The 72,089-nt window shown below is 39.7% G+C and overlaps 2 protein-coding genes across 3 annotated transcripts; both read right to left on the bottom strand.

Annotated features, from left to right (window-relative positions):
• Positions 1 to 24,849: 24,849 nt before the first annotated feature.
• plod2 (procollagen-lysine,2-oxoglutarate 5-dioxygenase 2) lies at positions 24,850 to 55,305 on the bottom strand. 2 transcript variants are annotated; one of them, XM_022767222.1, is made up of 20 exons: positions 54,847 to 55,305; positions 44,345 to 44,436; positions 43,300 to 43,436; positions 40,341 to 40,504; positions 37,990 to 38,102; positions 37,820 to 37,883; positions 37,412 to 37,509; positions 36,192 to 36,293; positions 34,089 to 34,214; positions 33,873 to 33,994; positions 32,987 to 33,091; positions 31,940 to 32,065; positions 30,941 to 31,082; positions 30,031 to 30,093; positions 28,635 to 28,748; positions 28,244 to 28,309; positions 27,939 to 28,043; positions 26,461 to 26,607; positions 26,115 to 26,240; positions 24,850 to 25,908 (listed from the first exon to the last, which is right to left on the bottom strand). In XM_022767222.1, the coding sequence occupies exons 1-20, from the start codon at positions 54,947 to 54,949 to the stop codon at positions 25,753 to 25,755; spliced, it is 2,271 nt and encodes a 756-aa protein (XP_022622943.1). In that variant the 5' UTR covers positions 54,950 to 55,305; the 3' UTR covers positions 24,850 to 25,752. The 2 variants fall into 2 exon arrangements, with proteins under 2 accessions (XP_022622943.1, XP_022622944.1); XM_022767223.1 differs by lacking the exon at positions 30,031 to 30,093.
• A 7,700-nt stretch (positions 55,306 to 63,005) lies between these two features.
• Positions 63,006 to 68,342, bottom strand: LOC111237862 (phospholipid scramblase 1-like). Its single transcript, XM_022767152.1, has 7 exons — positions 68,299 to 68,342; positions 67,552 to 67,641; positions 66,765 to 66,807; positions 66,433 to 66,653; positions 66,083 to 66,244; positions 65,420 to 65,581; positions 63,006 to 64,962 (listed from the first exon to the last, which is right to left on the bottom strand). Exons 2-7 carry the CDS (start codon positions 67,618 to 67,620, stop codon positions 64,933 to 64,935), a joined length of 687 nt encoding a protein of 228 aa, XP_022622873.1. The 5' UTR covers positions 67,621 to 67,641; positions 68,299 to 68,342; the 3' UTR covers positions 63,006 to 64,932.
• Between the last annotated feature and the right edge of the window lie 3,747 nt (positions 68,343 to 72,089).

Here is a 72,089-nt window from a genome sequence, read left to right as displayed (position 1 = left end):
GTGCAACAATTTTCCAGACAGTAATTTGGCCAGCATACGTGCTGAGTTCAGTGCTTATACAGGTTAGAACCAGGAAATTGGCCACACTTACTGTACTCTTGACATGTTGTTGGGCATAATGCATTGGCTGTCTATTACTTTATTCTAGGGTACAGAAAAATATCAGGCCTACGAGGTCACATACTTTAGTAAATAGCATGTAATGATGCAACAAAGAGAAGTGACCTTTTGATGGTAATAAAAATCATCACACTTTTAAACTGGTTTGTAAAAATACTGAAAATGTGTCTATGAAACAGACTATGAGCTTATTTCATGTTTAGGATTTTATAATTCCTCTCACCTATGTAGAAACATGGACACATAGTAGAGCACTCCCAATGTTTTTCTTTGGATGATGCAGTTTGCAGCTTTGTCTTTTTATTCTGCAAAATGATGTATCTTGATGGCCACTGAAGTCAGTCCACTGTAATAATGATTCTTCCTCTGCGCTGTCACCACACAAACACTAGGCCTGTATCCTGCAGTGTGTGATGCTAGCAATCAACCAACCAGTGGTTCAGATAGACACCAATCAGCCATGGTCTCCATCTCACACAGCATGACTGCCCGTATCAGAGATGGCCGGTACCACCCACAGGGTGCCATCTGCTCTACATTTCATCTGAAAGTGCCTTTACCATCTATCTGCGTGCTTGGTACACACTTTGGAGACTTTCTGAGGAGTCGGGGCTGCAGTTTAGATTGTGAAGTTCTATTGCTTCAGTGTGTTTTGAATATTTCTGTAGCGTTTATGGTTACCTAAAGATGTTCACCCCATTTATTCAAGGAGTGATCGTGTCTCATCATCTCGTTGTTGTACAATGTCATTGTTTTGCTCTTACGTAAGGCATAAAGCTGGTATTATTCTGTAGTTTTGTTATTGTCTACAAATGGCGTAAAACGCTAAAACCAACAATGTGTTAGTGTGTTGTCTCTTACTTACCAACTTCCCTAGTGACACACACAATCCCAATTTCTCCTACTAAAGATGTAAATCCTTCAAAACAGGCCATAAATATATAGTTTCATTTTTAAATCAGTCTCAGTAATTTCCTATAATAACTGCACATATAGTGACTATTTATTACTCATGGTAATGGTGAAATTTTCCTGTGTTGTTAATAGTTATTTTTTAAAACAAGAGTGGAGGTCTGTGGCATAGAGGAATCAGGCTTTGCAGATGCAGGCAGTTGTTACTTTTAGCATCAATTAACTGCTGGTTTTGGTCTTTTAATTGGATTTGTTGACAATAAGAAAAATAAAGACTATCACTAGACCTTTGTGCTCACCGAATAAGAATTCACATTAAACTGAGCAGTGCCTTTTTGTGTCACCTGTTTGGTTGAAGAGGTTTGGATGCAGATTAATAAAACAAGGCCTAAGAGGATAGTCTTTGTACTAAGGACCACTCTTTTTAGAAGTGAACTTCCAAATATTGGCTTTAGATTTTTTTTTTTTTTTTTTTTTTTAGCTTCCAGCCTGATTGATTCTTTTGTGGCTTGGCATTAACATCATCCAGGATTCTCTCTTTTGAATGTCCCGTCACTAAAGAGCTCAGACAAGAGTCAGTTATCAAGCTTGAGCAAACCTCAAAGAAGAGTCCAACAACTGTGCTGACCTCAGGAAAGCTGGGGGGGGGGGGTTGAATCCAGAGTCGAAGTTAATGGTTTACTTCTGTCCATATAGAGTACGCTCCAGGGCTCCAGCTGATTAAAATTTAGCTTATGAAAAAACATTTCAAACGGTACTTAAAGAATATTTCAAAGGGATGTATGAGGCTCCCTATGCTCATGGAGGATTGTTGATATCTTTTTTTTTTCTTTTCATTGCACAGTATACATCACAGTGACATTCATTATCATCTTTCTGACTGAAGATGATGTTGTGTTAACCAGATCCAATCAGCATGCGGAAACAATCGTAACACTGTTTGCCGCACTCCATTGTGCTGAAAATTATTCCTCGCCAAACCTACAGCAGCAGACGAATACCTCAGAGTCTGCTGGCGGCCTTGACACAGGAGCCCTTAGATCCATCATGCCATATCTTTGTCTTAGGGTGCTTTGTTACATTTTAGGGGCCTGCTCTCGGGTGAAGATAAATGCTGTAAACACTCCTTTATGAATGAATAAATTCCCCTCGCGCCGACACTGCTCCATGGCCCACTGTTAATAAACTGATTCATGGCGTAATCCACTCTCTCAAGCGTTCAGAGCCCCTTTTTATACCCCCTATTTATGTTTGCTGTTATTTCAGAGAGTCAGCTGAAAGGAACCACAAGAGGAAGAAGATAAATCACATTTCCCTGCTTTAATTTATGGAGGTGAGCGGGTGTTATATGAGCAAATTCTATCCCAGCAAACACCCACTGGTGAGGAGCAGCGGAGGGAAACCTGAAAGCAAAGTCCAAGTCAGGCACAGCATCTTTCTCAATAACCTGCAAGCAGGAAAAGTGAGCAAGTTCATTACAAAACTCATTGTCCGTAACATGACAGGAAAGAAAAGTTAGTCCAAAAGTGAAGGATGTATTGCTCTTCAAACCTTAGAAAGAGCACGTCTTTCATCATTGTTATCCAAAGTTATGAAAAATTGAAGGCCATTTTTTTCACAGAAATGAAATCATTTTGCAGAAATGCTGACAGAAGCATAATAATTTTTAGTGCTTGTTCCTGGGAAATATTTATGGCTTTAACAAATTTGTCAGAACAGATGATCGTTCTTTGGACCTCTTACATTTGGCAAATCTATTATGTCAGTTACCTTTCTCATTTCAGAGTGGATTGAAAAACACAGTATGTAACAATATCAATCCTGTGGAACAAGAGGAGTGCAGCATATCATGACATGACTTTGAGCCAAGCTCAAAGAGCACACAAACATTTAGTGACGAACGAGGTGACCTGCTCGCTGTGTGGTGATGCCACTGGAAACCAATGTCAGCATGCAGACCTAACATAGAAGGCTGGGGTTTGATCAATATCCTTACTGGCACATACGGTAACTGTTTCATCTACTGAATCACAGTCCCACATGTGGGAATTTTTTTTTTTTTTTCCCAATTAATATTTGTGGAAAAAAAGCAAATAATATTTATACATACACCCAAACTCTACACCAACTTGTTTTCGAGGATGAGTGAAACAGGTGAGAACAAGCTGAGCGACTCCTGCTCAGAGAGTGATTTGATATGCAAATAATGTTGACCTGTGGTCCAGGTCTGACGGAGTGGCCCAGGTCTGACAGAGTGGCCATCTGTTAGCAAGCCACAGAGTGGCTGGTGGACGAGACCTCCAACAGTAATCCCTCTGCCCTCAGCCCTCTAAAAATAACCTACCTTCCATGTTTGTTGTTCTATTTATGCAGCAATAATAATGCAAATGTGTTGCACACATCTTTAGTTGTTTCTGTTTATGCTGACAGTTTGTGACATGCATATCAACACATATCTTGAAGGCACATTCAGTGATAAATGTGTATTTATTAGGGTATAGATTCTTCACAGCAATGACACAGAATGTGGCCCTCTGCAGAATCCGAATTAAACCAGATGCTGAAAGAAATGTTTGATTGATGAAAGTTAAATTCAGGGCATGGATCCACATTATTGTATGTGCACTGTTTACATTATTATTGTATTATATGTCACTGACGAAGAGGAAATAAAAACATGTTATGTACTTGACCCTTCTAGACTCTGGCAGAGAACAATATCTGCAGCCAACAACAATTAATAATTTATTATTATCATTACCGCCACCACCACTGGTGGAGAAAGTCTTATGATGAAAAGTGCATGCTGAATATTTTCACAAATAGCAGGATGATGTGTTTTTCATGAAAAAACTGGGAACTGGCCTTGAAGTCTATCCATAATGAACCACAGTGCTTTAGTATTTAAATATAAAATGCACTTAGATGTGCAGAATACACCTGATATGAGATCTGGCAGTTTGAAGAGAAGAATCTGAAGACTCTGAATAGGAACAGATGGTATTAAAGCCTTGACCTTAGCCTAGAGTTGCAGTGTGATCAGCAATTCTGCTTGCAAAATAATTTAGCTGGGAAAGAAGCAGAGGCATGAATAGTTCAGGAAGCTACATTTTCGCTAGAAGTCATAGTACAGATATAAAATGTATGCTACAGAATTCAAGAAAATGTAAACACACATTGAACACCAGCCATGGAGAGTTAATTGGGTAATGGTTTGAGTAAATATATATGTGAAGAGTTACAGTGCAGCAGTTAGATGCAATCATAAAAAGCTGGAACACGAAGAACAATAATTAAGCCAAAGACCAAAGTCAGGTCAGCTGCACGGATATTGATTACAGACTAGGAGCTGCACAGCTGAACACAATCAGGCTAATTAGCTATTTCATTACAGCCACTGATTGTCCACGTCTTCAGGGCTCGAGCACAGTGCCGGCGTGGTTGAAATGAGAACTTAACCATGTCTGACCATCTAGCTGTCTACCCAGAAACCCATCTCAGAAGAGAGGATTAAAGTATAGGGTAAGCTGTGTTTAAATGACCAGGCCAAAATATTTAAAAAGACATCATTTTTGAATAGGACCCAGTATTACATTTGAAGTAATCATGTAACAATTGGTATCTGCACTGTAGTTTGTGTGTTAGGCTGTAAAGTGTCAACTTGGGAGCTGAGATTCAAAGCACATGATATGTCTTAGTGGTATAACCAAGGAGAAATGGATATTTTCATGCAACAACTGAATGGACTTTTAGGTTTAGTCCATTAATTAGGATTTATTTCTCTTTTCTTTAAGTTTATGAAACTGTTGCAGAGACACAAATCACTGTTTATTATTTAGAGATCAATAAGTTTGTGCCTGAGGTTATTGGCCTTATGAGAGTTATGGTTTATAGTGGGTGTCTGCCTCTGAAATTCACTGCACAAGTGAAAGCACAGTGAATACTCCCTCCAACAGATCTATCCAAAGCATACAGTAACTTGATATGAGAGCTGAGCTCCAAGTTGGGAAAAAAAAATTAAATTAAATGTTTTCCATCTATTCTGCTACCAAAGAAAAACCCTATGCCCCTCATTTTCTGCATTGTGAAAGGCAGAAATAATGATTTCCTATTTGGTATGCATTTTTTCTGCCTCTCACTGGTGGAATGTTGATTCATGGGGAGCAGAAAGGCAGTGTGGCGCCTGTGCCTTATTAAAAGTCAGCTCTGTGTTCGGTATCTTATCAAAAACAGAGACAAAAATTACGAAAACGAGCCACTAGGTTAGATTGTCTGGCTGAATGGTAAATATCAGGTGAATAATTAGCTTTCCCTGTCGCTGCTTCCCTCTTTTGTAGTGTAAAGTGCTTCAGCACCTCTGAGAAAAGGGTACTGCGTTCCTTCTGTAAACATCTTTTCCTGTATTACTCACATCCCTGGGACATCCAGTTTCTCAGTGGCAAAAAAAACAAACTGCATCTTCAATAAACCCAATTATGGGAAAAGTTCGATCAGCTGATCCTGTCCTTCTTGAATAACCTATCAATCCCTCCCATAGAAGGAAATGCTGTAGACTACTGCAGCAAGTGTGAAGCAGATTAGGCTGTGGGCTCTACCTTGTGGCCTGTGGATAATTACAGTGTAATTAACAATATAGGACCTGACAAAGCTTGAATGACACAATGATCAAATAAAAGCATATGCAGGCGGAGAACATTATAAACATTTGTAAATGAACTGTACATTAGTGGAAGTGATAGTTAAGCCTGAACATTGATTCATAATTCATTAAGAAAGAAACTTGATTTTTCATACTGATTCATAATTGAAGAACTCAACTAATACATGTGTACATCAATATGTAATGTTATATATGCAGTTAGTGTTTGCATGTATCATTAAACAATGCATAAATTCTTCAAGACATATTGTACATATTGTATGTGTGTGACACAGTACACTTATTAATGCGTTCACACCGCTCCTAATTCTGAATTGAATCTTTTTGCCAGGCCGAAATATTGACAATGAACTATTGAATAATAACCTCATTTTTGTTAACATTAGTTTCTCTTCAATATAATTAAGATTTAACTATTTATTATTGGATGAATCTGCTCATTCAAACAGTGTTAACTTGTAAATGCAAGTGCACAGCATCAATCTTTGAATGAGCTTTCAGTGCTTTTCTAAAATGTAGACATCACCTCTGTGTACCATGAGTTGGCCATGTCAGAGGTGAAATATTGTTATCAGATTTGCAAGATTTTCAAAAGGACACAAAAAGAAAGCTTAAACATTTCAGCAGTTTGTGCTGCATTCACATCCATATTCTCTGCCAACATAATTACTCAACTAATTTCTATTTCATGATTTTAATTTATGTATTTATTCATTTGATCGATCCTGTGCTTTTGATCATGACATTCTACTGGATAAACTGTATTTTCTAAATCTATCTACAAACCGTTTCATCACTGCCCAAGTGTAGATATATTTTAAGGTTTGTCCTTCTAAAGAAAAACAATATTTCCTGCGTCACTCTCCTCACCATCCGCAGTTGCCTCCCATCTACTCACTTTGTTTGTGATTGGTGTTTTTGTGGTTTTGTGGTTTCATTAGCCCGTCTGAATTTCTTTTCTTACCTTGTTTTTTTCTCTGTAACTAAATAACATAGACACCTTCCAATTTATATACTACTACTTTATCTTGTCGATATTATTTTACCTGTTATTTATGCTGTTTCATTCTTTTGATGCATTTAATGCTTATAAACATACACCACCTCCACTGTTTACAGCTAGACTGCACCAATGTGATATAGGCCTGTACAATGTAGCTGCTTATAATGGTGAGAGGTTTTGCCCTCAGCCCTGAGATTTTGCCTTGTTTTTGAACAGTATTGATTTTTTTAATGATTGAGATATCTATGGAAGAACAGAGGTGAGATGAATACTGAACACTCCAGCTCATTTTTCCCTCATGTTGACAGGACGATCGCTACAGACTGCTGTTTAGATAGTTCATAAATGTTAGTGATTACTTTGTGCTACTGTCGATAGACCAATCCATAGGAGAACCAATGACTGTTAGTGTAGTCATTTAAATGGCTGAGTGTGGTGGTTAGGCTTGGGAGATGTCCAAAATGCAATGCCAAACATTACGATATATAATATATATAATTATGATTGATTGATTGATTGATTTGTCACATGCCAAGGTACAATGTACAGTAGGCAGTGCAATCAGGGTCGTACTCAGCAGCAGGGCAGACTGTGCAAAATTGTAAAAAAAAAAAAAAAAAATCTCAATATTATGAATATTTAATATTATCGCATATCGGCCCAAGCCTAGTCGTGGTTACTTTTAGCGTGATTCTTTCCAAATGCAAAGTTCTGTACATTTACAATATTGTATGAAATCATACTGTTTATGCCTCCAGGTAAGATTAACTGTTTGTTAGATCATAAAATCTTGACTGCTCACATTTTCATTTATTGCATATTTGAAAAATACAGGGGTTGTTTCATAGATTGAATTTTTCTTTTCTGACTACATTATCATTATGGCTCCAATTTGTCTTCCTGTGTGCTGCACCTATACTCACAGGCTCTCAAGTCTGAGTTTATACTGCTTGCACATAACAAACTCGAGACCTACAGTGTTTGATGTCCTGTGAAATTCATCAGTCAGTGTCAAAGTCATCAACGACACTGTCAGATTTTAAAGAAACCATACCCAGCTGTCACAGGAATATGAGAAGTGACGTTGCACTAAGGATTTTCAGTCCATGATTTGTATTTACTTTGAAACATCAGTGACAGGACTCATGCCATCTGTTACAGAACTACCTTATATATCTAATACTGTGCTGAGTGTTGTGATGGATTCCACTGCAGATCCTAAAATCTCACCTAGTCCTGTGAGATTGAATGACAGGGACCATCTTGGTTTTTCGAGTAACACGGGCACAATCAATCTAGATGCAGGTTACCCTGAAAGTTCCATTGCATCCGGTCGTTGTAATGTCGTTGCATTTTTCATCTCTATTATTTGTACTAGAGAAGTAAGACAAGCACACAATCAGCGATTTAAGGTGTATGTTACATGACACCACATACAATACTCCAGTGGGACAAGCATTACATTGAGTCGGCACCATCCACCTGTGGGGCAGGGTGCACACTGGGGAGATGAGGAGTTTTGTTTTTGTGTTTTGTTTTGATTTAAATATATTTGTAGTGACTAATGGATGAATAAATAAATACATTCTCTCTTCCTTATTTATAAAATGAATTTAATAATAATACAAAGCAAATTGTGAGCTTCTCAAAGATAGAAAGAGGGGTAATGATATTGTTGTGTAATAATAGCTATAATAGTAATTAGGCCAGCCTTACATAGCAAGTGTGGTCGACAGCACTGGGAGAAGAAAGAAGAAACTGTGCTTGTGTATTGTGTGTGTGTGTTTGTGAATATGTCTGTATGCATGGTTGCTGTTCTTTCAATTGAAATGTGTTCTGTAAGTAGGTTAATCCAGTGAGTGATATGACACGATTTTCTAGATTTCCAGTTTTGAAAGATTATTTTCTTCGTGATATAGTTAGAGAAATGAGTAATGGGTTTCTGTGTTTAGTTGGAATTGCAGCCTGTGTAATATCTCCCAGCAGGCAGAGTGTTGGTGAGAATGGGACTCTGCAGCTCAAGATAGTGGAGAGTTTCTCAGTTACTACCCAGAGTCCATTGTGAACGGGTGTCTATGCCAGCCAATACCATTTTAAACATTTTACCTTGCCAACCCTGCACCTCTGGATCAGTGTATTGAATGATATGAATTGGTTGTTTTAGAATAGGTGTAATTCCCTTTTGTTGCAATGATGGAAAGTAGACTGGGGTGTTGATACAGTTATGGTTTTGTTGTGATGTATTGATTAAGTTTGATAAAGCCTAAGGATGTTACGAGAAGCATGTCTGTTTTTGATAAAAGCCTGTCTGGTCAGGGTGGATTGGCATAGGGGTGACTGTCTGTTCTGGTCGCTAGGGCTTTGGTGATAATTTTTAAGTCAGTGTTGATTAGTGAGAGAGGATGGTAGCTGGAAGGGTGGTTTGGGTCTTTATTGGGTTTTAATAGAAGTGTCATGACAGCGGCATTCATGTGCATGAGTATGCTGGAGGTAGCTTTAATTTTGCAGTTACGCTGTAATAGTGGTGATAAAATATCCCAGAAGTGTCTATAGAATTCAGCCAGAAGTCCATCTGGTCCAGGTGATTTATCGTTTGGCATTTTATTCAGGCTTTGTTGAGTTCTTCAGAGTGAAGGGGTGCATCTAAAATGTTTGCTTGATCTATAGCTAGTATTGGTAAGTCCAAGTTGTTTGGAAAGGCATCTATTTCTGAATGGTAGGGTTTGTGATCCAAGGAGTATAGGTAGCTGTAGAGACTGACATGTTATGATGAAGATATGTACTTGGAAATAGTACACTGCTTGTTCACAGAATGGTGATGTAAGTATTTGCGTCATAAAAACTGATCCATTGTTAGAAATTCATGATAAAAGTATACAGTAAGTACTTGTTCCTGTGAAAGGGTTTACCTCGAGATGCATTCATAGTCCATAATTAGTGTCGCTTTAGTGAATGTCATTGTATTCAGTACTGTAGCTGTAAAATGAAGATGGTACTCTACAAAACTCTTTCTCCTCTGGTCTTTCTAATGGCATGTTTCCCGTGAAGGCCAAGCACTTGAAGACTCATCTCACTTACGTTTGTCTTGTCACTTCAGTTGGCCTCGCAGAATTGATGTCTCAGTAATTCATTATTGCCGAAAAGAATAGTCACAGAAGTTCGCTGTCCGTTTTTATGCCAGTGTGCCAGCGACAGCTGTGGCCAGAGGCTCTCGGTTTTCGGATTGTCTGTCCGTCCCATTCTTGTGGATACAGTAGGAACGCCTTGAGGGAATTTCTTCAAAATTACTTGGACTCAAAGATGAACTGATTATACTTTAGTGGTCAAAGGTCAAAGTCACTGTGATGTCGTAATGTTCTGAAAAAAAATTTCTTGGCACTATTCATCGCTGTAACTCAGGAACAGAAGGGGAGATTTTGACCATATTTCCAGCAACCTGACTGGTTGGCTGATTCTATTTTTTTTTTAAATTTTTATCAATGATTCACTGGTAGAGACCGATTTTCATGTTTAAGACTTTCTTTGGGCAGCTATGCCTGTATACTCCTCTTGTTTATTTTTAATAACACCCACTAATCTTACGATGTGTCCCATTGTTTCTGTTGCACTATATTCTCTTCATTAGCAGCAAAATAGATGTAATTGAAAATATCAATTACAGCATATCAACATAGGCCTCACTTCAGCAATACGCTCCCAACACACAATAACAAGTTTATCATGGCATTTATTTCCTCGACAGCAGTAGAAACCTAGTAAATTGCACTGCGAAGTCATGTCATCTTGATAGCTTTTGTACTTGTGCATCTCTCTTTTTTGCCTCCTCTGGCTGAGATTAATTGCTCCTGCACACAGCACTGACAACAGCGTTTATGGAGGGAGGGCTCCAGATATGGGATGCCTGTATTTCAGGTCCTCTGCCTCCCTTACTTTTCTTTTTATTCTCCCTCTGTCCTGCTTATTTACCACTTTGCACTAGAGGAGAAGCACAGAGGGAACATGTAATGGGAATATGGGAGATAGGACACTACAAACTACTGCCTGCAGGGTTGGAGGTGACTTGATGTCTAAATTTTTGATCCACCTCACACATTTTTTTTGGAAAAAAAAAAGGATTAAATTCATCACGTAGATACCACCTGCTGCCCCCCTGCCACTACTGATGCCTTTGTCACCCACACAAATACCCTGACTGTTGAAGAACCAGTGAAATATTGTAATTGCAGCTTTAATTCTTCTAAGTACAGAAAGTACATATTATAGTAGAGTGCATAAGGTATTATGAGACTGTCATAGCACCTCTCAATTCAAATAAGGTTATAAAAACATTCAGGATTCTCATGCCTTTGACATTGACCTCAACTTCCTGACAGGATGGTGGGAAATCAAATAGGACTGTATGGACGCAACAGACAGAGTGTATGACCTACTGTTAATAATTCATCTATCTTTCCCACATGTGGGACTCCATGCGGGACAATGAGAGGTGTCTTTGGACTTGAATGGGTTTTATTCTCTGCTGAATTAATTCACCTTGTGCATTGTCCTGTTGTAAGGTTCTTGAGAGGGACTCAGGGATGAGCACTCTAAAACGCTTTAAGAATTCAATGTGCTTCAACATTGAGGTCCTGGCATAATGTTCTCAGATGCAATTGAACAGTGTGTTGTCAGATGACATAATAGACAAGGCCTTAACTCAATTCACCTTCACTAACTGTCAGTTACACAGTTATTACAAACTCTGCAATGCACTGCAGCAGGGACTACACCCATGTCTACATATAATTCATAAGGCTAGAAAATTACACTAATAATAATAACATCATATCATTCGCATTTAATCTCTCAGTTATCAGTTATAGACAGTCTATGAAATAGTGGAAAATGTCCATTATAATCCCAGATCTCAGAATGACTTATTTAGAACTGAAATGATGGTAAATGAATCTAAGAATTATTCTGCAATGATTTTTTTTGTGGAAAAAAAAATGAAATGTCAAGATTTCTTGTTTTTCTTTGTCCTGTATGATCTTAAAATAAATATATTTGGCTTTAGAGTTGTTGTTCAGACATAAGTCATAAATACGTCATCTTTGGCTCTGTAAACTTTTTTTTGTAAACTCTTATGACATTTTTGAAGACAAAAGAGTTAATCAATCAATGGAACAACTCTTCAGAGGACTAATCAATAATGAAAATAATTGTTCCTTGCAGCCATAGAATGAAATTGCTTGTTTTGTCTAGCCAACAGCCAGAAATCCAAGATATTCAATTAGGAATGATGTTGAACGTAGAGAAGTGGGAAAATAGGCTAAAAACAGAAATGTTTGCCATTTTGTTTATTTTATTATCAAATTGGTAATATATTGAACAAGTATATAATAGATCAGTCATTTCAGCCCTAATAATGATTCTGGTATTGTTTCTTGGTCAACACATGCCTGTGGCTCATGTTTGCTTTTACCATTCACAGTGCTTATGATGTGAGTCGGTCCCCGGGATTTGCAAGCCGGTTCAATAATTCGAGAGCAAAGTGCTCGTGGTACCGTCATTTATCAGACACAAAGAGCAGGATGAGAGCCAATTCTGTTCCTTTGCCACCTGATGTTGTCTCTCGGGACCGCAATTTTGTTAGATAAGTGTCCTTATCCTCAGGTGATACGGGACCCACCTTGAGAAAAATCCCTCACATTCTATTATGTCTCCACTGTCCAGACAACACCTAGAGTCACGGTTACTACAGACATCCATCATATCTCCCTGGACACAAACAACAGAGAGGGTAAACCAAGCCTCCTCCATGACCATTCATCTCTTCTTCTGCTTGTGCAGTCTCCTCTGATCTTCTGTGAAGCAGGACAGGCTGAATAACAATTATCTTTGACAACGCTTTTCAACTTATTCTTTCTATCTACTTCGGAGAATACTGACACCAGAGTGTTTGAATCTTGAAGGGGTAATATGTTTCACATTTAAGTTTATTACAAAAGATGTGGGCCATTCAATTTGTTTATGAAAAGAGAGCAGAGAGTAAAGCACATCATTTTTTTATGCATTTGTCAAAGACATCAGCGATTCCCAAACTGTCGCTGTGCCTCAAAAAACATTTACTTTTACTTTGCAGATGAAGCTCATTTCTGATCACAAATTCACTGACGCCACAGAAATCCGCCACGCAGCCACATTAAACCAGCGAATGTGCACTGCTGTTTACCCCCTCAACACACACACACACACACACACACACACACACACCAGCTCCCTGTACCCCCCTCCATACCCCGACCCGCTTTTCAAGCCCCAGTGGCATTCTTCTATTCAGCTGATGAAAGAGATTGCTTGGGTCTTGCGCTAATGAATTGGCATTATTATTAAATGATGTTTGTAAATTATGACCCAGTTTGCTCCCAATGAATGGCGCAGGAACTCAAAACCCACATCGTCAATTAGGAGCTCACAGCCACTGTGAGCAGTTAGTTGAGGAGTTGTACTGGGGGGGTTTAGGATGCAGGCAGGAGTTTGGAAATTCCATTTGCAGCTCACCAGCGCTGCCTTGTGGTGCTAAGACGAACATCCACATTTCCCCCTTTAAAAATGCTCTTTTAGTAGTAGTTTCAGTAAAGTAAGAGACATTATTATTATTGTTTCATTGTTTTTAGAAATGACTATTTGATATTTGAGGTAATTATAACCAGCATGTGATATGTGAAAAATTATAGCTATTTCTTATATTTCTATTTTATTTCATGAGAATACTGTTGTTGGCTAAAGTATCTAAAGGCAAGGAATAACACATTTAAAATATGTGCTTGCATATCTAACAGTGACTCCTTCATTAGGACGGATTTTTGTGTCCCATCTTCAGCCACAAGGGGGAAGAAGAGTGGAACAGATGCAAACGCAGAGCTTCTCATCTCAGTGATCAAATATTTCTTTTTCATTTCAAATTCTGCTTTGTTGCTAATGATGTTGACAACAACTGTTGACAGTCAACGTTTGATAATTCTGATGGCTGAGCATTTGACAAATGCAAAAGAGCAGATGTTAATTAGGTTTTTGATCCATTTTTAAAAAAAAAAATACTCTCCTTGTAATGTGTTTATTATCTTGCATAAGAATGGTTGGATTTCAGACTTGCAACAGCGTCATCCTCACAGTGACACCTTGTGGAGGCTGGATGATACATGCAGCACATCCAAACTTTGATTTCAGTCGATCTCTCTCTCTTTGCGATTGATTTTAGACATTTCATTAAAGATGGTAAAATGGAAATAAGAATACAATTTCAATTTCATGCGACTGTTTGCGTCACAGAGTATTCAGTACTTAATTTTAAGCAAGTATGGTTTGTAATTGATATTAACATATTAATTAGGGTCTATATTCTCCTGTACACATCATGTATTGAAAGATGCTTGTTTAGTGTGTAATTTGACACCATCTTTGACTTATGGTGACCCCAAACAACTCAGCCATAAACACACACATACACATAGGGTAACAGTTCCAGGTGTCCAATTTTACAGTGTTAAAAGTGCACATAACACTACAGTTCTCCTGCCACTTTCCCTCCCTTAGCTTGGACAGCTGTGTTGAACCTCTGCTCTAAAATGAGTCAGGGGTTCATCTGAATGTGAAAGGGCCCCCAATAAACTAAAACAAAGGACACTTTGGGATCGTGTTGTTCATTCAGAGGTAGTCAAAGATGCACAGGAATGCGTATTCATTTGACTCTGTTAATGGACCACCTAGTCAACATTTGTTGTGTGCATAGAGACTACAGCAACATACCAAAAAGCTACTGCAGTCAGTGTGATTAGCTGTGTGAACAAGCACAAATGTGTAACAGTAGGTCCTCATGTGTTTCCACACAGGGGTTTTATGCCATACAGTACGTATAAAACAACATCATCACCATGAAATAATTTTATAAATCATGAACAGACCCTGTTTGTCCTCAGAGGAGGCTGGTGCTCTTCCTTCGGGCAGTGTAACATTTCCAATACAACAAGAAAATGTATCTGTTACATGAACATGAGCACAATTTTAATTACCATGTGTATCTACCCTCCGTTTCAGAAACACAAAACCTCCTGGGAGTGAAGGTTTAGTCTTACAGTGTTGCATGATTGGCTACATTCCACTCCCATACTTCATTTACCAGATGTCTGTCCCACACAGCAGACAGGCTATAGAGTGTTTCCAGCCATAACGTATGACTGTATCACACACCTCCACCATACAAATCATTTCAAAACCCCAGAGAATTTATTCATCTTTATCACTACTGAGTCACAGAATCAGTTCGGGGGAAGTAACTCTTAGGAAAAGACGTAATTCTCAGGAATCTTTCTGGCCTCACTGTGAATATATATCTCCCCAGTCCTCTCACTGTATTTCACTGCTGGTTCATATTTAGTTCTGCATCTGCGAGACAGTCCCATTTAAATTCCATAGCATTTCATCAGTATCACAGTAATAACACCATTCAATTTGGCATTTAGCTTTATGTTCCATCCATGCCCAAGACATAATGGAAGAAAAAACTCACTTAATGTGTATTTTTTGTGGCACAACCCTACAATTTGACAAGGCTGGATTACAGCACATCTCTGTAAATAGCAGTCAGGGAAAATACCAAAATCGTGCTGTCATTTTGGGGCTCTTGTTATTTTCTTTATTCTGCTTAAAGTGAAATTGTATTATCACCATAGTGCCTCATTATCTGTGGGTCCCCATGAGTTGCAGGGTTACTGATTGTGTTAAATCTGACTTTCCTTCAGAGGTTCTGGGCAGTGAACGCGGACTGTCTCCGCTCCAGATGAATTTCACAGATTTGTCCAATCCAGACATAGCATCAGTTAGAGCTGGAGGGTGGGTGAGGAGGGGGGAGGTCACATTCCTGACCCACTGAGGCGAAAAGGAAATGATGTCACCCTTGCCCAGACTACCATGACTCATTAGTTTCAGACTGCGCTTTAATGTTGCCTTACATTTGAAACCCTGGCAGTTTCAACTGTCTTGGCACTGCCACAGTAACTGTATGAGGAAAAACACCTGGACTATTACATTTTTTTCTCAACATCCATTTCCATGTTTCTTTCTTTCTTTTTTTGGGGGGCATGAAAAACAAGCCAAGATTTTGATCAAACCTGTCCAGAATGCAGACTACAAACTGAATTCTTTTTATTCAGCTCTCTTATGAGGCATCCTTTAGTGCCTTGTTAGCAAGCGTTACATTTTTTACTTGTTGCGATATATTCCTGTGTGCAGCAATGGAGTGTGGCACAAATTTAGAGCAATATACAGGATTAATGAGTTTGATTTTGGAACGGGAAGCAGTCCTGAAAGCTAGATGTTTTTCATTCCGTCAAGGCTCACTTGAGAGTCATTTCAGATCATTATGGCTAATGTACATCTGATTTTCTGGCAAAATCTCTGGATATTTACACTGTGAATCTGCAGCTATGGAGACTTAAGCTTAAGCAGTATGCATACAAAAACATACTGATAAATAAATTCCATTTTTATTGTGTACAATGGATAACACAACATACACGCAACAGTAAGGAAATTCTTTGACGCACAGAGTTCGACTGTGATATTTCAGTAGCAGAATCAGCATGTTGCGGGTGGGACAGGAGGCAATCAACACACCCAGTGCTGAGTACATAAGTATACATGGTTAGGTGGCCATATGTGTACATTTAACTGGCTTCCTGTGAAACTGAAAATTACATGAAATTGTGTGTGAATATGCACGTAGGCAAACATAGGCCAACCACTGATTGACCCCAGTTATTTCAGCCTACAGAAGTCAAGTCAAATGAGTGCCTTGAAAGAGTCTGTGTGTGTGTGAGTACTTAAGTGGGTGTTTTGCACTGTTGCCTGTCTAAAGCATATTCTTGCACATTATCATGCTTGCATGCATCCACTTTGTATACATGATCTAATGTTTTGCTCAAAAGAGTTACGTTACATACACTTGAATGTTTTGGGGTTTTTTTCTGAGGTTGAGATTTCATACACCCAAACTGTAAATCTGTCAGTAGATTAACACAAACGGCTTCATGTCATGAGTTGTTTTTTTGCAACTTTGTGGTTGAAATGTTCACGATTAAAATGCCAAGGAAGTATCAGACGAATAAATTATATGCTTACTCGAAAAAAAAAAGGTCCTGCTTTCTTGCTCATTCAGACACATAAATTGATCTTAGATGATATGCTAGAATGCAGATGAGGTAATTACAAAGCTAAAAACAAAAAATAGATACATTTTAAATGAAAATGGAGTTTGGGAGTTGGTTTTTAGATGACGCATGTTCCAGCTTTTCACTCCTCTGTTAAGGCCTGGGTTGATTTTCTGCAGCTCTGACTGAAAAAAGGGCCGCGGCAGAAGAGTTCGCCATCTACAACATTCCAGCTGTTTTATGCGAGTTGACAAGCAGGCCAGTATAAAGACAAGCAATGAATTATGAGGTTCTCTCAAGAGAGTCCATATGTGTTTGATGGCATATGATACATAAGAGGTGGAGAGCTACAGCAGGCATAAATGTATGAAAGATAGGATTTTATATAAATGTTACCAGGTTTGATTTTGCTGTCATTTGTGGCACCATTGTTATTAAAGTTGCCTCACTACAATGGTGCATTTTCTTAAAGCTTAAGTGGGCAAGCTGATTTACTTGCAGTCTGTACAAGGGCTCAATTTTTTATGCCTCATAGACCTTGTGCCTGTTTTCATTCTGTGAGAGGCTCAGAACAAAGATGTGTAGCCAAGTGCTGCCAAGTCGCAGGGTGCATTTGGGCAATTGTTTGCAAGCCTGGGTCGCAGGGAAAGCTTGTTGAGAGGGAGCTACAGTATGCATGATCAGAGGTTAGGAGCTCTGTATATGTAAGGCTTTGCACAAGAAGAGATGTATGTGTAAGTGGAAACATATGTACGCCTGCAGGATGCATGTTTCCTGTAATAAATCATAGATATTCTGAAATTTTGCCACATGAATGAGCTCACTGGCTATTCCCAAGCCACATAGCGGGAAATATCAAACAACATGCTATTTTTAACATTTTTAATCAGTGGTCTAACATGCTGCTACAGAGCCGGATTAAGGATAGACAGTGGTGGGGAGGGAAGAAGCGAGATGCAGAGAAAGAGATCTGAGAAAGAGAGAACATTTGACCTTGCGAACCGGTCTCAGGCTTTGCATTCCTGGGCGGTTGTGTTGCTCGAGAGAGCTATGTGATTTCTAGCTTTCACAACTCCCCTCGGTTTCTAACCTCTCTGTGTTTATGTGTGTGTTGGGGTAAGAAGAGAGAGGGTGTGGGTGAGGGTGACGGGGGGGTGGAGCTCCCATGTGTGCTCCATAATGACCACCACTTGACTTTGGCATTGTGCTCTGCACTTGTCTTCTACCAAACCCTGACCTTCAAAGGCTAAATTTAAGCTGCCTTCTCACAGAGAGGACCCTCTGCTACGTTCAGGTTTACTCTGTAATTTTATCAAACCAACCCTTATACTGCACATAGTGGCACCTGACAGATATAAAAGCAAAGCGGTTTATCTCCTGCAACCACATACAATATGAAATAGCTAGCAGAGAGTAAGAAGTCATCCTCTGACCAAGGAGAAAAGACATTTTTATAAAATTTCCACTGAAGTTATTCACTATAATACAATGTTTGCTCTCTGATAAAGCAAGTGTACTGTACTTGGTCATGGCACATGGCAAACACTTAATACCATTTGTGGTTCAGTTGCATTTCATGTTTTCTCTGCAAAATATACAAAGATACACTGGACTTGTTTTTGATTGATGTAAATGTATTTGCATTGAAAGACTCAAGATTTGAGCCCTTTAAATTGACCCATTCTCCTCTTTATGGAAAAAAATGGATATCTCTCTTCATCTTCTCCTAAATTCTGGATTGAAAAAGGAAAAAGCATTTATTGAATTTTCTTACGTAAACCTATAGTGTTTGTGTGCATGCTGTGTGCCTTCCTAGGAAAATCCCCCTCGTAAAATCTAATATTAAAGTATTGCACGGGTAGTTACACATGACCCAGATCGTGAATTATCCCTCTATGTAAACTTGTGAAAGTCAAAACAAAAAGAGGGTTATGGCAGTGTGCCCAGATTGAGGCATAATGCCACAACACAGCTACAGACCACAACGTCCAGTGTGGAAGAGTTGCTTTGTGCATGCAACAGAGGTATCCAAGGGAAAAAAAAAAAAAAAAATCGCTCACTTGTGGTTGGTCTTTTAAGTGGGAGCCAAAGAGCCAATTAGAAGGATTAGGGTGGATCACCACTGGTTTTGTCTTGATGTGCTGCGGTCACCAGATTGCCAGTCTGCTGCTGTGTTGCTTCTGGTTCCTCAGAGGGCAACAGGTTCACGTGGATGGCTCAAAACAAACGCGGTGGCACGCGGGCTTTCTTCGTCTTTCGTATCTGATAGTAGTCGAAGAAGTGCTAACTACAAATCCAACAAGAGCCACACAACTGGAACATACAATTATATCATACCAATGGATAGACAGGCAGTGGGAGAAAGCTTTCTGTGGCACAAAGTCAAGAGTAATGGTGGGAATGCTCTCATGTCACGAACACTGCTTCAATCCTGTTTCTTTTCTCTCTCTCAGTGAATGGAGCCTGGCCTGCACTGCTGCAACTGCTCATCCACAATTGAGTTTAAAAGTGGCATAAATATAGACTTAGACACCAGACAAGAAAAAAAAGAATGTGGTTGATGCATTTGTCGTTCTGGGATGAGCCTCACATTCGCCCTCTGGCACCTTCAGATTAGCAAGATATTTGACTCACTGTCTTTCACCACAGAATTCACAGGTTCAGAGAGATCGTTGCTACTGTGTGTCATTGCGTTGTTGAAATCCCTCATTATTCTGAGGGCATGTTTGATTTTGAGGAAGCACAGTGATGTTTTCTTGGATTCCTTCCTCTTCTGGTACAGCTGATATGACTCTGTTAGTGGACTGTTCTGACAGTTATTGACTTCAGGAAGTTATCCGGGCAGCAGAAAGCAAACAACTTTGTTGCCACCTCAAAGCCTTTTTTTTCTGCCCTAAGGCCTCATCTTTTTAGAAAACCCTTTGCGTCTGCCAGTGAGGTATAACAATGATTGGCTAACACACAACACACACAGGCTGCCCCACTTCCTCAGTTAAATACTTTTTGCTATAGATGGAGAAGGTTAAGGTTGTTAGATTTTTTTCTATCCTACTGTACTAAGGAAAGAAAAAATCATACACAGCCTGAGAAAAATGTTTATCTGCAAGTTTCTGAGACACTATAGTTGGCATAAGGGTGTGAACATATTGGCCTGGCAGCCTTTATGACAAAAAAACATATTCCTAACCTGTAAAATATTTTTAGTTTTGGATGCTTAACTTTATATATTCAAAGACACTTTAATTATTTATTATTCTATCTTTTCCTGATGTATTTTGTGCTTTCATTTATCCTCAAAGGTAAAGCCGCCTTTTGCGGAACTTAAATTAAAACTATCAAACAGTGATATATTTAGGCCTTTACAACCCACTCTCCACAAACATCAGATTCTTGTGACGCGTCGTGGATATGGCAAGTGTGGGTGGCCATCTTCGACACTGTGCCAAGACTCACAAACTAACTCTGATGAAAGTAGCAAGGACATTGACCACATGACAGTCCTCAACAAACATTGCAGACAGTAGCATCATCTGACATCTGGGCCTGTCTAAAAGAAACATCAAAGACATTTCATATGACTTTCCTCTGCTTGTCAGTGTCAACATTTTAACCATTTCAACCATATTTCCGTTTTTTTTTTTTTTTTGTCTCAAAATATATTATTAATTTCCTTAAACAATCTCAACAAACCAACACGAGGAAACAAGACCAATCAATGTGATTGCTCCAATAATAACATCACCCTGATCGGTATATTTCATCTGACGCATCAACCTGTCAAAAAACAGTCAAGTCAGAAATTCTACTTTGCCCGCAGGCGCGTGGGATTGACTTCTGCGGAACTGTATATCTGCTCTTCATTGCATCAGAGCTTGCACTTGTCACATCAAAGATTAATGGATAATGCTGCAAGCAGAACTTCTCCTGTCAGTGTTGTTGTTGCCAGACTTCTCACTTCGCAGTGGCAAATTGTTTGACGTCCAGTTTAGAAATGGTATAGACAGTCTGTACCCACATGGGGGCTCTGAGGGTCCGAGCAGCGGCCTCCTGTTGCTCCTTCCTCTCTGCCCATATTGACCTAAGACACGTAGCCTCCGCACACACAAGGGCACACACATAGACAAACACCCTGACACCAGAATACCCTACACTCCCCTTCTTTCATCTGCATCTGCAAAGTACCGATTGGAGGAGCAAAACCAGACTAAACACACTGAAGGATCTTTCAGAAGACCCCAAAATAGCTCATAAAAGGCACATTGTGTGACTTATATTTTTCTCCACTTACTATAAACGGAGCTTCTGTGGGTTTTGAAAACTCTCCATCCTCCACCCATTCTCCACTCTACTTTTGTCTTCTCCATAAATCAATATCTGTCTGGGAGTGTGGGGCTGCAGATTGTTTTTACAGAGCGTTGCTATGTGTAATTTGGCTAAATGGTACTTGCACCCGGTTTACTCTGAGATGGTAAACAGTCTGGCTGGTAAAAAGGGAGTGTGCTGATAGTCTCAAAGCATACAATCAGCGATAATTGGTATTGTTGACTGTGGACATATTTGATTACTTACCTGGGAGATAGGCATGATGGCAGCCTTGAAATAAGAAGTACTATTTTGGTTGAATTACACAATAAGGATCATTTGATATATCAGGTTTTAGGACATGTCTTAATCATTTTTGATCACAGGTATTAGCCTAATATGAAAGTTTCCCAACATAAAAGTGAGCAGTGACTTTACACACATGAATTCTCACAGTCTATTTTTTTTAACAGCCCAATAAAGTTTACTCAGAAACTTTTACAATGTTTTTGAGCTGCCACTGTCAGTGGTTTTAAGTTGTGAAAATTGAAGAATTAAAGGCTTCTTCTCTTCAGTGTATACAGGGCAAACAGGCTGTAATGGGAATATACAGGTTTTAATAAAGAAAGTGAACTCTAAATGTTAATTTGATGCCACTAAAATCTGAGAGATGATTAACTTTTATATTTGAACAATATAAGCTAAAAACAAGTTCCGTAAATATATAGGGTATGTAAGCATCTTTGTTTGCCTTGCATTATTGTAAAGATGATAAACTAGCACCAAAAAACTTCCCTATAAGCAAGTGGGGATCAACATAAAGAACGAGTATTTTATCTTTATTAGCCTGTAATAATGATGGAACTTACTGACACTGCGCAAGCAGCTGCCCTGAACACCTTTTTGTTTCATGCATTTTGATTTCAGTCTCACTTTCCTTTGGTTTGGTGAATGTACGCTTAATGAACAAGTATCAAAACAACAGCCGGCCTCATATCTCAGCATTCCTGTTTTTCAAAGAATGTTGAAAATGGGGGTCGTTTAGCAGAGGTGTCACGCTGCCAAGTAACAAATTACACAGAGGAGGTCTTGTTTTAAACTTTCAAACATTCTTTTATTTATTTTTTATTTTATTTTATTTATTCAATGTATTCATCGTTCTCAGACAGACACACACACACACACACACACACACGCACATGCTTTGTTTGAAATGTGAAATTTAATAATGTAACTTCCTATGAACTGCACACACATGTATCAATAATGAACACAAACTAATCCACTAACACACGCACACGCACACTCACACTCAAATCCATCTGTGTACAGCTGTATTGAACATTTCCTCACTGTATTCTGGTTGTATCCCAGTACTTTTCCACTAATATGACTCACAATTGCACTGTGCCTGAACTCGGATGCCTCCCTCCCCTACCCTCCTCTTCTCTAAACACAATTTGAGAAATTTATATGAAGTAAACTGTGTGGGATATTGTATATATCACACACACATAGTACATCATACGATGGCTTCTGGATGAACAAGTTGCTTGTTTAGCTAGATTTCAAGCGAGACGGTTATTTATTTAACCCACAGTATCTGCTTCAAAACTATTCCACAAGAATAAGAAAAATGACTTAAAGGGTGAAGCTGGTGATATTCTATATGTTTACTATCAACAAGAACAATGAAAATACCAATACAAAAAAATAAATTGATGCCATTAACATCCCTGGTTAGCTGTAGACCTCCGATGTCATCTAAAAATGATTAAAACCCCATCACTGAGGTGTGCATTGTCGCACGTATGTCTTCAGTTGGAATGAATGAGGACAGGGTCTACTTTCAAGACCAGTTGTAAAGTCTGCAAAAAAAAAAAAAAACATTTTCCAAATTTTCTGTGGCACCTACCAGGTCATAAAAGCTGGTACTCATGTACTGTAATAAGACTTTGATTCATAGCCCCAAGTGGTAAATATGTGACTAAAAATAAATAGGAAAATGGCTCATAAGTGGCACACAATATAGGCTTGAAACTGCTCATGCCCACCACATAGCATGATTGTCTTCCTCTAAACCATGCACACCAGTCAGTGTACCCCCACACACGGACTGGCCTCAGGCACTTGCATTCTTGGATCATTGCAAAGACTTAATTTAAATCCTTTGTTTAGTCAGGACCAGTATGTATGCCGCCATAATGGCTAAATCACTGTCTGTTACTGGGCACCCTGCAGTTTGTGGCACACTTGAATATACTCTGGTATAGTATCGTGTTTCCCATCGTTAGAGCCATTGACCCCTAAGCATGAGTATTCACTGGGTTAAACAGGGAGTGTGTGGCCTCCTGGTGTGTTCAGCTTTGCCTGTAAAAACACGCACTCCAGAGTTGAGGGAAAGGCTCTACAACAACCTGCACTTGCATTCCCAATATTCACTTTGCTTCATTCTTCATCTAACTTTAGAAATAAATCAAACGTTTTCCTCCGTTTCTGCCTTCTGATAAAGTCATTCCTGTGAGAACCTGCTTGGAATGCAGCTTTTTCCTCCACGCCTGGCTGGGATCAATGTCACCTTTCAGAGGGCCTGGACACAGGGCAGACCAGGGGAAACGATGGCCACAAAGGGCTCTTTCAGCAGCACAGAGCCTTTCCCCCATGCTGACCTAAATCTCCTCCTTCTCTGCCCCTCTGCTCAGCGTCTCAGACATTCAGCCTTCATCCAGGCTTCACAGGGAGAAGCAGAATCGTGTGCCTAGTCAGGGAGTCAACCCTGCAGGACCCCAGAGCTGTGGGTGCTAAAAAATAATGAGTTTTGATAGGGAGGTGAGACTCCAGATGATGTAAGTAAGTGAAGGAGTGATCTAACATCAATATTGTATTTGGTTTTCTAGATGGTACACACAGAGAGGCTTGTAACTGCTAAAAATGAAATCACAGTTCTCTTGTATATCTGTTTATAGTTCTCAAAAGTTGATCAGGTTTAGTGAGATTACTCAGTCCAACTGGCTGATTAAAATGATAATCAGTTCTAAAGTCAGTGAGCACTGACCCTCCTCTCTACAGGATGACAAGTATTCTGTAGGTTCCACCCTCCATACTCTCCCCGTCCATTCTGTCATCAATCTTACAACCTCCATCTGCACAACTTTCATACGGTTACATGTACATGTTTACACTCAGCCCCTAAGGTAAACTGAACTACATTTGCACTGACGTACATCACCACGCCCGAAGCATTCCGGTCCTTACTCCTCCAGCAGAGCGCTGCTCCAGTCCAGACCGGGCCTGACTGTTTCTACATGTGACGTGTTCAGTGGAGAACAGCTTGACAGATGCGGTAGATGAACTGATAACAGTGATGAAACAATGGAAGTCTGTCTCCAGTGGCGAGTGATCTCTCCCAGACATGGCTTTGCTTCTGCCAAATTCTGCACAGAGGAATTTCTTGATTTTGAATTATCTGAAGTTGCAGAAAAAGGAAGTAGGACTAGTTTTTGCTTTAAATAGCCTACTAAATCACTGATGTTTTAATAATGCAGATAATAATCAGAGTAAAAAGTAAAACCAAAAAGGAATACATTTATATTATTTTTTAATAAAGACTTTTATTAAATTTTAACAATAAGTTAAACAACTTAATTTGCTTAGTCCCAAAATCTATTCACACAGATCTCTCAGAGAAAATATTGCAGAAAATGTTTTCAGGAAAGCAAATGAACGTTGCCAATTTCCAAAAAAAAAAAAAAAGAAAGAGAGAAAGAAAGAAAGAAAGAAAGCCTTTCAAGTAAAACAGAAAATTGAACTTCATTCAAACAGAATTCATACTGAATTCTGCTGTCTTGTTTTTCTGGTGTGCAAAATTACAAAAATAGATTTTTTTTTTTTTCACTGGGCAGAAATCAAACTTTAATTAAAATCCCAATTGACTCAAACAAATGATTGTCTTTAGGGTGGAAAAACACCTTAACTTACACCCCACCAAATAATTGATTATGAAGGCAGAACATGGTGAGCACCAGTAGTAATTATTGAAGCAATGAGTTTTTTTTTTTTTACAGTATAAATGACATTTTACCTGAAACACAAATAGATACACAACAGCTATCTGCACACTAGCATGTTACAGCTAACTGCTAGCAAAGCCACCAGTGTGTGTCAATGACGTTACCATGACAACTGTAAATCAAGTACTGTGAAAATCATGACGGCCTACAGTACCAACTGCTCCTGCTCGGAGTTTGGTTTTCAATCTAAATATAAACGGTTTGAATGTGAATGGAAGCCCTGTACCCTGCTAGCATTTTTTATTTAATTCAATATGTGTATCTAAAGTGTGAACTGCTTTTATCACTTCCCTTTCCACTCTACACTCTGTTTGACAGAGATTTTTTTTAATGCAATTAGTTAATCTTTTAAAGCACTTGCTTTAAAAGACAGAACTGCATCAGAAAAAAAAAAAAAATGGGGCCCAAAACGTCAAATGACAAAACTAAACAAACATGATGGAAAAAAAAAGCAAAGCAAGGTCAAAAGACTAATTTGCAGTCTACTCAGGTAGTTCAAGGATCAATGAAAGACACTGCGATGTAGCGGGTGCCATTGGTGGTGGGCAGGCCTTCGTGGAGATGAGTCAGTCGTCCTGGGTGCATGAAGGTCCAGCCTTTCCTTGGTGACTCTATGGAGCAATTATACCTATGGAAACGGCAGCCCCCACCCTAAAAGAGGAGATAACAGACAGTGGTTGGAGATTTAAATTGGATGAATAATACTGGAATAAGTCACAGGGTTAACAAGAATATTAAGGAGGAAGATGGTGTAAGTGGAGGAGTTGAGATTAAATCAAGTTTGATGATATCTAGCTGACATGCCACTCCGTTATCAGTATGACTCATTCCCCATAACACCTCTTCCTCCTCCGTACCTGAAAATCTGTGTCTTTGTTATTGAGGGCGATGTTGATGGTGAAGGTAGAGGAGTCATGGTGGGGTCTCAGGTATGCTTGCCTCTCAGGCGTGTACTTCACCACGAAGTTCATTAAAGCGTAACCCTGCATTGAGGGGACAGGAATACATCAAGTTAGCTGACAGTCAGTGTATCTTTTCAAAACCTGCTCGAAATCACTTTTCAACAAAGAATGTCAAATACATGTAAAAACAGGTCTCAAGAGGAGATTTAACTGTTTCTGCTGTTTCAGCTTTTGGGCAAATAGAGGTGGGGGGGGGTTCAGTGTTTATCTTTCCCTTATTTCTCCATGAAGTCATTCTAACCTTTGTGTAGTAGCCAGAGAAAACTTTCAACGTGACAGGTGATATGAACTCTCGGATGAAGTGTAGCCACTCTTTATCAAACCCGATTTGCTTCATATGAATGTCGTCCGTTGGCACGGTCTCATAGCCTCCGGCAATCCTCTTGTCCTGAGAAAAAAGGAGAGAAAATAAAGCACATTGCAGTGTGATTAACAACGGAACAAATTACCCTCCATCCTCAGTGTGTGTGAGAGTGCGGTTTTCAGAGTGATGATGATGATGACGTGTCTGTGTGTGCGTGTGTGTCATCAAAACCGCAGGCTGTACTGTTGTCTGCCTGCATCAGGGTTAATGACCCATCCCACTCAGCGATTCCCAAACACAGTTGGTCAAAAGATCTGTACATGTCTAGTCTCTCAGGCAAAGTTTAGGCACATTAATTAACAATTTCAAACTACATAAAGCAGGCCACATGAATTAAACACCATACACACAAAACACAATACATAATGTTTTGTTTCATTATATTTAAATGACCTTAATATTATTACCTGATGGTAATAATATTAAACATGCACATACAAACACCCTGAACACCAGTCGTGTGTCTGTGTGTGTCCTTATAAACACATAAAATAAAAATGTAAAAATAAAAAAATGGCTACACTACATCTGCCTCACACAAGGGTGTGAAAGCTATCTTGAAGGTAACAGCTCCCCAAACCATCTTAAAGACATGGCTGTTACAATAAAGTTTACAAGGCATTATTTATTTCCTTACTTCCACTATTTCCTAATGGTGTCTGGGTGTGATTAATTACAACACAAATGCAACAAAACTTTCAACAAACCTTACCATAAGTATCAAACTCAGGCAATTTAAAAGTTGTGAAAGTTTTATAAATAAATTACAGCAAATGTCTTCTGAATGTTAGAAAATGAGCACTGGTGTCTCCCACTGTGCGCACATTGTTGGAATTGATGTGTAATGGAGAGGCAATCTAAATTGCCACAAACTTTTTGGTAGTTGTTATTTAGTGCTACAGTAATTAGGCAATTGAGACAAAATTGAAAATGACCAAAAAATTTGAGAAGATTTGCAGGTTTATTAACTGATCCATTTAGATTTTTTAGCTCTGCTTGTGGTGTTAGCAAATATTAGCATGCTTACGCCATGAACTAAAATGGTGAGCATGGTTAACATTATATCTACGAAACGTCGGCATGTTAGCATTGTTCATGCTGATGTTAGCGATTGGAAGAGAAGATCTTTAGCTCCGTCATCAGAGCTAAAGGTGTGCTTTGATATTTTAGAAACAAAACAATTGATTGATTAATCGGAAGAAGATAATTATTTTCAGCTTGAATATTAGCCTTCACACATTTCCTGCCCTAGCAAAGATGTGTCAACATAACCGCAGAAAGAAGTAAGGGCATGTGTGCCTGCAAGGTGCTGACTACAGATCTGTGTTCAGGGAACCTGAGCTAACAGTACTGACCTCATGTTTGCCTCCAGACCATGAACCGTAGTGCTCCATCTCCTCAACTATTTCATCACAGGCCTTCTCTGAGAACACTGGGAACCAGAAAACATCTGGACACGGCTGCAATGCACACACAAAGAGACATCTGACTAATAAACCTGAGTCATACACCGTCACCTGGAGCTGCAGTTACTGTAATGTTCTACCCAGATACTGGATGTTGAAAGCAGATGTGGTATTTCTGCGCGACATTATGTCATTCTTCTTCCCTGTCTCTCTACATCCTGAACACATGCAGATACACACACAAAAATACAAACCTCTTCCATGCGGTTCTCAGTGAAAATTCGAGTGTAGTTTTGGTGGATGTACTTCTCTTTCCAGTCCTGCACAGAGAAAGAATTTCGGAATTAGATGGACCTTTTTTTTTTTTTTTTTGGACTTTTTGCTGACCTGCATACCTCACAGAGCTAATCCCCTCTCCCACAGGGCACGTCGCAGCGTGCTGAATACAGTTGTAAATCACAAAGCCTTATCAGACAGGAACCTTATCATACTGAAGTCATTATTTCAAAATCATCTCACATCTGTAATCCTTCCATTATGGCTAATGACCTTTTACAGGTGGCTGCTGTTTATCTCAGCTATTCAGAAAAAAAAAGCCTTTTCTTTTTTGTGGTTGAAGAATAATGGGACCTCATAATGACTTACCACAGGGTTTTCAAATATCTGCCACAAGTCATTGTTGTAATGAGAAATGTTATAATTGGCTGTGGAAATGAGCCTCCCAAAGTCGTGACGGTTTGTTAAGTACATGAAGATTCCCTGCAGCAAAGAGAAAAAAGTTCAGTCAGCTTCACAGAAGTTAGTTAGTAATTTACAACAGATCATATCTACATAACCAAAGTACATGCAGATCTACATTATAGACACATTTTAGGTTACTATTATGGCAAATGTATATGACAGTCATAAATGGTTAGCACTGACATAAAACCAGAACAAAACCTACCAAAAAGCTTCATTTGCTCGAAGATTTCAATAAAGTCTGATTTAAGTGTGTTTTAACACACTGAAATCCATTCTGTTCAACTTCGACAGAATCCAAACAGACACAGGTGCCATATAAATAATCTAAGATTATTTATGGGTTGTGGGTGGGGGGCTGCAGGGGTGTTGATGGGTTGGGAACAGGAGAGGGTGGGACAGTGAGGTGAGAGGAGTGGGAGAACAGGAACAGAGGGGTGCTGGGTAGCTTGGGACAAAGCAAATCCAGGAATGATATTCCCTCTACGGTGAAGCATGGAGGGGTGACGGGGGGGGGCTGTGTAGGGGAGGATTTGGACTCACTATCAGACTAGGCTTTGGAAATGACAAAAAAACTGATGAATTCAGGATGGTTTTAAAAGCTCCCAGCTTAAGTTTCCAAATTGCTTGTGAAAGCTGTGATTTAGAGCAGAAGGTTTACACGAGTGAAACAAATTATTTTTGGAGCCTAGTCTGAGATCAGTGAGTGTGTTTAGAGGGAGCAGCTCGTTACATGTGTTTGCTGTGAGGTTTGGCTGTTCGGGGCAAAGCATCAGGACAGGGGACTTGCATGTGGACTGACTCCAGTCCTCTTTTCTCCTCCTTGATCTCCTCTCGGAAGCCATTATAAAAACAGGACAGAGCACTGGTCTTTCTCTCTCTAGCTTAGACAAATCCGCGTTTACCTAAACTCATCACAAGCAAAAAGTCAACATCAATTTCCAAAGAGCTGCCAGTCATCTGGATTTCTTATGAAAGGACATAGACAGCTACTCAATATTAATATCAATATTAATTAACACTTTCTGTAAATATGGAACTGCCCAATCTGAAATAAAACCTGATAATGTTCATATGATTTCCAATGGAGAACACAATGTAGGAAACTATTTAAAAACCTACAAATTTACAGAATTTAACTCAGCATGGCCAAGAAATCCTCAATCAAATTAAGTACACGTCTTTTGCACGTGAAAAAGTGTCTGCCTATGTAATGAGCCATAGCTTGGAGTGGCCTCTCAGTGCTAACCCATTGGAAATGGATGTTTCACAAAGCAGAGTAATTAAAACAAATGGAAACCTTTGGGGGCCTGAGCATATGGAATGATTCCGGAGAAGGGGAGTCTTTTTCTCTGTGACTGGTCTAAAATAAAGGAGAAGCATCATGTAAATAGGATAACATGAATCAGTGTTTCAGAGGAAGAGACAGGGTGGCAGTTGAAATATATATGTCACATACATAGCAACTCAGGAGGAGGGGAAATTCGCCTGCATGAAAAAGGAGCAAGATTCCCTCTGAAGCTGATGTTTTTGTGGGTTAACATAGGTGGGATGCACGTGGGGGCGAGGGGAAAGGCCAAGCAATCCAACAGCATACACCGAGTTTGGATCAGGCATTGTTAGTTGTCTAGAGCTGAGCACATGTGGCATGTCAGTCAGTGACATCAGGCATTAGCTGGATAACCATTTGAAGAGTTTAAAGGTGGAAAAAGAAAAACACATAACAGACAAGGCAACTTTTGTCAGCTAGCCAGCCAGGCATTGCAACCGGTTGCACTGTCTGTGGTCATATGACAATGAGGGCAAGAGAAAGTGAAGGGTGATGGGATATAAGTGGAGCAAGGAACCTGAACACACCATAGAGCAACCGTAAACAGAAGAAGAATCATGCCTTGATGACAGACAAAGACATTTCAAACCAAGTATACTTGCCAAGCTTTCATCTGTGGTTTCCGTTGAGCTGTTGACTTTTGTCAGGGTTATGATTCATTGCATTTTTAAACTAGCAGTGCCAAATCTTTTCTCTATGAACCTACAGAATTCCATTTTCTAAACATCCCTGAAAGTGGTTACATCCTTATTTAGACATGTTTTGAATGAAGAGATAACATTCATATTTTAAGGACTACATAACTGAAATAGCCTACAGCGTATTGACATTAGTTTACAACATGAATCCTTCCGAAAGATGGAAGCTGGGGCCTTCTTACCAGTTCTCTCGCATTTCTACACAAAGCCATATCTGGGTCCAGTTTCTCCAGAACAAAGTAGTTCCTCTCTTTCATTTCATTCCTCAAGACATTGCCCTTGACAAGGTATACATGTGCCATGTAAGGAATGTTCCACACACCCCTAGAAACAACAAGACACAGAGAAAGAAATGTTAATTTTGCTGTAACTGTTAAAATTTGCATTCTTGGGATGCCAGGGGACATTTTTCATTGTGATACTCATGCCATCCATGACTACAGGTATATTGTAGGAGGTGTTGGGGAGCGTGTTAGAGAGCTACATGGTAAAATTAAGCAGCATGTCAGTGTTATTCATTCAAACTGTTTTGTCTATTGGGTTACAAATATAGAGAAACCAATTTGTAAAGATTTTTGTTTTATTCACTGAAGTGAAACTGTTTTTTCTCCCAATTTGAGATGAATAGTTCCATCACACTTCACTCTCTGTCACTGCTAACTCCCACTGTCAGCCTGGAGATTGACACTGTTCCCGGATCCCAACCTCCTCCACACAGGCACGCTAACTAACCAGTACTGTAGGAGTTGCTAGTGCAGCGACAAGGACCTGATCCCTCCGCTGTTTTCCCTCCCCGCAGGTTCACGGGTGATTAAACCAGTTTCCACTGTGGTGGGTGAATGTTTGTTCCTCTGCGCCTTGTGGGTGCCATTTCTACTTATTTTTAAACACATAAAAAGTGAGTCAGCCAGCGACGCCTCAGGCTTTGATGCTCAGTGCTTTATCACTGCTCAGGTCTGATTGTGGCTTAAATGACTCTTCATGTGTGCATCCTAGGACATAGCTCATAATGAAGGCATCTTATGTGTCTTGTTTCAGGCGAAACAAAACTATCAGCTGTTTCAGCACAGTAGGACAAGAGTTATTTACAGCCATAAACACCGAGAGATCCAATACTCGCATGCAGGTGTACGAACCATAAAAATGCAAAGCTGTGTGTCTTTATTGCACTTGTGACTTACACGCGTTTTCTCTGCACAATGTCGACATAATCCTCAGAGCGAGCGTAATAACCATCCAGGCTCAAGGCTCCCCAGAAGTTGGACCACAGCTTGCCGTGACGAGTGACAAGGGGACCAATTATTTTTCTGTAGAGAAGCAGGAGACAGTGGAGAGATGGTAATTCTGTCAAAGCAGATAAAACTCAGTGACATCTCACAGACAGGCAGCCACCTAATGCACTGGATCCCTTAGTGGTAAAACCAGCATGCTGCATCGAGGAGATCAGCCTCTTACTGGAAAGATATGATCATCGCCAAGTCAGTAAAAGATCGTAGAAGTAAGAAGTACGTAATGCAAACCAGGCTCATACATCATGCTGGACTGGATTGAAATAGTACAAAGACTTGCTGCAGCAGGCTCTTTTTTTGGTCTTTTTCTTTGAATTTGCACGAAATACAATAACACAGGATTTTTTCCACTGTTGTTCTTTTAGTGCTACTAACCCAAACCAAAATGAAAGGATTTTTTTTCAATTTGAGGCATAATTCAGTGTCAGTTGATACGGATGGAGATGGATGCTCTACAGTATACTAATGCTAAATTGTCTTGGTAAAGAGAGATTGGCATTTTCCTCTCACAGCTTCTGTGCCAGTAGAGAATTCTAATGCCGTCTTTAAATATCCTACAGAGGCTTTTGCTTTGCATGCCCTAGCCTCCAACAGGTCACGATACCAGGCCACAGCCACAATGACATCTAGTTTATGGGAAGCTTTCTTCACAATCATGAGCTGCAGACGGTTAAAAAGGGGTTTGCATGTTTGTTTTTTGTATAATGCAAAGTGGCATTTCGGGGTTAGTGCAACAGACTTTCACTGTTTCCATGTGGCCAGGCGAAAACAGGAAGCCAGAGCGGCTTATTTTTAAACTTTCATTCACTCGGCTGTAATGTTCCTGTGGTTTTGCCACTCGAGGGATAAATTGAACGGTTCAACGATCATAACAGCTATCAAGGAGGTTCGTTGAGTGGGTTCCCGTAATGCTTCTATTCCAGTTACCAGTGTGATTACCTGTTCTGCTCAATGAGGAGCTTCAGTGTCTGTCTGTTGGTGAGCATGACGTCTGATTCTATGCTGAAGTAGTAGTCACATGTGGAATCCTTACGGCAAAGATCCCTAATGAAATTGAAAACACAGGCATGGCAGAGAAAGCAGTTATTATTCAATCCAGAGCCGAATACAGTCAATGAAATACTTGGAAGCAATCACAGTCACAATTTGAAATTTATCAGCTCCATAAGTATAAGATGTTATTTTCAATTGCAGAGTCAGACTATCTTTAAGCCTCCGGTGGATAATGTGATTTTTGGAAGATTAGAGACTGCTAATAAACCTTAGACTTCTTCATTATAGGGATGTCCTGACCAATGCTTTTAGGCATGCTCTGCTTTTGATAGAATCTCTGTGATGAGGCCTCAGAGGCTGAATTTTCACTGTGACAACACACTGTTACTCAACACTGAACAAGGACAGGAAGGTCCAAGTAGGAGTAAACTGCACCTGTGGGGCTGCCATGTAGTAAATCACATCCACATGTCTCTACAGTCCAGCCAAGGGAGAAGATATTATCAAGAGTCTGGAGAGTAAATTATTGAGCTGACAGTATTCCAACCACACTGCAGTACATGCACACATAAAGTAATTAGTTTGAAATGAACACCTAGGAAATGATACATTACCACTGTTTAATATCTGTGCTGTATTCTGCAACATAAGATGACTGCTTTCTTAAATAGAAATCATGAAAGCAGCATTTAGAGCTTAAAAAGTAATTTAGCTGGCAACTTTTCCACACAGCTAAGATTAATCTGGGCCAACAGTACCATAATATGGTTTCATGAGTCTTGCTTTTCAAACCACTGATTCTGAGAGATGATAGACTTAGAGGCACACATACATGCCCATGTTCCTGGCCTCCCCTTGGCTCAAATTTTCTTCTGGTCCCACAACCTTGAAACTTTTGAACACATTCCTGTTCTCTTCCCAGAACTTCTGGATGTGCTTCTCGTGGTAAACCTCCTGAGGAGGGAGCCAGTGTTAATGGATTAGGAGCCACATATAAAGAGTCATGTATGATAGTGATGTAGCTGCAGCTGCAGCTGTGTACACTCACATTGTTGTGGACAAAAAGTTTGAGTTTATCCTTTGGATAATCCAGGGTCAGCAGCCGCTGGAAGAATTCTGGAAGAAATGGAGTTGGCTGCTCAATGAACACTCCAACCCACACATTTGGAAAGTCCTGTTTAGATTAGAGGAGAGACAAATCAGTACTATTTCAAACAGTGTTTAACATAAATCACTGATGATTTTGACATTTCAAGTCAGATGTAAACAGTAAAGTTGCTACAGATGGTGTGCATGACAACTCTGTCTTCGCTTTAAAAACACTTATTTGATCGTATTTAACTGACGTGACCCTTATTATTCTCTGAGTTCAATTGTTTACATTTATAATTCGTGTGATCTGTGGAAAAATATGTGGTACAGACAGGACAGCTGATGTTATTTATCTAAAAAACTCCCATTAGATAAGCACATTAAAAAATACTACTTTACGGGAATTCTAACTTCTAACTCTGATTGCAACGTGTAACTCTTGGCAGTGGGAAGCCCATGTACAAGATGTTGAGGCAAAGAAGACAGAGAGAAATTAAGCAAGAGACACAGAAGAGAGGAGGAAACATTTTCCCATGACACACAGCTCCAGCCCACACAGCTCAGTCTGGACTCCTGATCCTCTTGACCAGTTCATGGCAAAGGTCTGGGCCAGGGATCAAAAGGGATCCGAGCCGAACCGTCTAATTTGCAAGTTCCACAATGACTGTGTTTCAGACACACGAAGGGGAACTCATGCATCCAGCCACTTGGAGCTTAAATTGTCAGAGAAGGGACAGTGTACAGGCGCAAAGGGAAAGGAGTGGCACAAAGAGCAGTGAAAGGCCAAACTAAATAAGCAAAGCATCTATTAAAGCAGACAGAAGCGACACCTCGACTTTCATTCAACCACAAGAGACAAATCTACAGTAGGCAGCAAGGTGGTTTGGCTGGCACAGTATTGGTTCTAGTGTCTTTGCAGGGCCTAAGATCAATCCTAAAACCAAAGCACACAAAGAACCGCACAGTACTGCCAGTGATCTGGGTTTACCTCACAAGAAAGGGCAGTATGACCAGTGTTTCCACATGACCTGATCTTCCAGAAGTCTCTGTCCCAAACACAGACTGACACAGTGGAACGATATACTCTCACTAACTTGCCTATTATTGAGAAGCAGTGCTTTTCTGCAACCATTATGGAGCATCACCGAGAGCAGCTTTCACAGAGCCGCCTTTCATGTAGCTGGGTTTGTATTGAATCAGCTCCAGTTAAACTATTGAAGCACATTTATTCATGGAGCCTCTGGGAGTACAGTAAATCTTTAAGGATGCACGCCTCAGTGTTATATTCTGTGATAGATGCTGTGCTGTTTGTGCAGTGTGAAAACACTGATGTTATTTAATTACGAGGACACATTTTGTCACATTTTTGAACAGATTTGTACCAAATTAATTTGCAGAAATAAAGTAGATAAAAACAAGGATTATAGAATATATAGACTTGGGTATTGTGAATGCTTCAGTACTCTGCCCACAAAGAGAATTCTGACAGAAGCAACCACACAGCCAGACATTTCCTCCTGCCTGTCATTCCTGCTGTCTATACGTCGCCGGTCTTGGCTGAACTCTGTGACAAATTTTCAGCGTAACCACTATAACTTACTATTGTGGATAAAACCCATACTGAGAAGCCCACTAAAAGCAAGGCTGGTTGACAGTGACACCCCTTTAAATGAGCCCTTCTGAAAACCCCAGAAGCCATATCCTGCACCACAGCAGTGCAGTGCTTCCTCTTCCCCAAGGAGTTTCCCTGGCACTTATGCTCTTTTTAAAAGGGTCCAAAAGGACCAGCGGGCACATAACCTATTATTCTTGGAAAGGGAGTGTGTGCAGCACCAACAGTCCTGCATATCTGTTGAAATAAGGCTATATAGGCTCCACTCCTATGGTCTAGACAGTCACTGAAAGATGGATGGCTTATACTAGGAAGACCAGGCTATGTTTCATCCTTTCCTTTGTCCACAGGGAGGAGGCGAAAGACAAACTTTCCACAGCAGGAATTTAAAAATGGACTAAAGAGGACAGCAAATAGAAGTGAAATGACTTAATTGGAAAAACTTACTTTTAACTGAGACAAGTCCACAACATCGTCATCACAGTGGCTACATCCATGTTCGTAGTTCCATGCATTGGGGACATAGTTGGCTAAGTAGTTCAAGTACATCTGTGAAGGAAAGAATTCAGAGCAGGTGAATGACTGGATGCAGAAGATTAACATCAGCATAAGCAAAAGCTTTTCTATGTCTCAGCAGAGCTCACTTAAAACATTTTCCTGATGTCTTTGGAAAGTCCTACATAGATTTACTTTGAGGACGTGGGATGACCTGGCAGAGTCACTTATCACTAAGTCAGACTAAAGACCACAGGGTTATAAAAGTCACCTCTACTGAAATTGAGACTTGACAATCTAGTGTAATTATTCCTTTTCTTTGTAGTTGTCTTCATAAATTTCAACATATAGTAATCAAAACCATAGCCGCTCTGTATTTAGTGTGCAGGAACGTTACGCATTTTCTGGGAACATGCAATTTCAAGTGTGCTACTGTTTACACATCTCTTATCACAGACATTAACATAGTCATCATGTGTTCGTCACCAGATTGAACCTGGCATGCAGACTGGAAAATAATAATAAAGTAATGGTCAGAGATCCAACTAGGCAGCTCCAGTGGTAACCACTGCTAGGAAATGGATTCTGTGATCTACCATTTAGAGTTTCTCCTCCAGCTGTTGAAGCCTCTGGGAAGAATGACTCAACAGTATGGTGGGTTTGGTTCATTACCAAGGAGGCCCAAAGACAGGCGGCTGGTGGTGGAGCAAGACGCGTGAAAAGTTAGGGGAAGGGTTAAGACCGGAAAAAAAACAAAGAATGATGATGGTATTGTACGGACGTCCTGGTTTTTAGCTTTATTGTTCTATGTCACTCTAATGCACAGAGATGGAAAAGAGAAAATGTACTTAAGCATTATAACCTAGTTTTGGCCAGAGCTCTCTTCTCCACAAAATAATGAGCTGGCTTTTATGGACCGGGTCTGGAAAGTATCACATGAACACTATGTATATTTCCCGAATGTGTGGGAATTTATGCACTGAAATGCAATCTTTGGTGATGAATGTTAAAAGGCACAGGCCAACAGAAACTCATTAGCAAATGGGAAAGATGGGTTTAATAATTCAACCCGAAGCTAGTGTCGTAGAGGAGGATGATTAACTTAAAAGTATCGATGCTGTGCCATAAGTAGACTATATTTGGTGTGCCAGAGGGCATCATTTCTTACTCACTTTTGTGTTTCCGTTGCCATGGACAACCACTGGCAGAGAGTCGTACACTGTGTTTCTAACTCTCACTCGGTCTGTTCCAAACTTGAGAAGCACTTCGTCTGCCAAAAAGAGGAACACGAGACATTTAAGGCCAGGTTAGGAAATCAACTTACCACATGGGCAAGAGCTGTGAATTTTTCTAATTTGCAGGGTAAGTTGCCAAGACTACAAGAAGATATGCAAACTTTCACAAGAGTGTGGGTGCAAAACACGGTTGGTTGAAGTCAGCGCAGCATAAGTTATTTAATAACCCAGTTTTAATTTTTCATAAAACTGGGGTTTTAGGTAACAGAGTTTAAAATATCTGACAAATGATATACAGGTTAGCAGGAAATTGAATTATGAAATTCATTTGCTGCGATTTCTCACCCACTGCCCCGTTCAGGTTCTGGAAAATCTGGCACTTGTGGTCCAAAGTCATATTGAGAGTTTGCTGAAAGACATGAAAACAGAGATAACTGGTAAGCCTTCTAAGATACAGTATGTTTTCAAGGGATATGTTTTCAGACTAAGTGTTGGTGTTGACACAAGATACTTACTCTTTGTAAAGGATCCACATATATTTTGGTGTAGAAGAGCTGGTCATCATCATTGTCATGGAGGTTCCACTGTGAAACTATTCTGTTTATGTACGGGGCGTAGCCGATTATACCTGCAAGTAATAAACAGTGTGTGAAACACATATGCAGCTCTAAAGTATAGGTTGAGAGACGTTTACAAGGTCATATACAACTGGCAGACCGTTGGTGACAATTAGACTGCATCTGCTGGCTCCACGGTTTAAAGACTTCACTCTAGGAAGCCTGAACGCCTTACACAAAGAGTGATTTTTGGCAATAATCCCGAGCACACAAGAAATGGGCGGGGACTTTCTCTTCCCACAGTCTGCAGATAGAAAGTGTAAAAATGGGCAGTACGAAAGTTGTAATTTATATGTTATAACTGTCTCACAACTCACTACTATCCGAGCCTCTGGAACAGTGTGTACTACTATCTAACACCGTCTCTAAATGTACATTCACATGGCAACCTCTACTGTAGTTTTACCCTGTCTCCTCGTTTTCCTTCTCTGGGCCAAGGTCACTGACCACAGTAACAGATTGCAGGGTTTGGCTATGTTGCTGGTCAATGCGCCATTTTGCATCCCATCATTTAAAAAAAAAAAAAAGCCACAGACACTGTAAACAACTCAATTGATAGACATGACATAATCTAAATAGCAGGGGCAAGAAAAAGTTAAAAAGAAATCACAAGATTTGATGCAATTCATGTTGTCAGGAGCTGGTCCACAAAATGTTGGCTTAAAAAACAGCAGATCCTGGAAAACGCTGGGAAGTGTATGCCTTTTTGTCCCAGTCTGTCTGGAAAAAGTCACTGTTTTGCACTGCTCTGTAGTTCCAGTCATTATTAGCTTGGTCCTCCTAAATAAACACACACAGTCACACAAAAACACAACCCTTCTGTATCTTGATTCCATCTCCAAAACACTCTACGCTCTGTGACACTGTAGTGTGTGTCCAGATGCCATAAAACATTCCCTCGATGGTCACTTGGGCGGTATCCGTAGGAACACAAACAAAAGCTACAATTTTATACAAACTGTGGCACATTCGGGGGGCCAAGACAAATCCACATGTCATGTCAATGACAGTGAATGCTAAAAACAGTCTCTGATCAGTCTGTGAGACAGCACGGCTCCAATATGGGAGGTCAGACCGGGCTGATGACCACAGGGAAAGCAGTAATTCAGTGTCTTGAAGAACGGGCAGGATGCAGCTGGCCCATTTAGGAACATTCTGTTACTGCTCCTTCGTTAAACCATCTGCACTTTCACTACTTATTTTTCTCTCATTCTGCGTCTTTTGTGCACTGATGATCTATGTAACATTCCAAAAATCCTGTCTCAAAAAGATGCAGAAAAACTAGTCCATGTGTTTTCCCATCTTGGCTGGATTATTGCTATTCCTTATTATCAGACAACCGCAAGAAATCTCCAAAGACTCTCCAGCTGATCCAGAATGCTGCTGCATGTGTACTGACAGGAAAACACATCGTATTTCTCCCATAGTAACTTCTCTGCTCTGGCCCCCTGTAAAATCCAGAGTAAACTTTTAAATCCTTATATATATATATAGGAAGAGGAGGGTGATCACAAAAAAACAAAATCTAGAGTGAAAGGGACTGAAAAAAGTTTGCAGTTAACATTCAGATGAATGGACCTTTGTCACCTCCTGTCCGCTTGGACAGGAAATACCTCAGATAGGAAGTTTACAGAGAAAATATACTTCCTTTTAAGAGATAATAGTAAAAGTCTGGTGGTTTCATATGTAAAAGCTAACACCAGTTTGTTGCTATTCCTTGAAGTCACTCCACAACTCTCTAAACCAATAACACTTAGGGTTGCGCCGTCGTTTAGCCCCCCGAATTCTTTCTAAGCCTGCAAGTCTTCAAAGTTTGACAGCTGATGGTAGAATGTATAAACCCCTCCACACCCATGGAGGCTATGGGTTTACAACAAGTTTAAACAGTAATCTACCCCAACATAAAATTGCTATACACATAATATAAATACAATGGCAACCATTTAGTAGTTCACAGATTTTAAAATTATATTTTTTCACATTGTCCCACTCAGATAACCATCACAGAAGTGAAGTGTAATTATTTATCCTCTACGAATGAGTGTGAATGAGTGTGTGGTATATATTTATTCTTCAGGTTAAAGCTGCACATAGCTTTGGTTAAGGTGAAACATTGGGGTCAGGGTAGAGTTAGAGATAGACCAGATTAAAAAGATGCAGCAGCATTTCTTGGGTGACACTTTAACATCTACTTTTTCGTCGCCTGATCATTGAGCATTTCGATCATACTTTGAATTTTTGGAACCCACCTCCGGAGTTGAGGTAGCGCTTGCCGCTGCGTACTGATGGGTACTTGTCAGCTAGTCGCTTATCTGGCCATATCAGTCCCTCTGCAGCGAAGAGCACTTTGTGATTGGCTTGCTGGAACTTCCTGAGAATCTCCTCTGGTCCCCCGGCAAAGATAAGATCATAGCTAAAAGGGAGGAGTGAAAATGAAATGCAACAGATTCTTATCAGTTTTTTTTTATCCTTTAGGGGCAGTCTGACAGTTTTCTTAAACAAGTATGTTTCAACTTACATCTGACTCACAACCCAGGCTTCTACTTGCTTCAGACAGATAGAAATCTAAATGTAAACAGTGGACCTTCTTCATGAGTGAGCATTTGTATAGGGACACATTCCTGGATTGTAAGGTAAATTCAGAAGAAGAAGCTTTGCCAGACATTAACACACAAAGACACACAAACTGTGTTGATGCAAGCATTGCCTGTCGAGTTCTATGACAGATAGAGGAAAAAGTGCCTAGCCGTTTACATGGGCCTTGTGGTGACTTGTTTAAAAGCCTGTTCTTATTCTAAGGGCAGATATTTTTGTGTGTGTAAAATCCTAATGGTTCTGGGGATTTTATTACTTTAAGGTGTGAAGCCATAAAGGTAGAAGAGCTGATTCATGCTATAAAACACACTCTTCCAGGAGTGACTTTGATTCTCTAGTTGTGTCTGTGTACTGCAGTAAAATCAACTGATCTAAAAAAAAAAAAATTATGTTATATACACAGCAGTTTATGTAAGGTTTTAGGAAAAATGAAAGACACTCCTACTTTGGACAGCCTGAACCCCCTCAGTCGGGCATGTCATGAGAAGAAAGGAAGTCTAATGTAGGTGAGAAAGCCTGCACGCTCTACTGTATCCACATCTGGCTGACACATGTTCACATGAATACCCTCTGTCCCTTGTTAACTCATCAATCATAGTTATTATGCCAGTATAAAAGCACCTGCAATCCATAAGAGAACATACTGGACTGTGTTGAAAAAGTTAATTATATGAAAATAAATATATTAAGACTAACCTGACCTGGGAATGAACCCATCTTTTTTATATCATCTCTCTCTTTGCTTTGCTTCTATAACAGATCATATTTGGTTTTACCTTGGTTTTAGAGGATAACTCAGGACTAAAATGCTGTTTAAGATCCCCAGTGGGTTTTAACCCCTGGTTCCCAAAACTCATTTAATTAACGTTAACCAGATGAATTCAATCAATAGCTGACTGGAGAGAAGCCGAGGGTTGTATTTTGAGCTGTATTGAATGTCTTCTCTCACAAAGGACTGGGAAATTAACTGAAAAATTAAAGACCAACATTTAGAACCTCTAATCGACTTGATCTTGCAATACTACCTTGTGTTCAGTCATTTGCCTCCGCCCTGTCTGATCAATGTTAGTCTGCATTCACTCAAAGTGAAGCTGACAATATGGATGACACAAGCGCAAACACCGAGCCTCAAGCTACATCCACACTAATATGTTTTAGTTTTAAAACGCATCACTTTTGTTATATTTACGCCTGGTAAACACTCGCCTTTTGATTGGGTTTTATCAGTTACGACTACCAGACAGTGTTGAATGCATCATGGATAATGACCAAAGGTAATTTGTTTAATGACTTGGAACACAATCACATTGCCAAATATGAGGAGCGCATGGCTGAAAAACAAAGAGAGAGAGAGTTAGAGAGAGAGAGACCAATAAGTGCCAAAGTAAACATTCATTAATCGTAATCGAGGTAAATGTTCGAAATAATCGTGATGTTGATTTGAAGTCATATTGCCCAGCCCTACTCTTACATGGATGTGTATCGGCTTTAACCCTTGTCACACCCATCAAAGAGCAAAGAGCAAACTCATCCAAAAAAAGCTGCGCACCAGTGAGAGGAAACATGTTACTCAACCACTTCATGAATTTTTCTCTCATTTTATTTTTGTTTTGGGAATTTAGCACACGCTCAGAGGCTCAATAAATTTCAGTTTCATTTAACATTTCAGACAAAATGTAAGACTGTGACTGAACCAGAGGCTGATGCTGTCTAAAACACCCGAGGTGGCCCCGCTGGATTATAGATTTTAAAATACATTTGAATGGCTTATTATTTCCTGTGAAGAGTGGATGCAGTTTATTACACTACAATCATTTCCACAAGAAGACAGAAAAAAGATTACATTCCATTTACCTGTTTCAAGGGTGTGACAACTTTGCACAGTAATTATAGGTAGCGTTGTTCATGTGACATGCTACAGTAAGTATCATCATCATCTGCTCTATTTGAGGAAATATGGCCTTCAAAGCTGTTATTATTCTAAACCACTCACATTAACTCAGTGAAACTTTCCATTGGCCTTGAAAACTCATAATTCAGCTACCTGCATGTGAGAATTACTCCCCTCATATATTTGCTGATGCTCTATAATAATGCCTTTGCGTAAATGAGTAGAGGGCCACATAATCATGCAGAGACACCTCTCACTGAGGAAGAATCGCTTTCAAAGCAATTATTACAGGCTGTGATTGTGAAAATGAGTTTCATTTCAGATTCATAGATCTACACAGTAATTGAAGGTGGTTTATGTCCCGTTGTTGTTATGGAAATGTTTCATATTTCAAATCAAAGCTAAATCAAATCAAAGCTAAATCAGATCAAAGCGCAATCAAAATTATCTTTGGGTAATAGCTGAACATCTCTAAGTCAGAAAAGAAAAATGAAAACAATTTGATCTTTTTGTCTTTATTATATTTAGTGGTTGCAAACATGTGGATTCACAATCACTTCTCTCCATTTAAGTATTTTAAAGTATATCTTGGGAACAAGCATTTAGGCTTTGAGATGTATTTTGGCTGGAAATCCTCTCACTTGGTAAACTACTGTCTGAATTTGAATTACTAAGAAAGCAACACTACAAAGGCAAGCTAATATTGGCCTGAAGCAACCTACCTATCCACGACAAGGACAACAAGATCCTCCTGGTCAGCCAGAGCCTCCATGGCCTCCTTCAGTAGTCTGACTTTCTGCCCTCCACCGATAGAACGTCCCACGTCACCGCCCTTCCATGCGTCTCCCATTCCCAACACCTGAGCCAGAACACAAGGTGGACACATTGTAGAGCCCAACATGAACTGGCTTAAAACCCCCCAAAATCCCCAAAAGGCAGCCTTGCAATGCTGTAAAACTTTTTTTTTTTTTTTCCAAGACCTTTGCTAAATTAGAGCAGAGTAACATGAGTCAATCCACTAATCCACTAATATCAAGAAAATTACACTTGATTCAAAATGGGCTGAAGAAGGTGCTGTGGAAAGTGGGTCAGTCATATTATACTGTTGGATGATTCTTTTCTCTCAGTGATCACTAGAACGGCACGTTTCATTCACTCCAGTGTGTAAATGCGGCCAGAGTAAACTTCTACACATTCCCATTGGTATAAATGAGAATAAGGTTAGTCTCATGCTGATGATCCACATGAGCCAATATACTTGAGGTAACACCTGTGTTGCAGTCACACTATCAGATTGTTGTTATTCTGTGTTTACTAATGTGGTGTTTAAGGTTTCTCGCATGGACCATGATGAGTAAAGGCCCAAAAAAGGCAAGGAAAGCAGCTTGCAAGAGTGTGTCTGCAGCAGATGGTGTACAGGTGCAGCAGGATCACACAGGAGTATGGAAATGCAAGCAGGACATTAACTCAAGCCAAAAAAACTATGTTTTTTTTTGTTTGTTTTTTTTGCTGCTGCTGCTTACTGCCACAGAGGGAAATTCGGGACCCACACTGTAGAGTGCGCCTTTATTTTTGCAGCTTGCTGCACTTCATTGTTTCATCTAACAGGCCTAATCAATCTTGGGAAGAGTGTTTTAAAAAACATTTGGCTGCTCTGCGTGCGTGTGTGTGTGTGTGTGTGGGTGTGTGTGAGAGAGGGTAGCATTGTTTGCTGGGACATACTGACCATTTGTTGACATAATTTTACAATATAAGAGACCCTCTTACCTTCACAGTGTAGTTGAAATAGTTTGCAGACTGCATAAAGCGGAGGAAGCCGTCTGTTTCCTCCGTTGCAACAGTTAAGACAAGCAATTTTTCTGAAAAAAGAGAGAAGAGAAATTTCCACAACTGATTATAGGGATTTGGGAAAGTATACTTTGAACAGAAAACTGTGACCTAGTTGTGAATTTAGAGCTTTATACATATAATATGTATATAAGTTGTTTTAGATTATTTAGACTCCCACGTGTGTGAACCAAGTTCCTTGTAAACCTCAGACCTATGTCAACAAACTGGTAACAATTTGGTTTAGCAGTCTAACCCTACATTTCAAATTAGGAACATCAATGATAGTTTTAATTTGATTCAAAAACAGAAGCATATTTTTAAACATGGCCTCAATAATTTCGTTCTTCTTGGGTTAAAGGAACTCCCGCAAACCTCCAGGACATTTCCAGTGGTCACGAGTGCTGAAGTCTGAGGTTTCAGGGAGGGTTAGACCAAACACAAATTAGCACTATAGCCTCATGTAAAGCTAGAGAGGCAGACTACACCCACTGATAGTTTTCACTTGTTCTGTTGTGTTTTGTTAAACCAAGTGGAGGAAGCTTTGATCAGAAAGGCTGCAATCTATTATTGTGAGCCAAGGAATAAAAGATCCTCTAGATGTGGGCCATCAAACTTGATTATTCCGAGAAGAGGGCATACTGATAAATTCCCAGCTGCCTATGGATCATTACAAAATGTGCAAAATGTTGTTCTGTGATTCAGACAGGCCAAAAAAAAAAGAAAAAGTTAATGACACTTTAATATGGTTTTATAGGAACACTTGAATAGTAATCCTGCTTTTCATGTGTCGAGAGCCAATCTGCCTTCTATTTAATATAAAGTGCTATGTTCCACTAAACCCTTGTAAATTATTTACAATCCTACATTGCCAAGTAGGATTGGAAGTATGAAAGAGTCCATATCAGGGCCGTATAGAGGCTTTAAGACGACATAATTTCAAATGCACTCAGCCCCAGAACACAGCTAAAGAGCTGACATTACACCTTTGGAACAAAAAGATGAACTGGTCTTCATTACTTCATTTTTTACAGAAGTCTGTAATTAGCCTGGAGTTTATCGATTATTTGTCTTTTTAACTCTCACCATCCACGTTAAGAGTCGAACTATAACAGTTTACAATTCAAATAGAGGATGTGTGTTGACGTGAGATTTTCTTGTGGTATAACCCACCTCACTCCCACTGGTCAAATAAAGCCTGTACTTCTACCATGAAAGGGAAAGTTATTTTACTGGGAGAAGAACAAATATGTTGAAAGAGTATTTGAGTAAAGACCACTTTAATAAAAAAAAAAAAGGTTTGTACGACATAGACGCACTGTGGTTGTTAAAACGCTGGATATAAGGAAATTGAATTGCCTGATTTGTGCTGTATTTGTAACTTATTTCCACAGTGGGGAAGTAAACTAAACAAAGCCTGAGGTTAAATCCTATTCTAAAGCTTTTTTTTTTTCCTGTTCACCCACAATCACCCACATCCCACCCACTCATCCACACTAAAGTACATTACAAGCAGCCTTCTTGCAGCTCTTTTCCATCTTTTCCTGTCAGTGTCTTAGCCATTCTCTCATTCCAGTCTAGCCTGTGGCCCTGTCATCGCTCTAATAGCCATTCCAGTATTACTCTGACACACAAAGTCTGTCACAGGTTGGAAATAGTTCCCCATCTGCCTCTAACAGCATCAAATGGCACGTAGCAAAGAACTGGGCAGTTTCAGGACAATGTTAGTTTGAAATTAGGCACGGAGGGGGATGCAAATTCTGTGCCAAAGATGTGTCACTGTTCTTGTTCTTGGCTTGAAGGTAGAAGAAGATGGGGCAGAGAGGGGATGGTGTCTCCTACATCTGGGAAACACATTTTCCATGCAGCTCTGTAAAACAGGTGATTTAAATGGATACAGGACAGTTTTACATGCTGTCAGATTGTCACACTGACAAAGTTGAACCCCATGTCGTGTAATTCGGTATGCAGAGTGCAAGATGTGCATGCCTGAAGATCAAATCCTCTGGCAAAAGGTTGCACAGTTAATTAGAATCGACAGTATTTTTTCCTCTGCTTTTGCTGTGTGGGGATAAATACAGAAATAACAGTGCACAATTTCGTACCATCTCCACTGGAAAGTATACTGGCGCCGTGAACATTTTTTGCTGAGAACTCTTGGCAATATTTGGAAGCCTCCATGAAAATTCTGCATTTCATAATGCTGTGATTACAGCCAGGACATGTGTTTTGAATATTCCTGAAATGAACTTAGTTCATCTTTCTCTTCCCATAAAATGTGAATCACCACCAGTAGCTTTGTTTGTATTTCTGCAATTTGAAGCAAATGGTGAGCTGCTCTATTCACTTAGAAATCATTTAACCCATTTTAATTTTCTAAACAAAGATCTGCGGTTTTGTCTGTGCTGTAATAAACACTGACACAAGATAACTGACTTGTCTGATGGCCGAGAGACATTTTCTGTCAGGAAGAAATAGACTGACACCCAACATCGATCATCCCTCTGGGACTTTGCCCTGACCTTATACAGCCACAGAGTTTTCCTCCATCGTAAACATGCAGGCCACATGTATCCTAACAAGCAAGCTCCCAGTTAAGTACAGCCTAGGGATGCAAACCTCCTTAGAATTTAAAAGAGATGAGACACTTTTATTTCCTACATTACAAGTGTTTTTTAAACACTTCGGCAAGTCTCTTTTATGGTTGTTCCATACACAATTCTGAGTGGGAAAAAAAATCACTTTCAGTAGCCTCATGTTGACTGTTTGGCTGGAAACCTTGGCTGGGTATCATGGCATTGTCACCAGATACAAAACATTCTGTGGGAAGAATTAGGATCTGCCAATTCAGTGCTGAGCCAAGGCCATTTATCTCTGTCTCTAACTATCATTTATCATGCCACGTTAGACAGGGGGTTATCAATAGCCACTTCAGGTCCAGTTTTTGATTGGACTGGATCATTTTGGCACACTATAGTAGGAAAGACTGCTGAATTGCACATCAGATGATAGGCTAAAAGCGACCAACCTTACACACTTAGTGTTCAGGTGCCTTTTTTTTTTTTATTGAAAAAATAGAAGTAGATTAGTTTTAACTGCTTTCATCCATACTTTAAAAACTCCCTGCTCACCATGGTTAAAAATATTTCTGACCATCTGTTTGCACAGCTCAAACAAATGGGATGATCCTAAAAGATTGATTGTACAGTGGAACATAACAAATAGGATGAAGGGTGCATTATTCTGTGCTTTTCCTACTTGGTTTAAAAGCTTCTGTCCAACAAGACTCTCAGTCTCAGACATCAGTGCTTCCAACCAGCACATGATGTTTAATGCAAATTAAAACTTATCTCAACCAAATTTCATGTCTGTGAAAGCTGATTTTCATAATGCATGGAAACATATCTGAACCAATTGTTGCCTGGGAGCTGCAAAAATGCATTAAAGCAATCATATGTAAAACATCAGTTACCTAAGCCCACAAGCTTATACATTTATGTCTTCATGATGAAAGACCCTTCAGGAACAAGAACCTTGTCATATTGGGTTAGCTAATGACTGCGCTGGTAAACACTTTGCTTTTAGCTTCGAACTGCACACACACCAATCAAGAGAGACCAGTTTCTGTGACTATGTCTAATAATTCAGGCACTCTTCTGAACTAGCCAATATGTCTCATCTGATTTCCTTTTGCCTACAGTTTAGTGTCAAGGCTGGTTAGCCCTTTTCATTGTATCCAGACAAGTTACTGAGAAAAAACAAATAGGCTCGCTGGAATTATCCAGGATATTAATGGAAGATACATAATGCCTCGTTGTTCAAATAGAGAAAACAGCAACTGTTGGAGGACAACAAAACTACAAATCTACTTTTCTGTCTAATCACAAGGTGAAATCCTGGGCCAGTCGTCCAGACCTTTGCTATGTTTATTCATGTAAACCCCCTAACCGCACTAATAATGAAGCATAGCTGAGCGACAGATGGCAACACTCAAAAGGATACGTTTTCAGACAGCTGCGATTTTGGAGGATGAGTGTCTAGTCGGAGTAAATACAGCATGTTCTCTTGTCAGTACTGTATGAACAGCCCACAGGAGGACAGGAATGTTGCTCTTACAGTGCTGCTGTGTTACTCTTCTCCAAGAACAGGCATGGACGCCAAGTTGTCTTTCACTCTCACTCTTTCTCTCTACCACATGGGGCTCAGCCGTCTAGGTAAACTTTCACACTTCGATGAGCAAAAGTTCTGACTCACTGGCTGGGGCTAAGCTTAAGTAAGCATTTCTTGCAGAACGGAAAGAGGTATCATGGGAATGTGCCCTGGCCTTAAATATAAGGATAACAGGATCTTTCCTCTTTCTCTCAGAGACAGTCTTGGCCAGTGAACACAAACCCCTGTTCTATTTTGGTCATCCAAGTAAATAAACAGTTTTTACCTACAGCGTCACAAAAATGATGTAGACAGTGTCAGGCCAAGGAAAGTGCAAGTAGTTAAGTTTATGGTCTACATAACTTTCCCCTGCATTTATTTGACTGGGCCTGCCTTTAATCGTAAACTTAAGCTAGAAACAATGAGCTGGGAGATGGAAAAAGACGTGCTTACAACCACATTTGACCTCATTCAGACTTTCATGCAAGGATTTCACATTGTGGTGCTTTATTCTGCCATTCCAATGTGCCATTCATGAACCTGGTTATTCGCTTGAGGATAAGCATCCTCCTGAAAAGCAAGGACGCAACATATGAAATGTAAATTTCACTTTCATACATTCTGTGTGTTCCTTTCCCGCACGTCAAATAATGAAAGGAGACGTCAGTGGCAGAGTGCATGGCCAGAGTGGTGAAAAATTTTTTTTTTTTTTTTTTGAATGTTGAGTTTTATGGGCTTTCAGGCATTTACTTTTCATGGACGGGCCCTGGCCTTTGAGCTGTGCCAAAACTGTCAACAGACAGTGATTCGCGTCGCCAGGTTGTACAACTGAAAGCTCTCTTTGAAATGCTCAAGGTAACATAAACTCTTTCCACCCTGACAGCAACTTTCTCTAAAGGGACATGTTATGGAAACATTTCAAGCCAAGTTGGATAAGAAGAAATTTATGGGGGAAAACAAGATTGGATGAGTATTCTGATGCTATGTAATGCATGGTTGGCTAAAGCACGTTTCTTGTTTAGTTTCCAGGGTAATGGGTTAAACAAGGTGTCTTTGCTTGTCCTCCTAAGTGAGTAATAGAAATGGAGGCAGCCTTGTCACCCAGGTCATCACAGCAAACGGAGGGACAAAAACCATTTTCAGTACGTCACTGTGTAAGCAAAGACAGACCCAAAATTCACATTTTAGACACTGAACAGATGAAGTCAGAGCAGAAACCAAGCTTATCTCTGTCCATGAGTTATCAAATTGTAGCACAATTGTTCAGAAATGCAATGCAGCATTCCATAATGCAATGCCTACTATAACTTTTCTTTTTTTTTTTGCCATTCAGTGGCAGCAGAAACAAGTTGTGAACACAACACTGACATACCAGGTCAAGGCGATAAAGCGACCACTGTTAACTGCGCAAGTAGTGTACAGTGAGTTTTTAGAGCTCTTTCACTGTGGCTGAAAATCAAGCTATGAGAGCAGTGAGAAAGGAATAAACAGTAAGGTTGCAGGCCTGAACAATGAGCTGAAACACACTGTAAAGCCCTGTAAAGCCATGCGGAGCTGGATATTCAGGTGATTATTTTCTGTATCTTCATCTCTACCAGTGACCCTTTCACATAGTTTTCACTTTCATTCGATATATTGTCTGTAGAAATATGCTAGAGAAGAACTGCATGAAGTGGCTTTGAATGTTGGATTATCATTTTTTCTGCGTTTGTATGGGACTGAATGTAAATAGGAAGGATAAACATATACAAATCTCTTGTTAGACAAACACATTTGTTTGACTGTTCAGTCCTCGCATATGTATCACTTCATTTCTCAGCCCCCAGCTAAACACAGATGTATGCTTCCCAACCTACAGTTACTTTTCAAGGGTTCTCCGGCTTTAGAATGCATTAGAATTTTAATGTAACCACAAGCAGCTTCAGCACAAACTAGCACTTTTGATATCTAAACGCCACGAGCCTCCAGACATGCAGACATTCCTTTTCACCTACAGTAGCAACAAACACCATTATCGCTACTTAGGTGAGTGCTCCATGTGCTTGTAATTAGCCTCAGTAACTAGATTTGAGGGGTGCATACGGAAAAAGGACTAGAAAACCCAACAGCTCACAGGCTGGTTAGTCAGACTTTATCTTAGCTACCCAGAACTAAACTACAGTTTATTTTCTATTGATGTTTTCAAAGTCACCGTAATTGATAAAACACACAATTTCTATAATACAAGAGCCGTGCAGTGCATCCGCAGCAACGGCTGTGTTTTCAATTACACGTCAAACCGCAGGCACTTCAGCTGTAGGATATTGCGTGATGATGTCACCAGCATTGGGCCAGGAAACAATTTTGTCTTGTCACACGTCATTTTGAATCTAGCATAGCTTATTTAACTTACCCTAAAAAATAACAACTAATTTTATCTGGTTTGTGTCATGCAGTGCTCTTGTCAAGGCAGGGTGATGATTACAGTTGGGGCAGTCATTTCCTCTGTCCGGTGTTGATGTTACACACCTAGAGTAATTCAACATAATGCACTAGAGGTCAACAGTTTAAGTTCCAACTACTACATTTTGATAATATTTGATACAAAGGTGATATGAGCTGAGCATTTCCATGTACAACCACATGCTGTTACTTTGAAACGGCTCCTGTTTCTCTGCCTGGAAAGTGAATTGAAGCTGCTTCTTGAAGATAAGCAGTGATCTGCTCCCTAAGTGCATTGTTTGGCATCTGCATGTTCTTCTCAGCCAGCTGAATTGTTTTAAAGGTTTTTTGAGATCATGATCTCATAGAAACGCAGAAAAAGGACTGTAGTTTCAAATGTTGCCATTGTACTACCTTATTCAAGTAAACGACTTTGTTGTTTTCTCTCCAGTTTGAATTTATAATAGTTGTGACTTGATCATGAGGGATTTTGAACAGTCCACCCTGTCAGCTGTATCAATACAAGATTCAGCCAAAATAGCTTTTGCTAAAAATCAACAACTGCTTAATTCCCACTTTCAGACAGTCATTATTTAAACGATTCCCTAGGTTGAATAATGGAATATTTGTACCACAAGGATTGTCCTGACAACCCTGCTGAATTGTCATCTGTTTTCAGTACTGCCTAAGACGAAAACACTTTACATCAGGGGAACTCTCTGCTGGATATCCTGCTGTTCTTATCGGTTTGATAGTTGGCGGAAAATACCTCAGACACAGCTAAGATAAAAGCAGACAACGCAACACATATTTGGCTGAAATGGTGGCACAGAATCAACCTTGTGGTGATATAGTGACAATGTTCTAAGACATGATTGCAGGCTTGGCCTGCCAACAGGGTTTGTTAGTTAGTTAGACTGGAATTACAGGCAATAGAGAGCGCTATTATCCGGTATATAAGGCATGCACAACCTTAGGTGGAGTTTCCTTTTCTTCTCTATAAAATGTTGCCTGCTGACACGTCAGTGATGTTTGGGAATGGTCTAATCTAAAAACACCCAATTCCATGGGACGGTGGAGCAGACGATCATACTGAGTAATGGTATTTTTCCCGGCCTCCCATAAACATTCACTCAAGAAATATATACTAGTAACTGTCAGGAATACAAAAGGTGTCTCCAAGTAAATAATGCCAAAATTTTACAACTCTATAAAATATAGCTGAGATAAAACAGCAGGGGGGCCCTTTGAGATCTTCTTTAGATCATCTGAGCTTTTACACTTTTCAGATAGTGGCATCTTCTTGTTATAACTTCATAGTTTACCAAGCAGTCTGGCAAAGGCCAGTTAAAACACTGGAGAAACATTGTTTTCTGAAGTACGCCTGACAGAAGCTGATCGAGTGGTTTTCTGACTCGTCCATTTTACTTATTGGGAGACCAATATTGTAAAATGACTCCGAATGCAAATCAAATGACAGAATCCAATTCATGAGTCATGAACAGAGCTATGCAGTGGCTTAGAGTTACACCACAAGAACTACAAGTTAAATCCAATACTGCTGTTCACACAGTCAGTCAGAAATCAGTGAAAGGCTCCTTTCAGACGCCTGGACAGTGGGGGTCTACACCGCCCAGTTTTTGTAACTTTCCAAAACCGACAAACCAACAGCCACGTCCGCTGTTCTCAGTGACTGGCCAGGTGCGCATAGGTGAGAAATGGGAAGAGCTCTGCGTTCCTACTGTCCCTGTTCACTGCTGAAACGCACCTTTCACATCTGTGCTAGGACCGATGGAGAGGCACTACGCTCTTAGAAAAGAATTGACAAGTATCAGAATCAGTCTGAGCAGAGAAACACTCTCCCTACATCTCTTTTCTCACAGCTGGCATTGGACACAAATAAGGGAATAGGGATATGTGTGTTACATGTCATGTAAAGTCTTCAGCATTTTACTGGTGCCTTACGAACTACTGTTTGTGCTTTTTAATACCCCCGTTGCTATAACGACCAGCATCTTGCCCCACCTAAGAGGACTTTAAGTCTAAAACACTCGGAACAACTTGTTCTTCGTATTTAATCCTTAGTCCATCTGACCAAGACTCAATATGATTGTACTGAGTACCAAAGATATTTGTTTCTCTTTTCACACCAATACTTTTCTTACTTTCTCTGGAAAGGAAATTAAAAGTGGGGGGAAAATGACTCATGAAATGGATATTCCACACTATTAATACATCATCTAATAGGTGTTGTGCATTAGTGTCTCTGACGTTATGACCCAAGCAGCCCCCCCCCAAACGGCTGATAGCTGCTGGGCTAGAGTGTTTTATCATTATGTCCTAGTCAAAAACATATGGCTCCTATTTGGATTACAATGAGAAAAACAAAAGAACATCTGTGCTACATATCAAACTGGCATTTAATGATTAATTGCCTCCTGTAGTGTGTTTTAGGCCTTGGTCTATTGGGCTGGTGTTTAAAAAAAAAAAAAAAAAAAAAAAGCGTTTCTGCTTATCATTTTCATTCAACTATCGTAGCAAGGTGCCACAATGTACAAATCAAATTTTTAGTGATGCCATTGCATGATACATTTCAAATCGTTCTATTTGAACACGGAAGGTGAGTGAATACAAAACTGAAGACAATCCAGTTAAAATACTTAGATATAATCAGGTGTTAAGGTCATTAAATTAAATGTTCGTCACATTCAGTCTGCACGGTCACATTAAATATGAAAGTTTTCATTTACTAGGTTCATTTAGTTGAAAACTTTGCTGTCAGTCATGAATTTAGACACCATAACACACCAGCTCCCTCTTCCCTGATGTTATGATCTTTCCTAGTTGTTCTAAGGATTACACAAACAAACATGTTAACCATCATAAAAGTTAAAGTGGCTACTGTGTGGGATACACCCAGGTTATTCCAGACCAGAGGACAGTAAGAGCCTGTGGAGACTGAAGTCAGCTGTTGTGCCCTGATAGTGTACCGCCTCCCTCAGCAAAATTCAGCATAAGAAAAGCATCAGATTTCCAGACATATGCCCATGTATCCGTCTATGTTGCTGTCTGCGGGTTTTACCAGATGCCCTGTGACTGTGACAAAGGCTGTGTTTAACTGAAATCATTTGAGGGTAATTTAGTGCAATTTAGCCACAGCAACATGTTAATGGGGCGAGGATTTTCAAACAAGTCAATAAACCTGTACATGCACCAGCGTATAGGTTGTCTCAACAGCTGAGCACTCAACTGTAAGAGCAGGTTGTGCTTGGCTCTGCTCCACGAACCTTCAATTATAACAGGTTTACAGGCGCTTCTCTGTTTCTCCAACATATAATTAAAATCCAGTGCTAATGGGTTTTTCTCTCGCATTCTGATGTGAAGTAAATCACGGCTCATGTATGATTGTTCTAGCTTTCTTTTATGTATAAATGCAAAGCAATAAAACAAAAGAAACCATCAAAGACCTGCATCTAATTGCTTACTTATTTCTAACAAGCTGACATCTGTATATAAAAAGCAGGGGCTACACGCAGCCAGACAACATAAATAAAAACAGGATTGTGAGGAAAACCACAGACAGTTTTGCTTTGTCAAACACAATCATGTAATTAAACGCCTGTGTGGCGCAACCTGCACCCCCTTCTACTGTAACATCATGTTACCGGTCAATTTGCACAGTTTGCGCAATTGGCACGAGAGCTCGGAAATGCAGCTAAAAGGTGTGAGAGTAAACAGCTCGATCAAACATGGAAAAGCATTGAGATGTGAGGGAGCTTCATGCGTCGTTACTGTACGTTAGGCTGCGTGAGAGTTCGGGGCGACCCACTCTCAACAACAGGAGGGAGCAAAAAGTTTTCTCGCTGTTTTACCTTTAGGAAGAGGCGCGGGAGCTTGGGGTGTTTCAGTAGAGTAGACACAATTTGAAAACTTGATCCAGAATGAAAACACAAAGCAAAACTTGAGGTACTCCATAGCTGTTATAGTGCGTGTTCCCGGACAGAGCGCTGGGGGACCAACTGGACTGTCGCCTCCTCCTCTCAGACCCACAGCAGTGGTCAGGATTAACCCCGCGGGGTCGTAATGTGCGCTCTCGCGATAATAAAATAATAAACGGGGAAAAAAAGAAAATCCTCTGGTGAATATCACTTTTTCTGGGCAAGCGGTTCTTGAGACGGCTCGCTCTGCTCCAAGGAGGGGTAGCAGCCTATAAGTACTGCAATTCAGGGGACTTAGAGCAACAGGCGTGGTTCCTTAATTGCAACTGCAGCCACTTGGGCTCCCGGTGAAGTTCCTGCCCGTAAAGAGAGAGAGAGAGACGGTGGAGGAGGAAAGATAACGGTATTCACCCCTGACACAGGGACGTCCTGCGCGAAAGTGTGACTAAGCACAGCTGTATTTGAACCCCCCACCCCCAAACTGTTAAATATCCCTCCCCTGGTCCCCTCCCCCTGCGCACTCAGCGCCTGTCTAACACTAAACCTCCTCCACAGTACACCCTGCCCAGAGACTCAGCAGTGTAAGCCCTGGAATAAAACTTCAATATCACACCTTAAAACTGTTTTATTCATTATTTTCCCTTTGTTCTGATCACATACAGTAGTCCACATGTCCCTGTTTTATCAATCTATATAGGCCAGTCTAGCACGACAGTGCCTCTATACAGTGGAAGAACTATATAGATCCCTCTCTTAAGTTAAATGTAAAAATACAATGTTACAGTAAAGTCCTGCATTGACAGTCATTACCAGAAAAATATAGTGTGGAAGTAAAATTAGTTTGAATCATTTGTTGTATCATTTATTCACTTTGTTATAATTTTGTACTTCCAGAACAAACTCTGTACCGACTGTGTGCTGGGTGAAGAAAGTGAACACATCATGTTAATGTGTTCCAGATGTTCTATGTTCAGGCTTCTTTTCTCTGGCAACTATAAAACTCACCTATGTTCATCATCATAAGTAGGTTAGTGACTATCCAGTTCATGGACAGTTCATGGCTTCTATCCAATTGGTTAATATCATGTTGTTTTGGGCAAGTAGCCAATCATGGCCTTCATCTTTACTATAAATTACACCTTAGTCTTCTGTTCGAGCAGATTCTCCCCTTGGTTTCAAGGTTGTAGGGTACCTGTGTGCAGTATTTTCCTCAACCATCAGTGTTGTGCGTGTTTATTTCTGTGCAGTGTTTTTCTCTAAACACACGAACAGTAAACAGTAGCTACTTGTTATGTAAGCTGTTCCCTGTCAGAGTTGAATTATATGTTTATTCATTTTTTTTTTTTTTATGTATTTCTTTTGATCCCCAAACAACCCAAAGCAACTACTACTCCTGCCGTCCACACACAACAGTGTGATAAAAATCCAAGGTAAAAGAAAAGGGGAAAAAATACAATGAATCAACAACATAATAACAACTACAATGACAAAAAGTACCCACTCTACAACATAAGTATTAATGGGACATAATAGTCAGTAAGACATTTGATACATTTGATGGTAAATGACTAAGAAATTCCTCTTTAATGATCGTATAGTCATGTATGGAACGACTCCGTATTTAGGATTAGGTTTTCTTTAAACCGTTTTAATTGTTAAATGTATAATGTCTGATAGCAAACCATTCCAAATTTCCACTTCTCTGTACATAACAGTACGCCACCTTTGTCTAGCATTAAAGTTCTGTACATTACTACTATATGGACATTGATGGTACAGAACATTTGGAGTTTTAGCCAAATTAAATATATGAACACAGAAAGAACCATCCTCCCCTTATGATGTTAACTCTTTTGTTACAGTTCTGGGTCTTGACCACACTATAATGTGATGACTGAACAATTAGAGAAGTGCATCAACTGTTGAATATTTTCGTCTGCAAATTATTATTATTATTATTATTATTTATTTATTTATTGTTTTTTGAATTGTTTGATAGTCTAAGTTGTCTGAACATAGTGAAGAAATAAGCCCATCGCAATTTCCCAGAGTTCAAAGTGACATTTTTATGTTGCTTGTTTTATCGGACAAGAAAAGACTAAAGAAATAATAATGATAATAATAATCATAATAATGATAATAATAATAAAATCTTATATAGTATGAAAAGCTAGAAAGAGAGTTTGGGGGAATTTTTTGCTTGAAAAAAGTTGTCAAATTTTTGGTCGATGGATTAACCAAGTAATCACTTCAGCTGTACTTTCTGCCATTCCTCTGCACAGCACAGTAGATAACCCCATGACCTCATCTCACCAGTGACGGCACACATATATGAAATAGTTGAGCTGCAGATGCTAGAGCTGCTCCTGCTCCCCTACAGCAGTGTGCTCTCACACACAAGGGAGAAATGAAGAGGAAAACAGAAACCAGACATTACATCCAGCTTCCATTTACCGTCTGATTCTATCTGTGTCTCCTAGTGTCTCAGCTGACCTTGAAGCCAATGCTTTGTCTCATTTGTGACTTTCATTCCTTATTAGGAGTAACAGACTTGCCCTGTGGCTCAAACCGTTTCTAAACACTTTGCATTGCAGTTGCGAAGACTTCCAGTGCCCAGATTGTTTTACTAAATGACCTCACCGCGTTCATGGTTTTTGAATGCAGAGCCAGTAGAGGCAGAACTTTTTTTTAATGAGATAAATTGCTTCACTTCAGTGGGGCCCTGATAAACCTCGAAAACTTAGGACCATGCCAGAAAACTCAACATAGAGTACTTGAATTGGACTTCAGCCATTCGTCTTTACTTTAATTCAGCATGCCGCTGACACTAAGGAAAGCCAGGCACATTCATAGGAATTCAAGAGAAAATTACCAGTGGACTCTTGCTGTCTAACTCTCTCTCAAATAGGAACACATTCAACCTAAAAAGGAAATCCCCCCTACTGTGAAACTCAAATAAATACAAATTAAGTTGGCTAACGTCTAAGCAGACTTACAAAGGTATCAATGCTATTATTTGCAATCAAAATGAGCTTTAAAAAATCTGTTATATAACAGCTCAGTGACAAATATCTAAAGGGCTTTTTGCCCTGTGGGTTAGTGAGGGAACTATCTGCAGCTGGAAGATTAAAGTGTTTGTGGTAGAGAACCACATGCTGCATCTTGGCAGGATGTGATAGGGAATATGCTTCAGTTCAGTGGCACAACTCTGAACACCCACCAAACATTTTAGAAAAGCTAGTGAAATGTCCTCTGGATTTGATTAAACCCTGACAAAATGTCCAGAACTTGTATGAGTGGTTTAAAATCCCATCAGAGCCCTGTGCGGGGAGACATGATATACTGTAGAAGTTTGTCAGAATCATGAGGCCATCCAGTTCAGCCATGTATCTTTACTGGGTCGGGATTTGCAGATTTCTAGAATGTGACACCTCTTAACTGCATGCAGTGGCGGCAGTGGCACTGATGGCAAGTTTAAACTTAGTATAGGCTACATGTGGTGTGGGTGAAAATTACATTTAATTACACATAAATTGCCATATACAGCATGCATAAGCTGAGAGACTGCTGCGGTAAGAGGGGTGAGGATGGAGTAGAAAGCCAGGAGCTCATCAGGGCAACCACGCACAATTGCACATAATTATCCCCACTCTATATCAACTTGGGTGTCAATGGGTGATAGTAGACTTTGGACTGCAAGCACACGTGGACGTACAGCTAAATACAGCTGTTCACCAACCTGAAAAGAGAGCACTGACTCTTGGGAACTTTCCTACTGCACAGGTGGCACGCTCCAAAGCCTGCTTTTTAATTTTGGTTTATTTCAGTTCCAAATAAAACACACAAGCCTCCAGCCTCTACCGTCCTTGCATTAGTAAAAGACTAAACAGTGTTGCAGCGTCCTGACAACAGTAGAGCATCATCTATTTTCAGCACTGTTGTGGAGACAGTGGGTTTACAGGCGCTGTTTAAATTTAATAAAGCTGAAAGTAGAAACAGATGATTCATCAGGGAGACTCTAAAGGACATACCCTAATTTTGAACATAAAGCTAAAGATTCCTTAAAGGAAAAAGAGGAATCCATGAAAAAAGGGGGAAAGTATCTCTGAAATTGTTCTTCCAGTCATCTACCGATTTTTATGACGGCCATCAATAATTTTGACCGTATAATCTAAAAAACAATGTGTTCTCCCTTTCATTTTTGCCAGTGCATTGCTTTAGGCAATATCTAAGACAAAATCACAGACCTGTCAGTGGTTGGGACACACCTTGGACTTCTTTCTACTCTATTTTTGACGTAACCCTCTTTTGGTGGTACAGCCGGATGGTTTTGCAATTGGTGGTGAGTCACATACCCGAGACACATGGTGCCCCTTAACCTTTCTTGGGGAACCCACAATTGCACCATGATTTTGAAAGAAAGGGTTTTAATTTTATCCAAAATGCTTTGATCACTCCGCAGAAAGTTAAATTACTAGTACAGATCAATGGAAAGGGCAGCACTCCATTCCTTCACTCAGCTCATCTTCTTAACAAATCATCGCTACGTCATCCCTGGCCCACTTCTGTCTACGTTGGTTTTCACTTACGAGGCCACAAGGCATCCATTGGCTCATGGTGTGGTCTTTGAGTTTCTGGGAGGGGTTTCATCAACACCACATTTAATCCAAGACCAACGAACTTTAACAAGCACAGCAAGTACATTTTAAATGTCACCTCAGTGTCTGGCTGCAAAAGGGGAAAGGGGTTAGATGGATTAATTCACTTTGATCACGATCTTTCATCTATTTTTTCGTCCTGACCTTACCGTAAAGCAAATGACTGTACATTCAATTCTGAATCAATGCACAGTTGAAGTTGTTTGCGACTTTCAAACTAGTGCGATTTTCAGTCCTATAAATTTGCATCTCGACTGAATAGGCTGGGGTTTTTGGGCAGTGTTCCTTGAAAATTACACATAATAAGCTCTTTACCCAGCCTCTCATTTGAATGTCACCATTAGGCGGCCATGTTAAAACCACAAGGCTCCAAAAACACACCAGAAGTAGGTTGAGGAGAAGAGGATTCACCCTTGCATTAATCCTCTACTACCACCGCCACCTCGCTGTCTTAAAAAATATGTTTATACTCTACTAATGAGATTTTCCAGGTATAGTTTGGAGGAAACTTAATTAATGCCTGGATTCCATTCACTGAATATTTTTTTTACTGTTCAAAAAGGGTGACATCATTATAATACCCAGAAATGACAGGGAGGGGACTGGGATTTGGGTCCTGTGTCCCACATATTGTTAGTACTAGCTACCTAAATACTATGATCATTTCCTAACCATAACTAAGTCATCTGAGTTGCTGTGGATGTTCAGTGCAGATGACGCTCAACATACTGTTTGTCATTACAATATGTTGATTGAAAATGCATCTAAGAGGAAGATTGTTTCCTATAAAACATAGTTACTAAAGCAAAAGGGGAAAAAACATGTGTATTAGCATCATTTTTAGGCGACAGGACTCTAAAATATCTCCAGATGTTGATTTGTTCTTAGGAAATACCAGTGTAACAGTAAATAACCAACCCCCATTTTATATTACATTTGCTGTCTTTCCCCCCACTTGTGTGAATGCAGTGTTTCCTAGGCTGCATTTGTACAGATGTCGCTCCAGCTATTTGTTTATTACAGTGGGTTTAAAGCACTGATACCAGAAATTCCAGTTACTGTGTGCTGCTGGGAGCCAGCTACAAACATTGAGTAAAACTGCATTTAGCTGCCAGTGTGTGCTGAGCTCCAACATTGGCCAGAAACAGAGTTAAAACATAGTTTCCATTAAGACTGTAGTTTCACTGATTTGTAATCACAACCTTAACAGCACAGAAAACACTACCAGTCAATTCATTTTAAGGTCTTTTCAGAATTATCCAAAGTGTGTGCAGTACGTAAACCCAGCAGTTCAGTGAAACAAACAATAGAAGAACTTCAGCCCACAGTGAGAGTGTTTACACTGAATGTGTCATTCATTGCAACACAAGGCTGATTATTTACGACAACTGGCTCGTTTGCTTCAATCACAAAGGCAAGGCAAGTTGTTTGTATTGTAGTTTGTTTGCATTCCCCGACTCCCGGACATCAAATTCCATTGGGTAACAAATTGTGTCATTTTTGAAGACATGTGACCTACAATTATTACACATTTAACGGGCAACACATTTTAATAGGAGTCTAATTATTAGGGGACTCAATGGGGGTGATGCACAAAAACAGAATCCCACATACTATAGTTTGAGGAAACAGCTGTGTTTTTTCCACTTTGGGATGTGTCTGCCAGCAAATCATTGCAATGACATCAGTGCCATCCCTTGTGTGTGGCCTGGTTGTTCAGTTCGTTCCAAAGGAGCAGTGTTGCTCTACATCATTTCATCTTACAGCACAAAGTTTCACAAATCAGGTCTCTTCAGTGGTGTAAGCCCCAGAGAGGATGATTTCTAAGGAAGTCTCAGCAGTTCATTTGCAAGGAATTTGTGGGGAACAGTGGGCAGTTACACATTAATCTCTTCTAACCGCAGCTGTTCCTGTACAGGCTTTTAGTTCGACAAAGTTTTCAGTGAAATTACTTGGAATATAAGGTCACAAGGAGTTCAAAGGTTTAAGGTTTAATGTCAACCAAGAATCAAAAATTACAGCAGCAATTCATTTGAGCCTACAGCAACAATAGAAGTGGTGTTGTAGAGGGAAGAGAAAAAGCAGCTTAGATGCGTGTCTAATACCAGCATGCAGCATACCAGTTTATGTAGGTAGTGGAATTCATTCCAAATTTGTTTGTGGTCTTGTTTGTGTGTTTAAGTGAAAAAATTGTGAACAGATTTCGATGAATTTTGGTGTTAGGTCATGGAACAACCACATGGTGGGCTAGAGGAAAATCAGGTGATCACTAAAGTTGGTAAGATTCATCCGCTAGGACCCATTAACATCTGTTCAAAAAATATAACTGCAATCCATGTAGTAGTTGTTGAGATACTTCAATCTGGACCAAAGTGAACTGATTAAATGTCAGGCAGGCTTTGCAAGAACCATGCTGCCAGAAAATGTTGTCATATCATCAAAAAATGGAATTACAAAAGAAAAAAGGAATCATCCCTATCCATGTCCTCTCTGGCCCTACATGTACACGCCTCCACTGTTCACATTGTTTTCCAACCACAGCTTCATAAGATATAGAATTCCGAGCAGTACTGCCTCACATGTTCCAGAAAGTCGCGCCAGGCAATGTGTAAAAACCATCACAAAAAAACGTTGCATTTACCAAGACTTGCAAAGACATAGAAGTTTGAGATAGTAAAAAACTATTTATAGGAAAGTTTAAATGTAAGAGACGTGGTATCAAATATTTAGTATCACTAGAATCACCACTGACCACAGCAAAAATTTTGGGTGATTTTTTTTTTCTCTTCCGTCAATCAAATATCATAATAAAAAAGATTCTATTGTTCCAGAGGGGTAACAGGAGCTGTTCCAAACTGCACCAGAAACAGCAAGGATTGAAGCATGACCTTCTATTCCAGCCTTCCTCTTTACCCAGTCTCAGAGTAGCTCATTTCATTGATGTGTGATTAAAAAAAATCTTTAAAAGGAGAGTTTTTTTAGGTTACACCCAAGGTTAACAGCTTCAGGTTAATGGCTTATTTGAAAACGGAGAAAATTAAATGTTCTCATTTCGCTTTTCATGTTATCGTTCAAGGACATCTACGTTTGACGTAATCAGTCCAGTCAATTACTCTGTGTGGCAGATTTTTGCAGCAAAAAAAAAGAAAAGAAAGAAATTTTACCTGAGCACTTTAAGAAGACTACTTAAAATAAGATGAAGGTGGTAATTACAGTAGCGTGTGAACTCAACTAATTAACAAGCAAGGCTCAGTGGTTTTACATTACCCTTTACAAGGTCCGACTATTGTAACACTCAAAGTTAGTAACTATATTGAAATGACTAGAGGCCAGATTAAAACAATCAAGTAGTTTTTTAAGCCTAATGGATCCAGTGATGTAAGGAAAAAAGTTGAAAAGAACTTCACACGTCACACTGTTGTGTTTTATTGAAGTGTTTCCATTGACTGTTTGCACAATTTAAGCTTAGCTCACAGAGTTAGGTTGCATTCATTGCATGACTAAATGGTTAATCAGTTCACAGTATTAGTGCAAAAGTAGAAGAATAAGTATTTTAACTGTTTCTCATATGACTGACTAGAAATAGCTGAATTCCCTTTGTATCACATTCTGACTTAAATTTTTGGCTTTTAAACACAATCAAAGAGGCTTCAGAGGATGTAGTAGCAGCAATCTTATACTATTGATGCATTCTACTCAACATGACATGCCAAATGATCAGGCTAGTTAATGGCAAGAATATAATTAAAATGTACATAAATTGAGTATTTTCTCAACAACTTAATCCATGAAATCAGAACAGACTGCAAAAACATCCATCTTAAGTACTTAATCATGTTGTTTGTCTTAAAAATTGATCTTAAAAAATGCTGCTCTGAAAGACAAATACACTTGTAATTGTACAAACAAGTGTCATTACATTGAAGGCCGAAAAATAACACTGGCAACACAAGAAAATCTCTTAGCCAGGTCTCCCAGCTGTCAGTTTATAATACTCTATACAAAAATAAAAGCCTTTATGCTTGATACCTGTTAAAATGACTTAAGATGGGTGTTTTTAGCAGTTTTCCAGAGTCTCATGTGGAGAAAACTTTATCATGCTACAAAAAAATGTTAATGGCCTTAATGTTTATGTAGCACATAAATAATATCTTTGCTACAATGATCAGATTGCCATTCTCTTTAAATCAATTTTACAATGATGCAGGGTGCACTGCAGTATCAATGGCCATTTGATGGAAGGTTTTATCTGACTTTTTGATATGTGCAGAGCTGTCACATGTGTAATGTAACAGTGGAAAAGATCAAAATTAAAGTTGATAGCAGGATATTCAAGCAAATCTGACATATGACATGTATATTTAGATGATTTAATGTATAAAACCTCCTCTCAAACATTGATAGTATTAGGCGCAGATGCGTAATTCCTGTAGCCAGCAGCAGCCAACACTATATTACAGTAGCATGCATTTCAACCTGAGTTTGTCCAAAAATAAACCATGTCATCAGACACTGATATTTGAATAAAAACCTATGGCATAAGCAAGTATTGAGTTTGTTCATTTAGGCTGTGTTGGGTTATTCTTACACAACAAGCTAGCTCCCTCTTGTGGACAAGACTGGTACAGCACACAGCTGTAACCTGTCCATTCCCAAATAAAAAAAAAACCTACTTAGTTGACAATGCATAATTATTATGGCATTGTAAATATACTTTGTATCCTGTGATACTTTATGTTTCCGTTTACACACAGAAGTACACTCATAGCACACATACACATACACAAAGCTGTGCGCGCACACGTTGCTCTATGTTGACAAAGTGCTAAACAGACAAAATAAATAAATAAATAAGGGAGTTGAATATCTAGACTACAATCTACTATATTACATGAGTCCTTCAGGTCTCACACAATATAGCTAAAAACATAGTTTTCTCTATAAATTAACATCTTGACTATTAATACGACCAAACTACACAAGGTTGACCGTCTTTGCATCCAAACTATAATGACAGTAATCCTTCTTTCACAAACTGAATAATAGCACTTGTCTGTAATAGTGTTTCCTCTTCAGTCACTTGTATATGAATGTTATCATTCTATTCAAGTTTTTTTTTAGTAGTAAGAAAAGACACTCACAGCCCATGTTTTAACAACCAACCTGAGCAGCTAAGACTAAAACAAACCTTCTATTTCATTGTTCATGCAAAATTATAACACTTAGGTAACTCCTGGTACTTTCTTTAAACTATCCGTTTGAAGGTTGTTCTGTGTTAGGGCTTTTTGGACTGATCATTGTGGCTTTGTGGCCTTGTTCTTCCAGGAATGTTGAATGCTTTCATGGAAATCCATTTCGGCTCCTAGTTAGTACTCTCAAAGAACATGAAATCCTGTATAGAAAACAAAGAACAAAATGTTAATTAAAAAGCAAACACGTTAAATTAACATTAATCTAACGCCTAAATTCAGTTAAAATATATCAGCCAAGGTGTAGGAAGTATTCACTGAGAAGTCACGGCAGCATTTTTAGCAAATGTGACTCGTGCTACTACAGAAAGTAGCTCTGTAAAGCTGTTTTGCATTTGTGGTGATTGGGGTGGTTTCAGGTCACATTTCCCACAAAATGTAGGCTAAGTGGTACATTAAGTGGCAGGTACATGAAATTTCCGACTACTGGTGAAGAGAAACACATTCCCCATAAAAGCTGGGTCACATGAGGTTACTGCATCTGTAATAGCCACAGTTCTGGCAGCAGTTAATTTACACAAATATAACTTCACAGGCAATGATGCTACTTTTTGACAAGTTGATATTATGTTATCTTAAAATGCTTGTTGTTGCACTTACAATGAGGAAACATGCACCGATCATTACAGCCTTCATTCTCACATCCAGATCCATGGGGAACTGGATACCAAAGTTGTCTGAATCTGTGAACGCTTCCCGCAGAAGTCCGGTCCATTGCTTACTGATTTTCCCAATCTTGCTGACTTCGTCCAGTGTCAAAATCTGAGGAAAGAATTACATAGAGGACAAATTGCTGACATGTGTTGCATTAGGATTGTTTGGTTATATATGAAGGAGATCATTGTACAATCCATAATCCCATCCAATGGCATCTTTTTGCCTGCTGCCACAGTAACTGGAGTTCAGTATCCCCAGTAATAACTTCAAAGCAGCTAAGGAGGCACTGGGATGGTAATATCATGCTTCAGTTACCCCTCCTCTGGGTCTGGTTAAAGGTCTGTATCACTGACCCAGATCCTTTCACAGCTCAGTCTAATAAAACCAGCTGAGCCATGGAACAATGGTCACACTGTACCACACAAGTGCATGCCCTGTGCGATGGCTTCATCTAAGCTATAGCACGCTCTGATTGGAAACATATTTCCTGCTTTCCAGAGCACGAGGAGGATCCCTTACAAGAAAAATTCCCAGAAGGCGAGAATGTTACCGTGTCGTGTTATGTTTTCACAAATTTAATGGATTTCTGTGTTTAGATAAACCCACCTCAAAGTCAACATCTGGAAGGCAGCTCCACCCACAGAAGGGCCCATGGATCTTCAGTACAGGCTCACAGTGTTCGTTTGCAACGATGAATTTAGGGGAGAATGGGTGCCACTGCTGCACAACGTACCCCACTGTGTTACCGGGGGGAGCCTGCACCTCCAGCTGAGTGAAGGATTGTTGGAGAGCAGAGTGTGATTTGTAGTCATATCCTCAATAGAAACTGTTTCAAAAATACATGTAAAACTAGAAGATGTGAGGTGTCAACAATATACTGAACCAGAACCATCTTGAACACTGTAATTTCATAAGGTGCTCACAAGGTGAACGTGTTTAAAAGTGGCTCCGCTCACCTCTTGCAAACAGCAAGGGAAGAAGCAAGACATGCACTTAAGTGGTCTGGTGACGGTGATGATCTCTTGTCCGAAATTGTCGAGGACGTGGATGGTGAAGGAGCGCATGGGACCACAGCACTGTCGACTCAGGCAGTCGTTCTCCTCGACAGCGTAGAACACATTCTGACCCATGACGTTACGGACTTCATACTTGTTGTTGCTTTCGAAACCAACAAGGGCTGTATGGAGAAGAACAATATGTATGAAGATGTTATTGCCAAACACACGTGACTGCACAGAACAAACCCAGCAGCAGAAATGTTTTCTTTTTGCATGTTTACTTACTGTACCTTCAACAACCTCAACTTTTTGTTTGATGAGCAGCTGATCCACCTAAAAAACCAGATAACCACATACATTTGATTTTAAATCTGCAATTTCCTTTCCCTTTTAAAGGCAGTGGTTCAGCAGAGGGTGGGGGGTGGGGGGCTGGGGGGGTCGAGTGTTGAGAAAGTTGGCATAAACATGCCCCTATTTTGCATCTGGGTAATAAAAGCACATGCTTACATTCCTAATATAACACTGACAGGACTAGTGTGGTTAAACAAAGTTTTGGAAATGCAAGCATGGCTACCCCATACAATGTCAGATTTCCAGTCAGTAGGTTTATTTCTAAATACTAAAACTGTCCATAAATATACTATCATGACACTGTGGGACTCAGTTTTCTATACCTCCTGCTGCTGACACATCCTTGACTGTTTGTAAATTGGAAACCCATCTATTCCGGTGTCCCATTAAGCCATTGGCAGTGTGACAGTGAGCCAGCATGCACAGTAGCAGGACCCTGAAACTGTTGCAGTTAAAATAGAATTCAGCCATATTTAATTTTATTATTTATTTTGTTGGAACATTGCCTTGTCACATGTAGGGTGTGAGATGTACTAGTTTGATGAAATGCATCAGTTGAGAAAAGTACTGTATTAGTCTGTAATGCGGTATCACAGGCATGTTGATGTGGAATATCTATGCCTTGACTAACAGCGATATGCAAGTGATAGGTCACTGGAGTATGTGGCACTTACACTTCATTAAACATATGTGTAAGAAAAAACAAACAATAATTTAAATACTTACTTGAGTCAGGTATTCTAGTCCTGGTGGACAGCCGGGTATTCCCGGGCTGGGCACAGCATACATATTCATTTTGTCAGACTGGAGGGAGACCTGTTGATGAAAACGGAGATATGGCGCCATCTTGTGTGCATTTGCGTGACAGTCATAAACAAATGGAGATATATCACGGCAGACGGACAGCGGTTAATATGTTTTTTTCTGTCTGTCTGTGTATCGTGTGTGAGCAGCAATGTAGCACCATTGTACTTTTTCTGTACTGTGCAGGCTTTTAATAGCACGAGTAAACGGAGAAGTAGGCTATAGCAACGCCCACAGCCTGGGGGAGGTGCTGCAGCCCCGCATGGTGGGCGACACAGTTATTCTTGGTTTATCTGGAAGTGACGGGCTTCTGACGGGAAGACACCACCATGAGAAATCCTCTTACTCTGTGTGTGTTAACACGTACATCAACAGGCCTTAAGCCCACACAAGCTTCGCCGCTCGTGTCTAAAAATGTAGGTCATTTAACTGCACATCTCTGTGACTCATTATGTTAAATGAGTGATGTTCGCTGCCCATGTACGTTTCATCAGTGGGTAAAGAGAGCGCACGCCGACGGGTGATCTGTCTACTTTTTCATCCAGAGGAGACAGCGAGTTGTTAAAAGCGACTTCCTACCGCCAACACTGAAGTACAGTCTTACATAGGCTACATTTTATATTAGCAGCGAGACACATAACTCTTATAATCGGAATCAGAAATACTCACCGATATTTCACCTGCTACATAAAATAATAACAGGCCACTCCGGAACCAAGCCCGTGGAATAAACCTCTAATCTCATTGGTCGGTGTCATAATACTTCCCATATTCATGCGCCAATGGCAAAACAGGAGTGTAGAACTGAGCACAACAGAGCCAAATAGAACAGACTACACTAGAACAGGATCGTCAACAATAGAAAAGACCAGACTAACGATAAGTTGCCAATTTGCACAATTAAACAGGCTGCCATATAGAGGGAGTGCATATAAGTTTGCTCATTTTGCAGCAGCCGTGGACTACTTCTGGTGTTTCTCATTAGTAAACAGTTTGTTAGCAGCATAAAAGAGGATTCATTGGGGGAGTGTGTCAGGAATATTTAGTGATAATAGAGCAGCAGATTTTTATTGGTCATCCTCTAGATGTCGCCATTAATACAGACAAACACACAACATGCACAGCACAATGAGATCCAACAACAACCTTACATCATGGCACAGTTTGAATATTAAATCTGGAGTAGCCTCTTTTTGCTACTTCAAAATATAAGGATATTTTTAAACTGGGATTATGCTAAGAGAAGCTGCTGTTGTCTTTCTTTAACACCAAGAGACACTGTTACACCAAACTGATATTTTGACAAACATCAACCAGATTTGAAGATTTTATTCTTGTTTGCATGGCTTACAGTGACATTTCAGACGCATATTGGCATTTGTTTCATTTTAAATATGGAGTTGGATTTAGATTTTACGATGTAATGGATTCTGTTGTCATTTCTTTTAATATCTCCCATTCCAAGTTTGCATGTGATGTGTTGGGCGATGGCCATATGGTATTTGAAGCCAGTATGATGTAAGAATGATGTAAGACAATGAACATCGCCTGGCCTAAAACCACTGCTTAGTTTATCACTGTATGAAACTGTCAGCTGCTTTCAGTGTTATTAGCAAGTAGGTCATAAGCCACTTAACGTTGAATACATCACAGGCTACTGATAAACCTGTTTATCTTGCAATGACACATGCACATGGATATTAGCATGAAAGAAAAGAAGTTTAACTGGCTGCAAAGTCTATGCAAATGTTTTTAAAAGATAAAGTGTTTTAATCCTTAATGTCCACACAAACATCCCTATAACCCACCCACAGTCAGAATATGAGTAAATGCAGATTTTTAGGATTTATAATCATAAAAACACACATTTTCAATAACAGTATGTGTGTGGAATATGTGTAGATACAGTGCATGAAGACTGAATGAATGCTATGCTCGAATAATAGCCTTGCTCTCCTGAAGTTGTATGTATACTATCAGGTGCTAAGCACAGAGTGTGTTAAATTTGCTGCGTTCTAGCAAATTGCATGTTATGAGAAACACAATAGTTTTGCTGTCCCTACAATGCAGTGGTAGAGTAATTCTTAACAGCTGTAGCCACAAAGCTGTACTGCACGTCACTCAGCAGCACACACAAGCAATAGAGACATGAAGGTAAAAGTTCTTTGGATATGCTTTTGAATAGATCAAGGTACCACTCGTGAGGACATTGAAAAAACGGCACTGCTGGATTCCTTCTGACATGTTTCAGGTAGAGTTCAGGGAGGTGTTGAGTCTGTTTTCCTTTGAAAACGATGGGGGATAAAGGTAGAAAATGTATTAACTTAAGAATTGAATAGTATTTCAAATTGTGTTTTTTGTGCGTTTATTATAAGGCAAAAGGCTGTAGACACTGACCAAAAGATGATGTCACTTCCTGCAGATATACTGGAGATCTTAGCATGGGGGAAAAAGTCTTATTATTCATAAAAATTATTATGAATTAGTCAGCAGATTGTTTTGTCATCGTCACTTATATTTTTGTCACAGCTCAACTGGATTGCTTTTTCATAAAACCTAGCCTGCTAACTATAAGTCATCTGATAAATTTACTGATGACAACAGTGTAGAGAAAGACAATGTTACCATGTTAATTAAGAAGCAACTATTGGCAGATAAAATACATGTAACAGAGCTGGGACTTGATGGAGACTGAAAAGCAATTCATGCTAAACAAATGAGAGACAAATGTCCTGTGAAACAGGTGATCTCTAACTTTTCTTGCATACTGTAAGAAGCACAATGAAGCTCATTTACCAGATTAGGTTTTAGGATTTTGTCGGCAACTATTTCCTGTTGTTTGTGTTGTTTCAAACATCAGTAGTTAACAGCATGCTGTTTGTAAGTTGTAAAACAGAAATGGAAGAAGCTGAAATAGAAAAAATCTTTACACACAGCTAATGTGCACTTGAACTTTATGTGCAGGTTATAATACTTTGTATCCACTGGAGAGCAGTGTTGAGCTAATGATGCTCGGCCTCATGGCCATTACTAAGACTAATGCAGAATTTGCCTTTTCATTGTAAAACAAAATAGTCACAAATAGACACACACAGATATACACACAGTACACACACACACTCACAAACATACTTGCTACTCTGTTACAAATGACATGACGTTGTTGGGTCGAGTATCCTTATTTGCGAATACAAATTACCTGATTTCCTCAAGCGCTACTGATTTCTCCAAGAAACCCTAATGAGAACAAATGATGACTCGCGTGCAGATCTGCTGACACTTCAGGCACAGACAACTAAAAACATGTTTTAATTGATTCATGTTACAGCAATTGCTTACAGTGACCTGAAATAGCCGAGGAAGCACTGCATAGACAATCAGTTGGGTGTTGTCTGCTTTACAAATAAACAGTTGTTTTAAATATAGCCTCAATATTTGCTTATATATATATATATATATACTTCTTTTTACTTTTTCTTCATTTTACATTTTTTACTTTTTCTTCATTTTACATTTTGTGTCATGTATTTAATGAAGCTTTAAAGACACTTTGTCACATGCAAAATAAGCTGAACTGCTGGTAGCATCAAGGGCCCATTTTATTATTATTATTCTAACTGCCCAACGCGAGCTCTAAAACTTATGTTCTTCATCAGTGAGATCAAAACAAAGTAATGCAATGACTTTGAAATGGTGGCGTTCTCCGCTCCCATCTGAATAAACAGAGCGGACAGTCAGGGGTCTTTGAAAGCCAGTCAGATTGTCTTTCTGACTCCAAAAGCCCAGTTACTCCCACCAGGGGTCTGAATGTGTGTGTGTGTGTGTGCGTGTGCGTGTGCGTGTATGTGTGTGCGCGCATGTGTGTGTGTACCAATTGTACAGTCTCTGCTCTCTACATTCCTACCTGTTTTACAATTTTTCTGTGTTTGTGGTTTTTTTTTGTTTTTTTTTTGGTGTGTGAAGGTGGTGCTCTTTACTCGCATGGGTAATCTTTCGTGCACTCCTAACGAGGTTGTCATATTCGCCGCATAATGAGGAGCCTAAAGATGAATGTAAAAATGCCTCCATTACACCGCTTTCATCCTCTTGTTCATTAGGTTAGCATAAGGTTACAATACATTACTCCAGTCCCAGTGTTCCCCACACACACACACACACACACACACACGATTGCAATAGTGTGTCACTGAGGGCTTGTGTGTTAGTTTGCCATGATAATCCTCATTCATGTACACACACAAACACACATACACACACAAGCACATAGTATTACCTGCCTTAACCCTTAGCTGAACCTCAACATAACTAAATCTGACTATTGCTTGTAATTTTTGGAGAGTAGGTTTTATAAATATCCACATCACAGCAATATGTAATTCACACCCACACGTACAAAAAAAATGCAAATCTATTTAGTATTTTTTCATCATCCGTGGATGTCCAAATTTGCCAAATTCACC

The sequence above is a fragment of the Seriola dumerili genome, unplaced genomic scaffold, assembly GCF_002260705.1.
Source record: "Seriola dumerili isolate Sdu_G_001 unplaced genomic scaffold, Sdu_1.0 BDQW01001124.1, whole genome shotgun sequence".
NCBI classification, from domain to species: Eukaryota; Metazoa; Chordata; class Actinopteri; order Carangiformes; family Carangidae; genus Seriola; species Seriola dumerili.
The sequence above is the reverse complement of the archived record's forward strand: the minus strand, read 5'-3'. Positions and strand labels throughout refer to the sequence as shown.

Bases quoted from the DNA above. Each gene is read 5' to 3' on its own strand.
- plod2 (XM_022767222.1), bottom strand. From the start codon at position 54,949: ATGGAGTACCTCAAGTTTTGCTTTGTGTTTTCATTCTGGATCAAGTTT. The intron at 28,749-30,030 runs GTTTCCATTTGT...TCTTTGCTGCAG, and splicing joins ATATGCTCAGGCCCCCAAAG to GGAATCTTCATGTACTTAAC. The intron at 25,909-26,114 runs GTACGGAGGAGG...CTCCTCTTTTAG, and splicing joins ACAAAGACACAGATTTTCAG to GGTGGGGGCTGCCGTTTCCA.
- LOC111237862 (XM_022767152.1), bottom strand. From the start codon at position 67,620: ATGAATATGTATGCTGTGCCCAGCCCGGGAATACCCGGCTGTCCACCA. The intron at 66,654-66,764 runs GTACAGTAAGTA...TTCTCCATACAG, and splicing joins AAAAGTTGAGGTTGTTGAAG to CCCTTGTTGGTTTCGAAAGC. The intron at 64,963-65,419 runs GTAAGTGCAACA...TTTTCTATACAG, and splicing joins TCGGTGCATGTTTCCTCATT to GATTTCATGTTCTTTGAGAG.